The sequence below is a fragment of the Urtica dioica genome, chromosome 6, assembly GCF_054948205.1.
Source record: "Urtica dioica subsp. dioica isolate 48M chromosome 6, U.dioica_male_clone48M_v1_H2, whole genome shotgun sequence".
NCBI classification, from domain to species: domain Eukaryota; kingdom Viridiplantae; phylum Streptophyta; class Magnoliopsida; order Rosales; family Urticaceae; genus Urtica; species Urtica dioica.
In genome coordinates, this window is record NC_142761.1 from 31552706 (window position 1) to 31624794 (window position 72089).

Genomic DNA, 72089 nt, shown 5'->3' on the forward strand with positions numbered 1-72089 from the left:
AAATTTTCGGCGACCGAGTCGCCACCTATAGAGCTTGGCGCCCCATAGTCAACTCTCCAGCCATCTTCGCCACCGCCAATTGAGCTCGATCACACTCACCTTGGGAGACTCCCCATTCCACGCGAGCTAATTAAAGACGCTCTTGAAGACTCGCGAACTCCGCCTTTGAGCGAGAACCTCGCTCGGCCTGAGCTAGCTTAAACTTCACTCGAGCAAGCTCCTCCTAGAGGTGTCCCATGCCACGAATGAGGTCGTGTAGAATCTTCTCGCCTCGGGTTGCACGAGCAAGCACCTGAAGCTATTTGAAGAGCATGTTAGACAAAGCAAGATGTTTGCAAAACAAAGTGAAAAAAACAATAGAGGGAAACTTACCATCTGGGCGTCAGAAACGTCATGACAGAAGAAGTCCACATCACTACTCGTTACGTTGCCTTTCCACGTCTTCAACGGAGACTGCTTGACCCCCCGAGAAGACTCCCCTCTGACATCCACAGCCTCCGCCTTGATCATCAAGTTTGCGCGCTTCGAGTCTGAAGTCGCATCAGGTAGTACCAAGGAAAAGGGTCGCTTTTAAGAAGTGCGGGGACCATTCTTTACCTAACCTTCGGTATCAGACTTCTCTTTGTTGTTCCTCGCCGCGATCCGAGAATGAATCTCTGCCAAAGACTTCGTGTCTCGAGAAGACCTCGCCAAACGCGCACAAACCCTCGCCCTAGTCGAGGAAGCTGTAAAGATAACAAAAGTCAAGACTCTGACTAAAAAAGAGACTTAAGCTATGAAGCCAAAGGCAAAAGTACCTGGAAGACTGGTGCTCGAGGGAGATACCGCGGCACGAGAGACTTTCTCCGCTTGCTCGACGTCTCCACGACCGGGAAATAAAGATGGAAGCCACCAGTCGACGTCGTCAACCCGAATAAGCGGAATGGCTCGCAAGCTATCCGAGCTTCTGACATGCTTCGGATCTCCTTCACAAACTCGAGACTATCTGCCCCCACATCGGTAGAAAAGTCGGCCGATATCATAGCACCACTGCTCCAAATGCCTCAACTGAGATCTACACTCAAGTGTGGGGAATAAGGGTCGATCTTTGGAACGCAGACGGAGCAGTGCCACCAAAGTCGGAATGGCGGATGCCTCCGTGAGACCGACTTATGCTAGATGCGTGATCGAACTTCGAGCATCGATCCCCAAGCATTCGAAGACCTCTGGAGCGGCAGAACCTTCCACCAGATACCACTCCGTCTTCTCGAAGCGTCAGCCCGCAACATCAACCTCCAGCTCCGAGACCTCGGAATGAGCACGCCTTTGCGAAATGAAAAAGTGCAATCGCCTTCCAAGTTGGCTGAGACGGACTCCATGATCTTCCTCTAATAGGTCACGATTAGACAATCGTCGCCCTACTAGTCATCATCGAGTCCCATGGACTCCGGCTTGAAGATATCAACAAACAAAACGCCATCGAAGAAAGACTTGGGTGAGACTTTGCCCAAAGATCAACAAGCCGCGACACACGGTCCGCCTCTGCACACGTTCTCACCTGCTTGCGCGTGCACGTTCCCTTGCTCCGAGGCTAGAGCGACGGATGCAATCGCGTCCGCCTCGCCCAAGTCGAGCTACGCCTCATATCCGCTTGGATCCTCCTCCACGTGTTAATAACACACTCGTGTTGAGAGAAACAAAAAAACGGGAGAGAGCACATGCAATTGTGACAACATTCTTTGTAATAAAAAAAAGGCTTCACGATGGCGAAGCTCAGTGAAATAAATTTTCCTCAAACACCCGGCTGAAACAACTAAAAGTTCATCGCCTGGAGCCTCTCGAGCGACGAACTCAGAAAACTCGAGACACCGAGAAGACACGCCGTTCAAAGGACCGATGGTCAGGCCGGAGGTCCTGAAGAGCGGCAAGTCTTCCGACACAAGTCGACTGGCAAGACCTCCTGCCAAACTTTCAGCTCCTCGAGTCGAGTCACTCTCCTCAAGTCGAGTCTCAGCTCCTCGAGTCGAGTCACTCTCCTCGATTCGAGCCTACCCCGTCGAGTCGGTTCATCCTCCTCGAGTCAAGCCTCCCTCATCGAGTTGAGCCATCCTCCTCGAGTCAAAATAACTCCTCAAGTAGAATCACGTGTCCACGAGTCGATTGATGAGTCCTCGTGTCGACCTTAATTCCTCGAGTATAGACTTTCATGTTTCACGTGACTTTCATGAAATCCTGAGCCCCGAAGGCCCAACAGGCCACTAAGGCCCACAAAAGGCCGACAAGTCAGGCGCGTGCCCCTCAAGGAAAGCGCACGAGCACATCAAGCCGCGCGCCGCGCTAAGCACGCTGCGCGCCGCGTGCCCCTCAAGGAGAGCGCGTGCGCTGGGGGCACTCTGCGTGCCGCGCGCCATGTGGGACACTCTGCGTGCCACGCGGGACACTCTTCGCGCCGCGCGCTGCGCTCCTCTTCTTAGCGGAGCGCGCTCTCCAGTCCCACATGGATGAGCTACATGCCTCCTAGGCCTCTCCAACTATTATAAATACCCCCTCTCATTGAGGGGAAACCCATCCCATTCAATCTCATTCCTTCTCAAGAAACTTGAGACTTCTCTCTGCTTCTCTGGATGCCATCCTTGGCCTAAAGCGGATTCTCCTCGCTTTCTCATTCACAGAGATTCCGAAGCACTCCCGGGGACTCCCGAACGCTGCCTCTCTTGATCGAACGACTAATCTCGAGCCCACGAGTGCTCGTGCAGTTTTTGACTGAAAATCGCCCACGCGTCTAGCACACTAGACGCGTCCACCATTTCTGACAAGAAATCGCCTACGCATCATGTATTTCCGACTGGAAATTGCCTACGCGTCCGAAAGCTCTGCCACGACAAGGAACTCTTGACTTTGAGTCTCCCACATCTCCAAAAGAGAGAAAACACACATTCTCTCTCGGGTCACTCAATCCCAAAGTTCCGAGGCATCGCTGAGGACTCATCTGTCTCCTCTGTCGAGCATACCCTCCAGGCTCCGCGTCTCATAATGCATTACATACGCCTTGAACTACGTTCTGACCTGATCCCTATTCACACGGGTATGTAGGCAGCCTTCACAAAAGGTACGGTCACTCGCGCTATTCACCCTTTCTCTCCTCTGAGAAGCCCCTGATCGGAGAAAACCCAGCTCGAGACTTTCGAGTTCACACCTTTGGCTCGGGTGGGGCTTTAAATAGTTGTTCATTTTTGTGCAACAACACCAACTTTGTTCGCAACGCATCAAATATGCTTGCGAGCATGTAGGACATGGCTTTGGTGTTAGGCATGTTCCACCTATCATACTCTTCCCTTTGGACTCGAGAAGCAGTAGAATTAGGAAAGGCAGGTGTCTCTTCAGTAGAATTAGGAAAGGCAGGTTTCTCTTCCATTTCGAGAAGTTCTAACTAGTCAGGACATCTTTCGACAATAAGGATATAATAGGGTTCGACATGATTACTAAAATGTAAAAGCACATATATATTAGCAATATGAAAAGAAACAAGCAATCAATAAGATTTAGGAAAATAAAATCATAATGCAACCAAGCACTGGATAAAATACTAAAGAAAAGAACCCAGATTTTATATTCCACGGTAATCCACCAATAGCCATAGTATGTCCCACTATGGTGGCGTAACGGAGTGCACCTAGTGAAAATTGAGAACCATCTCAGATAAGTGAACAATCGTGGTTCATGACACTTCATAACTATGTTCACTAACTACCAATTAATTAGGAATCTTTGACCACGTGAGCAACCACCGGTTGGATTCACGCATGAGTCAACCCAATATTTCAGCAGCAAGAGTATCACCCGAACACACTGACTTAGCCAGTACACGCCGAATTCAACTATCCCACCTATCGCAAGAGACACAACCTTGTTATTGGAATCAGAAAAGCTTGTCCTTAGGAGCAGATCACCATTTCTAAAAGACCCCCGATCAAGCAGCGATCTTTCATCCTCACGCTGTTGTGGCAATGTTGGAGGTCTACGACTCAATTTATTTTCAGTATTTTTTTTTATCTCATAGCATTAACTATAATCTAGGTGATCTACTCGAATTATCTAATCATATTTTAAACTCGAGTGTTTCTAAGCTATCCTTAAAAACAATTAAGTTTCGATATAGCTTAGTGATTAAGAGTATCGTGACATCTAGTCTTGATTATCCTAATAGCATTCCTTCACAGAAAAAACTTCCAGCGAGGAGAGAAGATATAGTCTTTTATTAACCCCCAAGCTTAGCCTCTAATCGTCTTGGTGACAAAACTTCTCCGATCTGTTCAACTCATTTATTAAAAAATATCCTAATCATATTAGATAAGTTACATATAATAAATAAAAGCCCATGATAACCCACAAAACAATTTTTCAAGATATATCATGCATGGCAAAGCAATTAATTAAATAAGCATGACAAAACATATATGATTTTGATTCGAATTGATCGTATCCTAATTGATTCTTATAAATCTAACTTGATGAACTCAATCACATTAGTTCATGAGAGCACATTCTATGTGTCAAGTGAAAAATAAATCAATGTCAAAGATTATTTATTTTTCATAGTTGTCAAAAAATAATTTAATGATTAAGGCCCAATACAATTGGTCTTTGAAAAATAAATCGATGTCCTTGATCCTTTATTTTTTATGTTTTAAATAAAATTTATTAGGGCCCAGCCCATATAATTAATTTAAATAAAACATAAAAAAAATTAATTTTTTAATAAAAATCGGTTTGGGCCTCTTGGGCCCAATCGGGCTAACGGGCTTTGACCCGGTCGAATCCTTGAGCTCACTTGCCAAGTTAGGGCTCAACAAGTTAGCAGAATCCGAGACAAAAAATCCAAGACTCCTATCTAACGGGTTGGCAGAATTTTGTGACAAGGATGTCACAAAATTTGTCTTCTTCGTCAAAGGTGGATCTCTGGAACTCCGATGGGGCTGTGCTTCGGAACGTCATCTCATCTCGCAGTGGATAGTCAGTCCTTGGAATTTCATGACGATCGGATTACATAAAGTATTTTAAATAAAATTACAAAAATCCTATACCCTTTGAATTTCGGGTTTAACAACAATTCTAGAAAAGCGAGAATAAAAAATCTACGATCAATCACGAATCACAATTCACATATCATATCATACTGAATTGAATGAATAATATATCAGAATATAAATGCATAAAAATCATATTAAAATTAATTACTAGAACGAACCGATTAATTAAGTAATCAACTAGCTCTGATACCACTTGTTGGTGATTAATGCACCTTAAATAACCAATTAAATGCGGAAAAGAATAATAACGCTAACAAGATCTAATTATTAACATGGTTATTAAACAAAATCTAGATTACTTAATTAATTAATCATAAGAAACTTCATCATGCAACCATATCAGATAAAAGACGAGTTTGAGAAAACTTACAGTTTTTGGCTCACAAACTGAAAGCTTCCACAATCCATCTTCGTCTTGAAGTACAAGCCTCCACACGATCAGATTTGGAACTCCTCCTTCAAGAACTTGATATGTGATGACACCAAAGTCTTCCGAAACGTAATCTTCAAGGAAGATAAGACAAACGAGTGGGCTTCGTTATATCTCACTAGATCTGGAAATGAGGTGTTTTCGATTTTTTTTCTCTTATTTCTAAGAATGAAACTAAAGCAATTCCAAAGGGGAGTAGAGGAATTAGGTCGACACACTCCTGGGAGAGAGGCCACAAAATTCCTAGGCAATTGGGTTAAATTTTGATTCACATCAGCCCTCTATTTATAGCAGTTTAAAATGTATCTTTATAGAATATTTCATAATATTCTAAAAGGTGGATTAAATCTCAGCCACTGGATCTCAACAAGTGAATCCTATTTTTTCTCTCATCCGTCAGATCAGTATCTAGGATTTTATTTTACACAACAGTATAAAATATTTTGATGATGAGAAAATCTAGGAAAATATATTCTCCTTGATTTTCTCCTAAATATCCTCCTAATATTTAGCCTAAATATTAGGAGAGAATATAGGAAAATATATATCCTATTTATTCTCCTATATTTTAGGAACGGAAAAACATAAAAATAATGGTTACCACACCAGTACAAAAAAACGTCCAACACCGTAGAGGGATAGGCGATTTTTCGCTTTTTCAAGGCCCAATAGATTTAAGCCCATTAAACACTTATTTACTTGTCCAACAATAAATAATAAGTTTATTTACTTGATATAGCAATAAATAAATAGCTTTACTATAAATACTTATTTAATTCCCCAAAATACCCTTTTTGGAATTAATTCTGTCAATCACTATTCCAGCAAGTGAGATAATAATAATAATAATACATACATACATACTATTATATTAACGTTCTTATCCGCCTTTATCGAAGGCGAGTCAGGGACGATGGACCTAGTAGTAGAAGGTTAACAATCTCAATAAAAGACAAAATATTCCTTTTTCTTTTCTAATCAAATTGTCTAGTCCCTAACAATACTAAACCGTGTAATCCAGGACTGAACCCAACTTTGAAACTAGAATTATATTTACTCATCGTAACAAGTGTCCACTGATTTAGTAAGTACGTGATCATGACCCTCCAAGTTCTGTCCGTATCGAGATAGGTCAATTTGTTCTGTTATAGCTTTCTCATTACATATAAGCGCTAAGCATCGTTGCTTCCCCAGTGAAAGATTCAACCGAACGTAAGCCAACTTCGAAAGTGTGCACAAACAATCGGTTCTGGAATCAACCATTAGGTGAGAGAACATTAACCTTCTTTCAGGAAGGCTGTAAAAACACTTTCTTCTACAATCAGGTCTCGACTTCCCAAGACACCTATTTGATCAGCGTATAACTAGCCTTTAATGTGGTGAGTCAAAGAAGCTGGTAACATGAATAAGAATTCCATGATTACTTCAGGATATTAGATTAAACATCACTATGACCATCATAAGCGGTCTCGGCTAGTGCATCGTAACGGTCCTTAAACGACGCATCTATCCAAATCAAAGCCTATCCAGGTCGTACACCTTCTGCAAGTGTATAATTCTCCCCGTGAGTGATCAACCCTCACTCATGTCCACATATATGACTTTAGATGAGACTTTCCAGGCGCATATCAGTCATCGACCAAGTTTTACTTCACCGCCAGGTATCGGATGCCCAACATGCAATTCAGTTTGATACGGAGACTATGGATGATAGTTGAAATTGATTCTGAATGTTATCATGTTGTCAATGTTGCCCACAAGAAGAGTAATAGTCTTTATTTATGTACATTTGATATAATAAAGTCTCACGAAGACACTTATTTGTAATTGCTGAATTATTAATAAAAGTTAAAAAGTTCATTAATTCTTTCTTGTCTATTGAAGTTTTATGATAAACTATAGTCTTTAGTCCTTAAACAAACCTAACAACAAATGAAGAGTTAAATATAGATTTGCATGAATAAACTCTTCATGGTTTGCTTAAAACAGTATATTCGCAATCTAAGGGTCAAACGGCTATTGATCCCAGTATGATTGTTAGGAAAATCTATGATGTCTGGTTTGGGGACATTGAAAGTGGAGACTCTATACTTCTTCTAGGTATCTTCTGAAGGTACTGAATTGACTAGTGCACTTCCAGAGACAAAATAAGAACAAGCCATTTATCCTCTTATGTCTCGAAGTCACTACGTATGAATTGCATCGTGCTTACCTCAATCCTGAAATGAGATATGTCATTTCATAGCTTACGTATTCTCATTTGAGAAAGTCAGAGTTCTAGATTCACTATGTGATATAGACAATACCTATTGGTGAAGTACTAAGTTATGAAGATATCATGAGTAACTTTGTGAAGATCTCATAGATATGGAATTCATGTACAAGATTGCTGAAATGCAACGTATATCACCTTATGCTTTGTTCCTTGGAATATGAATAAATGAACTAGCCAGTGTCCAAATTGAGTCATGACTCTTTTGGTTGAATCATTGTGACTTCTTAGCTCCTCGTCAATACATTGTTTCTAACTTATTCACAAGCAACAAAGGACTTGAGGAAATAACTACTAGAAGAGTAAAATGGTAATTTTGTGAATCCCATCTAGTTGATGATATTCATGAAGGGTAAACATAGATAATATTCAACCGAGAGATTTCAGTGTCAAATATTTAGTGGAGCCAATTGACATTAAGCTAGAACTTGGAAAAGGTTTGTGAACTTTTGAGTCCAAGTATATTAGCTCAAGCTTTGTTCATTTGGATCCATGAGTTCACTACCACAATTCATTAGAGTAGAATTAGTTCAACTAAAAGCTAAGTCAAAACAAGAACTCGACAAGTTTTATGAAAATTGTCTAAAAGGTAATTTTTTCTGCATGGACATGGGATGGTATGAATGTCAATAAATAAGTTTTTTTGACATCATCATATGATGACAAATGAATCAAGTCACTCGGCCATAATAAGTTATTTGGGCCTTGAGGATTAATTTCATTTCATGAAATTTTACTTGAAAATTCTTAATGGGCTTTTCTTATGTTGTCATGAACAAATGAAGAAATATCTAGAAGCTCCTTCTAGAAGCCCTTTACTCGTTCAACATAGCTAGAGAAAAGATATTATTTTGTTCAATGATGTATGAAGATATTTGCCAAATGAAAAAGAGGAATCAAAATTCCTCTATGAGGAAAGTTAATGAGCGCCAACCAAGGGAGATACAAAAGAGGAAACAAATCCAAAGCCATCTAGAAGGCATGTTGGACGTGTGACATGAAGGAAGAGGAAGCAAATATTTGCTCAGGAATTAGAAAAGAGGAAACTACCTTTTAAAGGTAATCTACCTCCTATAAATACCCCACCTCATTCACAACTCACAACGCACAATTTTGAGATTGAGAGTTTCTCTCTATCTCTCTCTAAGTTGGCCGCCCCCTTTCTCTCTCTAGAATCCCTTCTTGTTCTTTGTTTTAGCACCTATGTCCTCATTAGACCGAGCATTTTTTTTAGTTCTTTGGCTCAAATACTTGTTCTTGAGTCATCGTGTTTAACAGTGCCCACACACTAAATCCAATCATTCTCTTAAGACTCTAGTGATAGAAACTTTCGTGGTTGCTCAACAGGTTCAAGAAACTAGTGGGAGCGGCGAGCTGCGTGGGGAGACAAAAGTTTTAACCTTTCAAAGGTTTCTCAACATTCAAGCTCCATTCGAGATTGGTACCGAGTAAAAACTAAACGTAGTTTTTAATTTTATATTATATGTTTATTCACTTTGTCTAGGTTGTAAAATCGTTTTACGTGTTTTAAAAAAAAATTATACTCCACCGCTTGCTAGAAGCGATAAATCTTTTCTTAACCCTAGATCTATTCCAACAAATGGTATCAGAGTTATGGTCAAAGTATTAGCATGTACATGTAATTTGAAATATGAGTTTGAAAATCATTTTTCTTGAATTTACTCGAGCTATGGTTTTGCTAGAATTGTTATTTTAGTTTTTTTTTTAATTTATTGCTTGTGTCTTTAAATTAAAAAGTATGTTGATTTTCTACAATCTTGGGATAATATTAAAACACATTAGAATCGGTTCTAAATATTTTAATTTTTTTCATAATCAAAATCACGTTTTGATAAGTTTGAGAAATTTCGGGTAATTTTGTGACAAGTAATATTGTCTTGTTTACTTTGCTTATTTACTCGCTAGTTTTATTTTACTTGTTATTATCTCTTGTGCTATACTATTAATATGTAAATAAGACACATTCAAAAGAGTTAACAACTCAATAAAACATTCTGTTACACTTAAATCTTTTGCACTTCTCGACCGAATTTATATCCAGTTTTCCTTGAGCTTAAAAAATACCTATTGTAAAAGGGATGTATCTTTCTGCTCGGAACATGGATTTGAATGGTTCCTGAACCAAATTAAAGTCTGTGAGTCTATTTTCCAAAACAGTTGGAATTAGCTCAATTGGATATCAGAGTCGCCGTTTTCGGTATTTTTACTCCGAGGTGTTCGCTGCCCGTGATTCCAGGATTTCTAGAAAATTCAATTTTTGAATTCCGAATCTCGACTCCCATTCCAAGAGTTCTAGAACTCAAATGGAAAAAATTTCTTGGGAAAAAATGTTTTTTTTTAATATTATAAACATAATGTGTAAGATTGAAAAGTTTTGATTTTTGAATATTTAATTGAAATCGAATTTTTACTAAACTAGTTTGAATTTTGAAAAACCGTTTTCACTTTCAAACTTGAAAATATTTTGTCATCCAAATCAAATAAGTTTTCAAAATGTTTTCAAAACTATATCTATATCACTTATGTTTAAAATCTATTTGCTCTTGAAAATTTAACTGGGAGGTCTCCTCGTATACTAGTCGAAAAACCTCAAGAAGATATGTAATCTCAAACTTCAAGTGTTCGAATGAGTTAGAAGTCCACACTTCCCTCATACACTTTCCCAAGTAGAAAATATAGGAAAATTTCTGAGTATGTACGTTGTGCCTTTATGCACTAACACTGCTCTTCCTAGAAACATGACGATCTAAGTTTCAATTTCTATAATTCCACTCTATCACTCTATAACTAGGAATTATGTTTCCGAACATATAAGAGACGATGTGCCAACTCTAAAAATTAAGTGGGAGGGTTATACTTGTTGTTTGCAACCCATGATCCCCAACACTAATGAAAAGTGTAATTGTCGCCAGACTAAGAGTCATCCTCGTGGCCCTCTCTTAAATGAGAGTACTCAAAGGCGATTTGCTCTGATCATTGCTCAATGAGCTATGTCCGAGAGTGAGACGATGAGACAAGGCCTCCTCTCGGTGGATTTTTTTTCAAAGTTGATCTTTTGGACTAAGTGGGATGTTACACACTTAGACTCAATCCCTAGTAATCCTCCCTCGAGAGCCTGCGAAAGGATGTGAGTGATCAAACATTTTTATAAGGTGGCTAGTCAAATATGATGTATTGACATCATGGCTATGCATTAATGATGAGTCATTTACTTATGAAAGGAGACTATTTGCGGCCTTCCCTCGAAGGAGTAAAGTGTCATTTCATTCATAACACCTATGGATTTTTCATGTCTTGTTCATCCTAAAAACTTAAACAAACTTAAATCCTAAATAGAAAGACTAATCATAAACTTGTTTCAACCTTAACTTCAGCAAGATGTCTCTCCACCCTCTGTCAACCATCATTTCCTCAAATAAACTCGAAACCAAAAACTACGTTGATTGGAAGCGTAACCTCAACATCGTCTTTACCATTAACAAGCACAAATGGGTATTCACCACCCCGTGTCCTCCTCAAACAAATTATGATTTAACTAAAGAGGACAAAGACGCCTTGGCCGCCTGGCTCCGCTCCGATGAGATTGCGAGGTGCTATATCTTAGCATCGATGAAGAATGTGCTGCAACAGCAACATTGTGACATAGAGACGGCTGCCGATATGCTCTACAATCTCCATGAGATGTTTGGAGGGCAAGGGCGTCAGGCCAGACAACAAGCAGTCAGATAGTCAATGAACTGTCGCATGAAGGCTAGGACTCCTGTGAGGGACGATATGATGCTGATCATTAGTTACCTGAACGGGATGGAAACCCTAGGATGCAAAATTGATGGGGAGACCAAAATAGATATGATTTTGGAAACTCTCCCTGAATCTTTTGATACCTTCAAGGTGAACTACTCCATGAACAAGCTAAAGTACACTATTACCGAGCTTATGAAGGAGCTTCACATTGTTGGAATTGATCTAGGGTTAAGATAAAGTTTAACGCTTCGGGTAAGCGGCAGAATTTGAAAATTTTCGTTAAAACGAGTAAAACGATTTTACTAACCTAGACAAAGAAGCTGTACATGTAAATAAAAACTATTACGAGCATAAGTAATTTACTAACCTTTGAGAAGCTTAACGTTGATGAGCCTTCGGAAGGTTGAAACGTTCGTTTCCCATCACAACACGTCTCTCTTTTTTCCTCGGCAACTCAAGCAACCACGAAAGTTTCTATCACTAAAGTCACTCGAGAAAAAGGAATTAGTGAGTGGGAACTTTTAAACATGACGACTCGAGAACAAGTCTCAAAGTCGAAGAACTAAAATTACTAGGTCAAATGAGGACCTAGGTGCCTAAACAAAAACGAAAGAAAACTAGAGAGAGAGAGAGAGGAGTTCCGCCAAGGTAGACAGAGAAGCTCTCAATCTCTAAAACTTGGGATGAATTAAATGTGAAGAATGAGGGCTCTATTTATAGGAGAGGTTTCACCTTCAATAAGGTAGTTTCCTATTCTATAGAATATCACATATTCATGAGCAAAATATTCCCTCTTTCCCTCTTTCATTTGGACGGCCAAATAAGGCTTCTAGAAGCCTTAGATTTGTTTCCTCTTTTGCTTCCCTTAAGCCTTGGCCGAAACCCTCTTTCCTCTTAGAGGAAATATGTTTCTTCTTTTTCTTTTGGCAAGTATCTTCATACGTTAATGCACAAAATAATCTCTCTTTCACACTAGGGCTGCACGAAATTTTATCTCCCATTCCCTTGGGTTGGACGGCCAAAAGGCTTCTAGAAAGGCTTTCTAGATTTATCTTTACTTGTTCATGACAACATAAGAAAAGCCCATTAAGAATTTTCAAGTAAAATTCTTTGAAATGAAATTAATCCACAAGGCCCAATAAACACATTATGGCCGAGTGATTTAAGTCATCATATGACCATATCAAAAAATTTATTGACATTCATTTCATGCCATGTCCAAAAAGAGAAAATTACCCTTTTGACAATTTTTCGTAAAACTTGTCTCGTTCTTGTTTTGACTTAGCTTCTAGTTTAACTATTCCAACTCGATATGATTTGTAATAGTGACCTCATGGATCCAAATGAACAAAGCTTGAGCTAAATACTTGGACTCAAAAGTTCACAAACCTTTTCCAAGTTTAGCTTAATATCAACTGACTCCACTAAAGAGTTGACACTGAAAATCTCTCGGTTCAAATGAATTTATTTTCTACTCAAGAATTAAACCTAATTGTAATGAGTGGATCCACTGAATATTATCTATGTTTACCCTTCATGAATATCATCAGCTAGTCGGGATTTACAAAATTACTGTTTTACCCTTCTAGCTGTTATATCCTCAACTCCTTTGTCGCTTGTGAATAAGTTAGAAACAATTTATTGACAAGGAGCTAACAAGTCACATTGTTTCATCCAAAAGCGTCAGGACTCAATTTGGACACTGGCCAGTTCATTTATTCACATTCCAAGGAACAAAGCATGAGGTGATATACATTGTATTTAAGCAATCTTGTACATGAATTCCATATCTATGAGAACTTCACAAAGTTACTCATGACATCTTCACAACTTAGTACTTCACCAATAGGCCCTGTTCAGAATCACATAGTGAGTCCGAACTCTGACTTTCTCAAATGAGAATACGTAAGCTGTGAAATGGCATGTCTCATTTCAGGATTAAGGTAAGCATGATGCAATTCATACGTAGTGACTTCGAGACATAAGAGGTTAAATGGTTTGTTCTTATTTTATCTCTAGAAGTGCACTGGTCAATTCAGTACCTTCAGAAGGTACCTAGAAGAACTATAGAGTCTCCAACTCTCAACGCCCCATAACCAGACATCATAGATTCTCCTAAAAATCGTACTGAGGTCAATAGTCCTTTGACCCTTAGATTGCGAATATATCGTTTTAAGAAAACTACGAAGAGTTTGTTCATGCAAATCTATATTTGTCTCTTCGTAAGCATGCTTAGTAGCTGATAATGTATCAACGAGGATTCTTGACTTCGCTGCTACTAATCATATTTGTTGTTCCTTGACTGGTTTCAAGAAAACCAAAAGCTTAGAGGAAGGTGACTTCTCCTTCAGATGGGGTGATGGGAGCTCGGTGTCAGTATAGGCTGTGGGATCAGTGACGCTATCTTTCGAAGATTGACCTTTAAATTTGAATAATGTTTATTTTGTTCCATCCTTCGGGAAGAACTTGATATTTGTTGCTCGTCTTTATGAGCAAGATTATTTTTTAAAGTTTATTAAGAATGGAATTCGAATTTCTCTTTCCAATAATTCTTTCATCACTGATTCATGTATGAAGAATGCTCTCTTTTACATTTATCCCACTCAACCTTCGCTTCTAGACACTGAAATAGATAATGGTCTAATTAGGGAGCCAAAGAGGATCAAACTTTCTGATTCCTCCGATCTAATAAAATCAACATATCTCTGGCACTTAAGACTTGGTCATCTCATTTTAGACAAGATTAAGAGACTTGTGAGGGATGGTCCACTCCAAGCCTCTACAATAGGTTCATTATATATTTGTGAATCTTGTATAGAAGGAAAAATTACTAAGCGACCTTTCTCAGCTAAGGGTCGAAGAGCCACTGAGTTTCTGGAACTTATACATTTTGATGTATGTGGTCCACTCAGTACACAGGCACGGGGAGGATACGAATACTTCGTTACCTTCACCGATGATTAATCAAGATACGGTTTTGTCTATTTGCTCAAACACAAATCCTAGACCTTTAACGTATTTAAGGTCTTTCGGGCTTTGGTGGAAAAGCAAAGTGGCAAACAGATCAAAACCCTTCGATCTAATCGAGGTGGTGAGTATATCGAGAGAGTTCGATGACTTTTTAAAGAAGAAGGTATCGCTTCTCAGCTTACAGCACCTAGCACACCTCAACAAAACGGAGTGTCAGAGAGAAGGAACCAAACTCTGATGGAGATGGTTAGATCAATGATGAGTTACTCATCACTCCCTCTTTCCTTTTGGGATATGCCCTCGAAACAGCAGCTTACATTCTGAACCAAGTTCCGTCTAAAATGGTTCCTGGTACTTCTTATGAACGATGGACTGGCTGTAAAGTAAATCTACGCCACATCCAAATTTGGGGTTGCCCATCACATGCGCTAAGGCAGAAGACTAGCAAGTTGGCTAGTATATTAGAATTATGTCCTTTTGTTGGATATCCAAAGGAAACCAAAGGTTTCACATTATATAGTCCCGAGGACAACAAGACTTTCGTCAGCACGAACGCTCATTTTCTTGAGGAGGACTTTATGAAAGATGTAAAACATAGATGCAAAATTTTACTTGAAGAAAAGTTGGGTGAGGAAGCTTCTACCTCATCTGTAAGAATTGTTCTTACCCCAACTGAAACACAACCTAACTCATCAGAACCTCATCATGTAGTACTTCGACGTAGTGGGGGGGCTTCTCAAAAGCCTAACAGGTACATATCTTATGGAGATACTCTCGTAAGTGTCTCTAACAAGGATGACCCTGTTTCCTACAACCATACAATGGCTGGTTCTGAATTAAATCTTTGGCTTGACGCCATGAAAGTTGAAATGCACTCGATGTGTGTCAACAAAGTATGAAAACTTGTAGACCTTCTCGAAGGGATTAAACCCGTAGGGTATAAGTGGATATACAAGAAGAAAATGGGTTCGAATGGGAACGTCGAGACGTTCAAAGCACGACTAGTGGCTAAGGGTTATACCCAAAAGGAAGGGATTGACTATGAAGAAACCTTCTAACCAGTCACGATGTTTAATTTCATCCGCATAATTCTATCCATAGTTGCAGCTCTCGACTATGAGATCTGGCAAATCGATGTTAAGTCTGCCTTTCTGAATAGCTATCTAAACGACCGCATTTATATGGCTCAACCGGACGGTTTCGTGGAAGAAGGTCAAAAGACCTAGGTTTTTTAGTTGATTAAGTCCATTTATTGACTAAACCAAGCATCTAGGTCATGGAATATTAGATTCAATGAAACTGTGAAGAGCTTCGGTTTTGAGCAGTCAATAGATGAGCCGTCTGTTTACAAGTTAATACACGAAGGTAAAGTTGTGTTTCTGGTATTGTATGCCGATGATAAATTACTCATAGGTAATGATGTGGGTAAGTTATCTGAGGTTAAGATCTTACTAGCAAAGCAATTCGACATAAAGGATCTAGGAGAAGTTGCGTACATTCTGGGGATCCAAATATTTCGAGATCGGAAGAACCGGACATTGTCGCTCTCTCAAGCAACTTATATTGATAAGGTGATTGATCGCTTCTCTATGCAAGACTCCAAGAAAGGCCAAACACCCTTTAGGTATGGAGTCTCACTCTCTAAGGACCAGTATCCCAAGACTGCACAAGAGATTAAGGACATGAGAAAAATTCTTTACGCCTTAGCCGTAGGAAGTCTCACGTATCCTATGCTTTGCACTAGGCCAGATATCTGCTTTGCAGTTGGCGTAGTTAGCCGTTGTCAATCCAACCCTGGACCCGAGCACTGGATTGCTGTTAAGCATGTTCTTAAGTATCTTTGGAGAACTAGGAACTTGATGGTTACATACACAGGTACTGACCTGACTATAATGGGATATACCGACTCCGATTTTCAAGCGGATAAGGATTCCAAGAAATCTACTTCAGGATATGTGTTCAGGCTTAATGGTGGAGCTGTTGTGTGGAGGAGTATTAAGCAATCTTGCATTATTGACTCCACAATGGAAGCAAAATATGTGGCTGCTTGTGAAGCATCCAAAGAGGCTGTATGGCTTAGAAAATTCCTTAAGTATTTGGAAGTTGTTCCAAACATCGACGAGCCCATGACCCTCTATTGTGATAACACTGCGACTATCGCTAACTCAAAGGAACCTCGAAGCCATAATCACTCTAAACATATTGAAAGGAAATACCATTTGATTCGAGAGATCATGCAGCGTGGAGACATGGAGGTGAAGAAGATCTCAATGGTGGACAACCTGGCAGATCCATTCACAAAGGGCCTAGCGAACAAGGTCTTCGACCAGAATCGGGAGGGGTTAGGCATGAAGGACTACTCACATATTCTTTGAGTCAAGTGGGAGTTTGCTGTCAATGGTGCCCACAAGAAGAGTAGTAGTCTTTATTTATGTATATTTAATGTAATAAAGTCTCATGAAGACTCTTGCTTGTAACTTTTGAATAATTAATACAAGTTGAAATGTTCATTCATTCGTCCTTGTCTTTTTGAAGATTTATGATAAATTATAGTCTTTAGTCTTTAAACAAACCCTACAACAAATGAAGAGTCAAATATATATTTGCATGAACAAACTCTTCATGGTTTGCTTAAAATAGTATTCGCAATCTAAGGGTCAAAGGGCTATTGATCCTAGTATGATTGTTAAGAGAATCTATGATGTCTAGTTATGGGACATTGAGAGTTGGAGACTCTATAGTTCTTCTAGGTATCTTCTGAAGGTACTGAATTGACCAGTGCACTTCTAGTGATAGAATAAGAACAAACCATTTAACCTTTTATTCTCAAAGTCACTACGTATGAATTGCATCGTGCTTACCTCAATCCTGAAATGAGACATGTCATTTCATAGCTTACGTATTCTCATTTGAGAAAGTCAGAGTTCTAGACTCACTATGTGATATAGACAAGACCTATTGGTGAAGTACTAAGTTATGAAGATGTCATGAGTAACTTTGTGAAGATCTCATGGATATGGAATTCATGTGCAAGATTGCTGAAATACAATGCATATCACATCATGCTTTGTTTCTTGAAATATGAATAAATGAATTGGCCAGTGTCAAAATTGAGTCATGACTCTTTTGGATGAATCAATGTGACTTGTTAGCTCATCGTCAATACATTGTTTCTAACTTATTCACAAGAGACAAAGGAGTTGAGAAAATAACAACTAGAAGGGTAAAATGGTAATTTTGTATATCCCACCTAGTTGATGATATTCATGAAGGGTAAACATATAATGGATACACTCATTACAATTAAATAGAATTCTTGAGTAGAAAATATATTCATTTGAACCGAGAGATTTCAGTGTCAACTCTTTAGTGGAGTCAATTGACATTAAACTAGAACTTGGAAAAAGTTTGTGAACTTTTGAGTCCAAGTATGCTAGCTCAAGCTTTGTTCATTTGGATCCATGAGGTCACTACCACAAGTTTTATGAAAATTTTCTAAAGGGTACTTTTGTCTTTTTGGACATGGGACGATATGAATGTCAATAAATAAGTTTTTTTGACATTTTCATTTGATGAAAAATGAATAAAGTCACTCGGCCATAATGAGTTATTTGGGCCTTGAGTATTAATTTCAATTCATGGAATTTTATTTGAAAATTCTTAATGGGCTTTTCTTATGTTGTCATGAACAAATGAAGAAACATCTAGAAGCTCCTTCTGGAAGCCCTTTACTCGTCCAACATAACTAGAGAAAATAGATTATTTTGTGCATTGATCTATGAATATACTTGCTAGAAGAAAAAGAGGAAACAAATTTCCTCTATGAGGAAAGTTAATGGGCGCCAACCAAGGGAGAAACAAAAGAGGAAACAAATCCAAAGCCTTCTAGAAGGCATGTTAGACGTGTGACATGAAAGAAGGGGAAGCAAATATTTGCTCAGGAATATGTGATATTCTATAGAAAAGAGGAAACTACCTTTTGAACGTAACCCTCCTCCTATAAATACTCCACCTCATTCACAACACGCAACACACAATTTTGAGATTGAGAGTCTCTCTCTCTAAGTTGGCCGCCCCCCTCTCTCTCTCTAGAATCCCTTCTTGTTCTTTGTTTTAGCACCTATGTCCTCATTAAAGCGAGCATTTGTTTTAGTTCTTTGGTTCAAAGACTTGTTCTTGAGTCGTCGTGTTTAACAGTGCCCACATACTAAATCCAACCATTCTCTTAATACTCTAGTGGTAGAAACTTTCGTGCTTGCTCAACAGGTTCAAGAAACTAGTGAGAGAGGCGAGCTGCGTGAGGCGATAAATCTTAACCTTAGACCTATTTCAACATATTAGAAATCAACTCACTAATCATATGATGCTAATAAAGTAACTTCTTATCTTATTTAGTAATCATCATCTTCTAGTGGGCAATATTCCTAACACATCTAACACGATGGCTTGTTTCGAATAACGATTAATGTAATCTTTCAAAGATTCATCAGATCTCTGTCGAATTGCCAGCAGTCTCTTCTTCGGTGTTTTTGCTGCTCGGGATCCCATTACCTGGGGCTCTCTCCACCTCTTGGCAGTCTCTCAAATTCTGATACCACTTTTTAGCAGTTCTTGACAAAATAGTGGAGTGCGTGACACATCAGCAAGGGGGAGATACTCTAAAGGTTGTCTCCGAAGTCGGATGTTCCGTGGTATATGGTGGGATGCTCAGCTTTTTAAACCCGTGATGACGAAGGTACTCTAATACCTTCGAGAAGAAAGGCGAAGTAGTGTCTCATCCACGTTATAAAATATTCCTTTGACCCAGCGCCACTTCTTTAGCTCAACCTTCGAGCCTTTGGAAATTAGATTGGTTAATACTTTCTGCTTCTTTTGTGTCTGATTCTAATATGGACGCCTAAGTATTTTTTTTTATTTGCCTTCTAAGGTAAAGGGTATTCCTCAGAAGGCTGATATTTGTCATCAAACTTTGATTATCATGGTGGTCGAAACTATTGGTATCTTCACCTACCAATTCCTTCGCATACTTGTATCTGCCGTGTTTCTTCACCTTCTTAGACCAATATTCAGTGCCGTCGACTTCTTTCCCTGGCCTTTGGCGGGAAATTTCATCTTTCGGTGTCACAATTGCATTGCGCACCGTGACAAGCATGGTTCTGATCTTCTAATCGAGTTTGATGTTCTTCCTTTCCAGTTGCGTCAGACGTTCTTGCATCTCTCTAAATATCTCCGAAAAACTTGGTTGTAGGAGCATTTCCACATCAGACATGGGGTAGAGTCATGTTGTGATGCTCGATTTTCTCGCGCTCTTCACTACGAGGATCTCCTTCTACCCCGGTTCTCAATGTCGCCGACGAACTTGTCATCGAACTTCAACGCCGAATTCCCGTCCTTCTATCCCCAAACGGTGGATGTCATAAAATAGATACAACAATTCTCGATGATCACACGAATATGCCGAACATGCTCGATAATATAATAAATGTGAAGATCGGATTGTTCTTATATCATAAAAATCTCAATACAAGAAGTATAACCTACAAGGGAATTCAAACTAAAGCTGGAATAATCGATAGAGAGTTCTGCAGGGTAAGTGTAGTTTTTGAAGAGTGTTCAGCATTTTCTGATGGGGTCGTGTATTTTTTATAGGCAGGAGACAAATATAGACGTGGGTTGATCAGCTCCCACCTCCTTAGCGGTTTTAGGTAACTCTTCTGATCGTGTGGTGTAATTGCTCAGATAACCGATCGTGGATTATTTGGATGGTTATTGGTTCTTACGTGGTCATTATAAGCTTTAATTTGACTAGTCTCTTTCATATCAAGTGCTTCTCCGATATTTCCGATTCTGCCATTGAGTATTAGGAACTCAACTTATCTTCATGTGTGTTCCTCACTTTTTCACACCTCGAACAAAATCATGTTCGGTATCTAACGGCTAATCGGTGTTTTAAAATTCCGAACTTAACAATACTAATGAGTATTAGATAAAAACTATATGTGCGCTCTCTCTCTCGTAGAAATGGTCTACGTAAGGTTTATTTAATATTAATCATGATGTGAGGTTGTTAGGAAAAAAATACCCAAGCATAGAAATGGTCTATTCCGATTGCCTAATAAATATATTTTAAAAAGTAAAGCTACCTACTCCTCTTTCTCTTTTTCTCTCGCCTCGTTGACTTGTATAGAGAAATAAGTAACTCCTATTCCGTTTCCATTTCCCTAAACTGAATAAATTGACGGAGGAAATTTGGAAAATAAAGCAGCATGGGTCAGGGCAAGGTAATGAATTATCTTTACATCAAATTGCCTTTAGTTTTAAATAAATAGTATTGTTCTTCATGTGCTAATTTTAATTCCCTATATTAGGTTTCAAAGAGGAAATAAGAAAAAAGAGAAGAGTTATTTAGATATTTTTGTAATTTTATTTATGTCGTTTCCATCTAGCTGAGACAAGTTTTTTGTGCATTTGAAGCTTGTAATTCTTTCCTAAAGATGATCAATTCATAGAATCTGCAGTCCTTCCTTCTAATTTCGATTCATCTTAGGATGCAATAATTCCAACTAACTACAACTGAAAGAACTTACAAAGCGCGATACAACACAATTCTTACAATCAATAAAAGGCTAATCACTTACAGAGATAATCACATATGATTAGGCTAACTGATAGACTGGATTATCACATGTAGCACCAAGCTAGGCAGAAAATTTACGATCTCCACCTTAACATCAACATATATATGTTTAGGTGGAGATTATCATATGCTTCAAAGTATAAGTCACAATAACTAATGCTTCAAAGTATATATGCAAGCCGGGTTATTTTTAAAAAAGGATTATAATGGATTATATATTTTGATAGTACCCAATGTTTGGTGGGATGGTTGTATCGGGGATCCGAATATTGTGGTTGTTTGTATTTTAGTATGGTTTGTACCATAAATTTATTTGTCCCGCAATTTTTAATAAAAACTATGCGCACAGGAAATATTATTTCATACTTAAAATTTAGCACAATAATTTTGCTTAATATTTTTAAACAAAAAACTTTACTAATCTGAAATAGTCTTTAATCTGTGGTATCTATGATAGTCTAGTAGTAATTCCACACCAACTCATGTGTTGAGGTATTATATTTCCTTCATTTCTACCAAATTTTAGTCCGAAGACCCCCGTGATTATTGACTTAAGAGCTTATTGTAAAATAAAATAAAATAAAATTAGCAAATTTCTACTTTGTTTCTCTTTTCTTTTAAATTTAAATTTAAAGTTATGGAACTTAGGAATATAAATATCTTACTCGATTTTTTTCTTGTAATCAAATAATCATGCATCACAAACTAATTAATAACACACGATGTTCAATGACTTGACTAATCATTAATTTTTAGGGAACCTCAAGTGCTTCAGGAACTTCCTCTTCTCGCTACTCTTCTTTCTCGGCAGTTAGCTCAAATCACGTATTCGGTAATGTCTTTTCTTACTCACATTTTATCTGTTTCTTTTTATCTTCTTTGATGTGTAATGTAACAGCTTGGTTGGGTCTTTGATACCCGCTAAAGGAAAATAATTCATTAATAAAGTAGACAGAGTAAGCCATTGAATTTTTGTTTTCTTGAATCTACCATCGTGAACAAGGCTGAAACTCAATATAATTTAGGATTTCCTGATACACATGTTCGTAAATGACCACCAAAGATCACATATTAAGAAAGAGTTACAACCAGCTTTGAATCTTAGGCCCAAAATGGTTCACACGTTCATCAATGCCAGCCAATAGATGAATGTGAAAATCAATGACGGTAAAATGAAGTCCACAATGTAATTCAACATGTAAATATGGAAATAAGTTTGACAATTATTAGTACTTCATTCAAATGGCGTCAAATTTAAAATATTAGGTTGCAATGGGATCTCAAATATTGTTCAACTTCAAAATATGTATTCCAATCTTTGATGAGTATGCGTTTTAAAAGAAAACGAATTTTACTGGCATAACGTGGATTTTTTTTTTTTTTTTTTTACTGGAATGTGAAACTCATATTGAGTTTTCTAATTTTAACTATGATTCATTAAAAAAAAAAAAAAAAAAAAAAAAAAAAAAAAAAAAGTTAGTCAAATAAACTACCGAAAGTCTGAGAATTGATAGATAACCAATCTTTTGTAAATTTTTAATAAATAGCCAACTCAACTTATTTACGGCATTCAAAAAAACAAAAATATTCCCGTCTATATTGGATTTTTTTTCTTTTTGAGTACCGTGAATAAGTTGAGCTGACTATTTATAGAAAATTTACAAAAGATTGACTATTATACAAAACACTATAAATCAAATGACTATATAGATAAAAAAAATCCTTAAAAAAATCCATTTTAAGTGTAATTATACCTTTTTTTATTATCAAATTTAACATCTAAATATTGTTCAGATATACCCTAAATTTGTTATAACTTGTATATGAAGTTGTCATGATGGCATGTAAAGCATGTATAACTAATTTATTATTATTTTTTAGAAGTAACTATCAAATTAATATTACAAATTGTGTTTAGTTTTCAAGTTCATATTTATCATCATCGCACTCATTTTCAACACTACAAACTCCGGTAAAACAAGCAGTAGAATAGTCAGAATGTGTATTCTATTTGAAACATAAAAAAATGCTTATCTCATGAAAATATGTATCGTTAATATAAAGACAAGCTCAAATGTGATAAGGCTTGGCCTTGTGTACGGGTTTGATGTGTCATTTTTTACTCTTAGGGTGTTATTTACACCATGTGGAAATAATGGCATAACATTAACCTCCAGTTTGTTGAGCGACTTGTCGTGCGAGAAATTTAATTTGAATTCTCCGAGAGCTTCGTAGTTGATGTCTTTGGACCGCTTGGTCTTGTGAATTGTATCTTGTGGCTGTACGCCTCGTGGGACGCGACTTTGCAAAATTTAAGTCCCGTGAGATATGACCTCGTAAGACTAATCTCTTAAGTTGAGTCTCGTGGGACGTGGACTTGTAAGGCTAACCACGTGAGATTGATCCCGTAGGATTGAGTCCCGTGGAACGTGGCCTCGTAAGGCTAACCCCGTGGGGTTGATCCTGTAGGGTTGAGTCTCGTGGGACATGGCCTCGTAAGGCTAACCCCGTGGGGCTGATCTCGTATAGGAATGAGTCTCATGGGACGTGGCCTCGTAAGGCTAAATCTTGTAGGATTGGGTCCTGTGGGACATGACGTCGTAAGGCTTGATCCCGTATGATTGAGTCCCGTGGGATGTGACCTCGTAAGGCTAGATCCCGTAGGATTAAGTCCCGTGGGACATGGTCTCGTAAGGATTGATCCCGTAGGATTGAGTCCTGTGGGATGTGACCTCGTAAGGCTAGCCCCGTAGAGTTGTATCTCGTAAGACGTGGCTCGTAAGGCTGAGGGACCCAAGAAAAACATATGTTAAGTGGTGCAATGACCCAAACTTTTTATGGCTGAGTAAGTTCTTTTTGTGGTTGTGCTTGATCTTGGAAGATCAGGGTCTCGGGAGACCATGCCTCGTAAGGCAGACTTTGCTTGGGACCGACTCGACACACTAGTGGTATAGGGCATTGCACTCCTCAATGTAGATTTTGTGGGGGTCTCTCTTAGGATCGACTCTTTTCCAAACCGCCGAGAGTTTAAGCGAAACGAACTCCGAGTAGCATGATGACTCAACCACTTACGACCAGGGTCGATGCTTTTTGGACTAGGCTCGCTCCGTACCCCTTGAGGTCGGGGCTTCGCCCTTTTTTTAGGACTAGTCCGACCCATATCAGGTCGGAGTCATTATGCCACTCAGGGCCGATCTCACCTTAGCTATCCGGGGTCGTATGTTCGAATTGCCAGGGAGGCATTGAACGACTAGGGTCGTGAGCCAAAGAGGCATTTGAGCGACAAGGGTCGGAGCCAAGGTGCGTTTGAGCGACAAGAGTTGCAAGCCAAGGTGGCGTTGAGCGACAATGGTCGCGAAGCCAATGAGGCGTTGAGCCGCAATGGTCGCTGTAGTGGACCTTATTTTCAGGGCTTGATTAAGTATTCTAGCCGAGGACTTTGTAAAGGGTTTCTTTGTTTGTGCCCAGTCGGATCGTCTCGGTCGTATCCACTCTGGGGTCTTGATTTCATATCTCACCGGGACGTCTCCGTCGTTTCCGAATTGGAGTGTCTTTTTTCTTTGTGCTCGATCGCATCCGTTTTCGGGTCTTGTTTTGTATTCCGTCGGGGCGTCTCGGTCGCCGCCGACATGGAGTCTTTTTATCATCTTCGGGAAAGGGCCATTGAAATTGGTTGCGGGAAAAGTATCATGTCACCAAGGCAAGGACCTTTGAGGTAAGGCCGGAGGTCGTGGTGGAAAGCATCTGTGGAGAAAGCTTGGGGTCAATCTTCGTCGTATTGAAAGTTTTCCGTGGAGGAAAAGAGTTTGCTGGTGGAGAGCCCGTGGTAGTTCTTGGGAACCCCTCCTTCTAGCGTCTAAATGTTAATCGCGTTTTTGGATTAGCACTAAAAACCGTCCGTGGTTCGATCTAGGGCCGTACCCTATGACCGCACGTAGGTTGGGTTTGGTGAAGTTCTTCTCTTCTCTTCGTGTTCGTGTTCTTCAGATCTTTGGGTCTCTGGGTCCTTGAGTTTTCGGGTCTTTGGATCTTCCGGGCTCATCGTGTTCTTTGCGTTCTTTGTTGAATTCTTAAGTCTTTGTTTATTTGAGTCTTCAACCCTCTGAATCTTCCATGTTCTCCATGTTTTTCACGTGTTTGTGTTCTTCGTGTTCATTGTGTTATTCGGATCTTCAAGTGTCCGGGTCTTTGGATCTTCGAGCCACCGGGTCTTTGGATCTTCTACGTTCTTCGTGTTCTTCGTCGGGTCTTCGAATCGTTGCACATTCACCTAACCATAAGAAAATTTCAATACAGAGGATGCGAAGGGTTTTCCCTCGGTGCGTGCTCCAACGCTCAACATTAGTCGTGTTGTATTGTGTTCTTGGTTAACGATTTGTACTCGTCTCTATGTTTTCTAGGGAGAGAGAGAGAGAGAGAGAGAATTGTAGTGTGATTTTTATAGAGTTTTGACAAGTTGAGAAAAACTTACCTTGTGTTGTGAATGGATGAGGTATTTATATGAGCCAAGAGTTTGGTGAAAAGTACTTGGTTGGGTGGTGGAGACGGCGGGGTGGTCTTGGCCGAGTGAAGACGGCCGGGTGGTCTTAGCCGAGTGAAAGACGGCCGGGTGAAGACGATCGGGTGGTCTTGGCCGAGTGAAGACAACCAAGTGGTCTTGACCGAGTGAAGACGACCGGGTAGTCTTGGCCGAGTGAAGATGACCGGGTGGTCTTGACATAGTGAAGATAACCGGGTGGTTTTGGCCTGGTGAAGATGTCCGGGTGGTCTTGGCCAATTGAAGATGGCTGAGTGGTCTTCTTTTTTGACCGGTTGAGTGATCATTTTCTTTGGTCATCCTGGTGGTCATTTTCTTTGGCCGACGGGTGGTCATTTTTGTGGCTATGTCTTGAAGATTTTTCATGAAGTCTAGATTGAAAACATTCTTTGAGAGTCTCTTTTGAAAGACACTTTATGAGTGTTGACTCGGAGCTTGGCCCAGACCCTTTCTTCTACGTAGACTCTTCTTGTTCTTGGCCGGATAAGACTTCTTCTTCTGAGTAGCAGTCTTTTCCTTCTTGGCTGATAAATCTCTCATCTTTTTTATAGGTCCGTCATAACTGTCAGTACCCTTGTCATATTTAGAGTCCATATGTGTCTCGTTCATCTTCTGATTCCTCTTCTTCAGGAGCCTATCTCTTCTTGGATGGCTCTGGAATCTATACATGGTCACCACAAGAGTGACCTCTGGATGGATCAACTACATACCATGGCTTGGAATAAAGAGGTGATGATAGCACTTGCTAATAATCAAGTTGAGCAACATCTTTAGTGGAGGGCTGAGCCATAGGGACTAGCTCAGACACAGTCTCAAGAGCTTTCTAAAGAGTTTTCTCTTCAACAGTCGATGCCTCTTCCTCAAAATCTTCGTGGTCCACCACCTTCTTGGTTGAGGGGATTTCTTGGTGTTCTTCTTCTCCATCCTCGTCTTATAAAGCTTCAATGACAGCTGAGATGCTTCAGCATGCTTACGCCTCTGATAATTACCCTCTCCCTGAGTCGCATATGCATGGTCTGGCACTTCTTCATCAGCGTCAGAACCCACTACTGCTTCAGAAAAAGCAACAATAGTCTCACTAGAACTTTGATAAGATTATGGCTAGCATTTTTCTGGTTCCTCGCGCATACCTCCTCGAATGATGGAGGATTTTGGAACGTCTTCTCGATTATTTCCAATTCAGCAACATCGACGACAATGTTCAGAGGGGTGACAAAATTTCCTATCATGAGCTTGAGACTGAACTTGTGCCAGAGGACAAATAGGGGCAAGTTTCAATGCATGTATGGCCACCATTTTCGGACGAGATCACGGGAAAAGAGAGAAAATTTTGTGCAAGACTAAGAGCAAATATGAAGGTTTTGCGAGAAATTTCTTGAACAAGAGAGAGAATGTGAGGAACAAGGTAAAATGTGAAATAGCCTTTTATTTTGGAGGCGAGTACGATTTGATTGTATTTTTCCACTATAGCCACCTGTCATAAAATTGTGAATCAATCAAATCAAATAAAAACTCACTTGGCCAACAAAATGAATTGTGTAATCTCTCTGAAAAAATTCGGTGTCAAGCCCCCCTTAATTCCACATCAACACAAGAAAATAAATCTTGTTAAAACACGATGTTGACATACAAGCATTGAGAAAATTTATTCTCTATAACAGATAGACCCAATGAGAATATGAATGTCTCAAATTGCACAATTCTAAGAGGCTTAGTTAAAATGTCTACAAGCTGTCTCTCTGTAAAAACCGCTCCAGCTCTATGATCTTCTTTTCTATCAATTAAAGGATAAATGATGTCTGATGTCAATGTGTTCTGTCCTAGAATTTTGAATTGGATTCTTAAATATACTTACTGCACTTATGTCGTTACAGTAAGGGTTTATAACATCATACTCGAAGAACATATCTTTCATCCAAATTATTTGGGCACAATTGCTTCTAGCAGATATATACTCTGCCTCTGTTGTAGATAGTACGATATTGTTATGCTTTTTACTCAACCAAGAGACAAGATTCTTCCCAAGAAAAAACAGCCTCTCGAACTGCTCTTGTGATCACCAGAGTTCACCAAGTGTACCATAATCCTTAGTTCTACTAACATGATGGATGATCCTCTTCACATTTGCTAGATGAATCTCTTTAGAATTTCAATGGTATCTTACACACACTCACATGGAGTAGGAAATACTAGGCCTGCTAGTAGTATAACAATCTCCCAATCATGCTTCTGTATAGAGTCTGATCAATAGGGACACCATTATCATCTTTGGTTACCTTGACATAAGTGGCAGCCAGGGTTCTTTTGTGTTTAGCTTTCTCCAATCAAACTTCTTCAATAAGTTTCTAGCACATTTGCTCTGTGAAATGAATATGTCATCTAATTTCTGCTTCACCTGAGTTCAAGAAAATAAGACATTTCTCCCACCATGCTCATTTTGGACTCACATTATATTTGTTCAAAAATAATTCAACTAATTTATGTGAACTTGAACTAAACACAATATCATCAACATAAATTTGAGCAGTGATAAAATTTGAATTGATGTTCCCCCTCGGTTATAGCCATGATCGACCAGAAATGTTGTAAGCTTCTCATGCGAGGCCTTGGGCGCCTGTTTCAAGCCATACAGAGCTTTCTTAAACTTGTAGAAATGGTCTAGATGGTGAGGATTTTTTAAACCCCTTTGGCTGGGAGACATAGACTTCTTCACTAAGAAATCTATTTAAGAAAGCACTCTTCAAATCCATATGATGAAGCTTGAAATGGAGGTGGTACGCATACGCCAAGGCTCGTAGTAATCGTTTGGCCTCCAATCTAGCAACAAAAGGAAAATGTTTCTACATAATCAACACCTTCACTCTAATAGTAGTCTTGAGCTATTAAACGAGCCTTGTTTCTGGTTATGTTTCCATTTTCATCATATTTATATTTAAAAATCAACTTGGTTCGTATAACATTAACATCACTATGACACAAGACAATATCACACGCATCATTACGTACTTTCGTATTCACGAAGCTTTTCTTGCATTGCCACAATCTAACATTCATCAATGATGGGTGTTTTGATATTTTTGGGCTCAATCCTAATAAGAAAAAAAGAATGATTAAGCATATTACGATAATTGAGAATGGACATATCGCTAGTTGGTATTCCTTCATGTGGATCTCCAATGACTGAAGTGATGTGGTGATTCTTCTGAACTCTGGATAAAAGTTGAAGAATAAGAGCGCTTAGAACCTCATGAGATTTTTTCTTCTCATTCATTCCCCTGAACAGATTCATCATAAGATGAGCTAAAAAATTTATTTTGAATATCTTCTATAGCCTCCCCTAAACCAACTTTGTGAACAACTCTGGTGTAGCTGGTTGATTCATGAACGTCTAGATCTTCATCTTCATATTTATCTTTTCTCCTTTCTTCAAGATCGTTGATAGTAACATTAATGGACTCCATGACAGTGTTGATAGGCATGTTTAGACTTTGTAAGCTCAACTCGTGATGGAGTAACCAAGGAAGATCCATTCATCGCTCTTTGGATCTAGCTTTTGTCTGCACTCTCTGTCATTTAAGTACATGCTACACACTTCTAAACACATGACGTACTTGATAGAAGGCTTATTTCCTTTCCATCATCATAGCATGCCTTCTCAGTTCCTGTTTGAAGATATCTATTGATTATGTTGATCGGCTTGTTGACGGCCTCAGCTGAGAATATATGTGATATCTTCTTCATGTGAATCATTACTTGAGCCATATCCTGAATGGTTCTGTTCTTAATTCAGCCAGTCGATATTGCTGTGGAGTAATGGGAGATGAGAATCGATGAGTAATTCCTTGAGTTTTTCAGAACCCAATAAAGGATCTATTCTTGAACTCTCTTCCATGGTTACTGCGAATAGACATGATATGTTCACCACTGATTTTGTTCTATCTTTGAACAAAGTGATGAATATCTTGGCAGCATCTAATTTTTCCGTGAGAAAGTGAGTAATCTTCTACACATACAAAAACATACCACTTGCACCATTAATACTTTCCACTTGCATAGGACACCATCAAGTCCATATGAAGAAGCTCAAGAGGTCTTCTGGTGTTGATCTGTTTGGTGCTTTTGTGAGCATCTTTGGTGTGTTTCGTATTCTTGCATTCTCCACATGCAATATTAAGGCCTCCCTTCAATTCATCAATCCCTCTAATAAGACCATCAGTAATAACTTTCTTCATTGTTTTCCAATTAAGATGCCCCATTTTCTTGTGCCAAAGATTCATATCATCAGACTTTATCATCAGACAAATAGTACGAGAAGTTGTTTGACCAACTCCCAGCAGATAACGGTTACTAGAATATATGTTTCCTTCCAATACGCACTAATCATCCTTTCCATAGACTTGGCAATCTCCCTTAGTGAACTTTACATGGTGATCTCTAACACATAACTAGGTGATGTTAACGAGAAGAGAATTCTCAAGTTATGGTAAACCTTTCACTTGAAAAGTTTGACATTGTCCTTTTCTCCATCTTCAAAAGTGACAGATTGGTTTATGTAAGGTTTCATGTTAATTAGACAACTTTGGTCACTAGTCATGTGCCCTGAGCAACCATTGTAAAGGTACAAGTTTCCCTCTTTCATGTTGTTTGTTGAACTATAAGCAATAAGGTACATCTTCTGCTAGACCCTTCATTCTAGTCACACATGTTACATCTTCTTCACCTTTTTATTATGCAATCGACAAGATATTTGAAGTAGCATGGCTTGATGTGACCAGCTTTGTAACAACAATGTAAGATCGACTTTTTCTTTTGTCTACTTGAAGTGGGGATTAAGCGATTCAGGTTATGTTTCACAAAGAGTTAAATTCTTTATCTTCTCCTAAGCTTTCACAAATTTGGTTTCTCCATGAGAGGATTCTTTGGGGAGCAAGGATGGTGTCAAGATCATTGGAATAGTGTCTTCTTTCTCGTTCAACCTGTATCTTCAAAGTAGGAATAGTGTCAAGAAGTTCATTCTTATCAGTAATGAGCACAAATGCCTTCTTCTCAAGGGCACTCTTCTCAACAAGCCAGTTATTACGCAACAATGAGTAGTTCTTGATAATAGCTTCCCTAGTAACCTTTCTTCATCACTGCACCAGTTTTCAGCAACCTGTCTAACCAAGATCTGATTCATATTAGGCTCTTGAGTCTCCTTATACTTCTCATCAATAACAATATTAAAAGTAAGATAACTAGTGGTCTCCTTGTCTTTTTTGTTATTGTTAGAGTCATCATCACTCCAACTGACTACATAGGATTTGTTCTTCTACTCTAGAATATTAGAACATTCTGCCTGAATATGACGAAAACCCTTGCAACCTCAGAATTCTGTTAGATCGAACTCCTTTGTTTCCTTGATTAGTGTCACTAATTTCGTTAATTCTCTAGAAGTTATTTCCTTTTATGTTTGCACATTTGGTGTGGATTACTTCCCTTGATCCGTTCCCCTTCGATTCATCCTTTTCATGAATTTTCCAAAGTTGTTTGCACGATTGGAAACTTGCTTAAGCACGTCTTGATCATCATTGATCCTTCCGACACTTTCAGTGTTGCAACAAAACTTTTGTTTTGTTTCTCTTAGTTTCCTTCTCATTAAAGTGCATCCCTAATGTTCTGAGAGATCCCATCAGGCTATCAAGCCTCATGTTTTTCATCTATTCAGCTTATTCTAACGCACTTATATTCATAGAAAAATATTCTACATGAGATCTCACAACTTTCCTAACAAACTTTTTTTCTTTCATAACCTCACCCAAAGAAACTACTCATCAGAAATATCATATAATCTTACATTGAATTCAGCAATACTTTCATTCTCATATTCTCAAACCTGGTAGTGAGTATTTGCATGTGAGAACTCCTAACCTTGTATGCGCCTTCATGAGCTACCTAAAGAATAGTCAAAGCTTCCTTAGCTATCTCACATTTAAAGGTAAGCTTGGATATGCTTGCATTAATAACACAAAATATGTCATTCATAGCTTTAGAATTTCCAATACCCGCTTTCTCTTAATCATCTGGTTTGGGAGTATATACTCGTTTCTCTGTAAAAATAAAGTATAGCACTAGCAAGCAGTCTCTTGAATCAGTTTTCGATGATGATCTCTAAGGCAGTAGAGTGGCATGAGAATAAGATCGGCGTGTATTGACCAAACATAAAATAGTGGTAAACCAAACTTCAACCATAGAAGAGTTTTATTAAGTTTACACCAAATCTTCAACGAATTTGTATTAATCGGAAACCAAATATCCGATCATATATGTCCTTAATAGACGGAAATAAAAACAAAATATCATTAGTTCTATTTGTTGAAATTGATCTAGGGTTAAGAAAAGATTTAACGCTTCGAGCAAGCGGCAGAATTTAAAAATTTTCTTTAAAACAAGTAAAACGTTTTTACTAACCTAGACAAAGAGCAAGTACATATAAATTAAAATTATTAATGAGCTTTATATGTTTACTAACCTTTGAGAAGCTTGAACGTTGAGAAGCCTAAGGATGGTTGAAACGTTCGTCTTCCCTCGCAGCACGTCTCTCTTCTTTCCTCGGAAACTCGAGCAACCACGAAAGTTTCTATCACAATAATCACTCGAGAAAGAAAGGAATTAGTGTGTGGGCACTTTTAAACACGACGACTCGAGAACAAGTCTCAAAGTCGAAGAGCTAAACCACTAAGTCAAATGTGGACCTAGATGCCAAAAAAAACGAAAGAAAACTAGAGAGAGAGAGAGGGAGAGAGGCGGCCACCACAAGGTCTAGAGAGAGAAGCTCTCAATCTCTAACTTATGTGGAATGAGAAAATAATGAGAATGAGGCATTTATTTATAGGGGAGGGATTACCTTCAATAAGGTAGTTTCCTCTTCTATAGAATATCACATATTCATGAGCAAATATTTCCTCTTTTCTCTTGCCTTTGGACGTGCAACCTATATTATGCAAGTCCTTGGATTTGTTTCCTCTTTTGTTTTTGCTTCTCTCTTACCTTATCTTGCCGCCCATCTCTTTCAATGCAAAGGAAATTTGTTTCCTCTTTTTCTTTTGGCAAGTCTCTTCATACATCAATGCACAAAATAATCTCCCTTTTTCTCCTTAGGTTGGACGGCCAACAAGCTTCTAGAAGGTGCTTCTAGATTTTTCTTCATTTGTTCATGACAGCATAAGAAAAGCTCATTAAGAATTTTCAAGTAAAATTCCATGAAATGAAATTAATCCTCAAGGCCCAAATAACTTATTATGGCCGAGTGGAATAAGTCATCATATGACAGTGTCAAAAAATTTATTGACATTCCTTTCGTCCTATGTCCAAAAAGACAAAATTACCCTTTAGACAATTTTCGTAAAACTTGTCTCGTTTTTGTTTTGACTTAGCTTCTAGTTTAACTATTCTTACTCGATATGATATGTGACAATGACCTCATGGATCCAAATGAACAAAGCTTGAGCTAAAATACTTGGACTCAAAACTTCACAAACCTTTTCCAAGTTTAGCTTAATGTCAACTGACTCCACTAAAGAGTTGACACTGAGAATCTCTAGGTTCAAATGAATTTATTTTCTGCTCAAGAATTCAACTAAATTGTGATGAGTGGATCCACAGAATATTATCTGTGTTTACCCTTCATGAATATCATCAGCTAGTCGGGATTTACAAAATTACCATTTTACCCTTCTAGTTGTTATTTCCTCAACTCTTTTGTCGCTTGTGAATAAGTCAGAAATTGTTAGCTCCAAAAGAGTCATGACTCAATTTGGACACTGCGAGATCATTTATTCACATTCTAAGGAACAAAGCATGAGGTGATATACATTGCATTTCAGCAATCTTGTACATCAATTCCATATCTATTAGATCTTCACAAAGTTACTCATGACATCTTTATAACTTAGTACTTCACCAATAGGTCTTGTCTATATCACATAGTGAATCCGAACTCTGACTTTCTCAAATGAGAATACGTAAGCTATGAAATGGCATGTCTCATTTCAGGATTGAGGTAAGCATGATGCAATTCATACATAGTGACCTCGAGACATAAGAGGTTAAATGGTTTGTTCTTATCTTGTCTCTAGAAGTGCACTGGTCAATTCAGTACCTTCAGAAGATACCTAGAAGAACTATAGAGTCTCCAATTCTCAATGTCTCGTAACCAGACATCATAGATTCTCCTAACAATCGTACTGAGATCAATAGTCATTTGATCCTTAGATTGCGAATATATTGTTTTAAGCAAACCATGAAGAGTTTGTTCATGCAAATCTACATTTGTCTCTTCATGTGTTGTTAGGTTTGTTCATGGACTAAAGACTAAGGTTTTATCATAAAGCTTCAGACAAGGAAGAATGAATGAACATTTCAACTTTTATTAATAAATAAGCAATTACAAGCAAGACTCTTCGTCAGACTTTATTACAACAAATTTACATAAGTAAAGACTACAACTCTTCTTGTGGGCACCATTGACAACACTATTTGTGCAAAAGGACATGTGACTTAACTAATGCGATATCTTGAACAACTTATTTAAAACGAACTTGAACAACTTTTTAATTTGTTTTGCCAAACTTAACATCATGAAACATAGGATCAAACAAAAATTTACTATCTAAATATTGTTCAGAGATAGCTTACATATGTGCTACCATGTGTAGGAAGTTGCCATAATGGACTATGACCCTATACTATTAATTTATAATTATTCTTTTTGAAGTTATTATAAAATTAAAAATTGGCCATGGTGTATTTTTAAGCTCATATTCTACATCTGTAAGAAATTTTATAATTATGAGTATTATATGTTTGTAGTGAACGGAGTACGTTGTTCTAGAGTATCATCATCGCACACAAACCAATCAATACAAAATCAGGTAATAAAAAAGTAGAATAGTCAAAATGGTATTCTATTTAAACATACAAATAAATTGCATGCTTTTTCATGAAAATGTGTATATTTAATGTATAGGCAAGCTCAAATGCTACAAGAGCGTCCTCTTTTTCCTATACCCCAAGTTCAAATGCGGTTTATGGTAATATCTTTATACAACATGTTTTCTTTATTCTTTTTACTACATAATTATAAAATGGTTTGAGTTTGTCTAGAAACATCATTTGTTAGATATTTTCTGTTAAGCTTTTCTTTACCATATAGTTAAAAACTAAATTACAAACCAGACTGCAACAATCTAACAATTTTTTAAAGTTAAAGTAGAAATTATTTAATGAAAGACTATGCGTGCTTACTAATATCTATGGTCGAAGCTAGAAAAAAAAATATATGCATCTTTACTATGTCTTCTTGTTTTATTTTTGTCTTTAGTTATATCAAAATATTAGAAATATTACAACGACATTGAAAACACAGTATTGAAACATATACATATGACGCGTAATTGATCATTCAAAAAATAGATTAAAAGAAAGTCTTAAAACTATAATTGTGTCTCCAACCATGACGAACTTCACTTCTAACAAAATAAGGATCAATCGCTACATGTTTAGTTCAATCATGGAGATTTTTATTTGCATAAAGCATGATATTGTTGAGATTATCACATTAGGGATCAGGAGCCCTTTCTTAACTAGTTCAAGTACCTAAACCATAGAGCTACGCATAGAATCATCATACACCATACTTCCATAATTGCGAAATTTAGCTTCTATTGAATGAGCTAACACACCGTGTTAACATAGAAAGATATTTCAGTATTCCTTGTAATAGTAAGGTATTTGAAAGCTACATGCCATAGACAAAAAAAAAACACTTCACGTGGAAATTTCAAACCATACTTCTACTATCATACTTATTTTAAAGTTACAATAAAATCTTCCACGAATTTGTATTAATCGGAAACCAAATATCCATTCATATATGTCCTTAATAGACGGAACTAAAAACAAAATATCATTAGTTCTATTCGTGCAGAAGGACATGTGACTTAACAAATACAATATCTTGAACAACTTGTTGCAAACAAACTTATACAACTTTATAATTTGTTTTGCCAAACTTAACATCATGAAACACAGGATCAAACAAAAATTTACTATCTAAATATTGTTCAGAGATAGCTTACATATGTGCTACCATGTGTAGGAAGTTGCCATAATGGACTATGACCCTATACTATTAATTTATAATTATTCTTTTTGAAGTTATTATAAAATTAAAAATTGGCCATGGTTTTTTTTAAGCTCATATTCTACACCCGTAAGAAATTTTATAATTATGAGTATTATATGTTTGTAGTGAACGGAGTACGTTGTTCTAGAGTATCATCATCGCACACAAACCAATCAATACAAAATCAGGTAATACAAAAGTAGAATATTCAAAATGGTATTCTATTTAAACATACAAATAAATTGCATGTTTTTTCATGAAAATGAGTATATTTAATGTATAGGCAAGCTCAAATGCTACAAGAGCGTCCTCTTTTTCCTATACCCCAAGTTCAAATGCGGTTTATGGTAATGTCTTTACACCGCATGTTTTCTTTATTCTTTTTACTACATTATTATAAAATGGTTTGAGTTTGTCTAGAAATATCCTTTGTTAGATATTTTATGTTAAGCTTTTCTTTACCATATAGTTAAAAACTAAATTACAAACCAGACTGCAACAATCTAACAATTTTTTAAAGTTAAAGTAGAAACTATTTAATGAAAGACTATGCGTGCTTACTAATATCTATGGTCGAAGCTAGAAAAAAAATCTATGCATCTTTACTATGTCTTCTTGTTTTATTTTTGTCTTTAGTTATATCAAAATATTAGAAACATTCCAACGACTTTGAAAACACAGTATTGGAACATATACATATGACGCATAATTGATCATTCAAAAAATAGATCAAAAGAAAGTCTTAAAGCTATAATTGTGTCTCCAACCATGACGAACTTCACTTCTAACAAAATAAGGATCAATCGCTACATGTTTAGTTCAATCATGGAGATTTTTATTTGCATAAAGCATGATATTGTTGAGATTATCACATTAGGGATCAGGAGCCCTTTCTTAACTAGTTCAAGTACCTCAACCATAGAGCTACGCATAGAATCATCATACACCATACTTCCGTAATTGCGAAATTTAGCTTCTATTGAATGAGCTAACACACCGTGTTAACATAGAAAGATATTTCAGTATTCCTTGTAATAGTAAGTTATTAGAAAGCTACATGTCATAGACAAAAAAAAAACTTCACGTAAAAATTTCAAACCATACTTCTACTATCATACTTATTTTAAAGTTACAATAAAAATTATTTCATAAAAGACTACATGTGCTCATTAATATCTCTTGTCGAAGTTATACACATACCTCTATTAATTCTTTACTCTTTGTCCTTTTGTTATTTTTATCTTTGTTTGTATAAAATACATTAGAAATATTCCAATAAGTTTGAAAGCGCAATAATTGGAAAATCTAAGTTGTGGTATTGGTGATTTGGATAATAGATAAAAAAGCAAGATTCAAACTATAAATGTGTCTCGGACTTTTACGCACTTACCTTAGGATACATATTCATCTCTACATATTTACTTCAAACATGGAGATTTGTGTTTACATAAATCATGATATTGCAAAGATTGTCGCATCACGGATTAGGAGACTTTAGTTAAAAAAAATTTAGTACCGCAACTAGAGAGCTAAACATAGAATCATTATACAGGGTACTATCAAGGTTGCAAAACGTCGCTTCTATTCAATGAACTAACACACCTTACTAACAAAGAGAAAGATATTGCAGTCCTTGTAACATTAAGGTATTGAATACCTCCCGCAATGCTTCTTAGGTTATTCCTTAATATAATTACCTTGATTTAGTAGGATACAATACTTGTAATTAACCTAATACGAAAGTATCACAGGTGTTTCATCTCAAAACCAATTGGTAATGAGAGGAGTAATCCATGACCTTTATAAACTCTTACTAGCTCCCATTCACTTCCAATGTGGCACTCCTACCTAACAACTAAAATCCAACAAACTACTTTTTCATCCTTAGATTATTGAGGGAGAATGAGTTGCCCAAATTACTTAATTATCACACTCCCTATCACACCCTCAGCTCATGTTTGATATTTTCTGGTGACCAATAAATTTTCATCATGTACTATCACAAGAATCTAAGGCTACCATGTTCCTCTTTGGTATATAGAAGGATCTACTTTAGATGTTGTACATGTTTGAAGCTTTCCAAACCAGGCCGTTGGTAAATATTTTTAAGGCTGGCTCATACATAAATTCTTTAAATGTCACACAAAATAATAAGTTCTTTAATATGTATTTTACATCTTAATCTATTATGACTTTATATTATCTTTCATTTTCCCTGAACAGACACACACACACACAATGCTGAAAACTCATTTTTCTCATTGCTTAAAAAGAAATGCAAAAACGTAGGATTGTGTTAGACAAAATAGTTGCACGTGTTCGCACACGAATAGCTACATCGACCTACTGCATTTGTATATGCCAAAAATATATAAACTGAACTTTTATTTCTTTACTTTGTTTTTTTAAAATACACATCTATATTTGATGAGTAAGGTTTACATCTAAGAAATATACACTACAAAATAAATTCAAGAATTTTGTTGAAACTAGCCATTCTCCAAACTCTTTTTAAGCTTCGAACTAAAGTTTCATTTTATTATAAAAAAAAGGCTTCATTAGATATATATATATATATATATATATATATATATATATATATATATATATATATATATATATATAGCCATAATTACATTTACGTTTTGCCATTTAGCCAGCTTTTAGTAAGTTTTTAGTAACTAGCAATGACCTATTATTTACACACATAAGTTGACTGAAATACTGTTGGAATAGATCTATAATTAAGAATAATTTATCGCTTCTAGCAAGCGGTGGAATATAAAAAGTTCTTTAAAACACGTAAAACGATTTTACTACCTAGCCAAAGTGCATGAACATATAATTTAAAATTAATAACTATAAAGACTTTTCACTCGGTGCCAACCTCGCTTGAAACTTGAGCGTTGAGAAACCTTTGGAAAGGTTGAATCGCTCGTCTCCCCACTTAGCTTGTCTCCTTCGTGTCTTCTTGAATCCTGAGTAACCACGATAGTTTCTACCACTAGAGTCTTCGAGTTTAGAAAGGATTTAGTGTGTAGGCACTATTAAACACAATGACTCAAGAACTAGTCTTAGAGCCAAAGAGCTAATACAAAACGCTAGGTCTAATGAGGACCTAGGTGCCAAAACAAAATAGCAAGAAGAGAGAGAGAGAGAGAGAGAGAGGATGGGCGGCCAGGCTATAGAGAGAAGCTCTCAATCTCAAAAACTTGTGTATTCAACATTGTGAATGAGGTGTGGTATTTATAGAATGCGGGATTGCCTTGAAGAGGTAGTTTCCTCTTTGCTATTGAATATCAAATATTCATGAGCACAATCTTTATTTCTCATTCCTATCAAAATACCAAGGTTGGAAATAGTTTCCCTTTTCCTTAGACTTGGCCGTCCAACATCACATGGCTTATGCCATAAATTTGTTTCCTCTTTTTCCTTTTGGCAAGTATCTTAATACATCAATGCACAAAATAAATTCTCTCTATCTCTATATGGAGGGCCACGAAATTTTTGATCTAGAACAAGCTTATAGATGTTTCTTTATTTGTTCATGACAATACAAGAAAAGCCCATGTAGAATTTTCACATAAAATTCCGTAAAATGAAATTCAATCCTCAAGGTCCAAATATTATTGTTGGCCGTGTGGATCAATTTTCATTGTCATCATACGACAATGTCCAAAATCTTATTTTGACATTTATACCATCTTATTGTCCTTATGGACAAAATTACCTTTTAGATGATTTTCGTAAAATTCGTCTAGTTCAACACTTGAACTTGTTTTGACTTAGCTACTAGTTTAACAAATCCTACTCTAATGACTAGTGGTAGTGACCTCATGGATCCAAATGAACAAAGTTTGAGCTAGCATGCTTGGACACAAAAGTTCACAAACCTTTTCTAAGTTCTAGCTTAATGTCAGCTGACTTCACTAAAGAGTTGACACTGGAAACCTCTCGGTTCAAATGAATATATTTGCTACTCAAGATTCTACTTAATTGTGATGAGTGGATCCATTGAATATTATCTATGTTTACCCTTCATGAATATCATCAACTAGATGGGATTGATAAAATTACCATTTTACCCTTCTAGTTGCTATTTCCTCAACTTCTTCGTCACTTGTGAATAAGTTAGAAATAATGTATTGACGAGGGGCTAACAAGTCACATTGATTCATCCAAAAGAGTCATGACTCAATTTGGACACTGGCCAGTTCATTTATTCACATTCCATGGAACAAAGCATGAGGTGATATACATTGCATTCAGCAATCTTGTACATGAATTCCATATCTATGAGATCTTCACAACGTTGTTCATGACATCTTCATAACTTAGTACTTCATCAATAGGTCTTGTCTATATCACATAGTGAATCTAGAACTTTGACTTTCTCAAATGAGAGTATGTAAGCTATGAAATGACACGTCTCATTTCATGATTGAGGTAAGCATGATGTAATTCATACATAGTGATTTTGAGACAGAAGAGGTTAAATAGTTTGTTATTACAATGTCTCTAGAAGTGCACTGGTCAATTCAGTACCTTCAGAAGATACCTAGGAAGAACTATAGAGTCTCCAACTCTCTATGTCTCATAACCAGACATCATAGGTTCTCCTAACAATCATGCTGAGATCAATAGCCCTTTGATCCCTAGATTGTGAATCTACTGCTTTTAAGCAAACCATGAAGAGTTTGTCCATGCGAATCTGTATTTGAATCTTCATTTGTTGTTAGATTTGTTTAAGGACTAAAGACTAAGGTTTATCATAAAGCTTCAAACAAACAAGGAAGAATGAATGTAAGTTTCAACTCTTTATTAATTATTCAGCACTTACAAGCAAAAGACTTCATAAGACTTTATTACATCATATGTATATAAGTTATAACTACTACTCTTCTTATGGGCAACAATGCCAACAAATACCCTATCTCACTTCCAGATCAGCGTCATTATATATTTTTAATTAAAGTGGCTATTAATTCAAGCAGTTATAAATGACTATTTACACTATTTGATTTTTTTCTTGCATGTTAATAACTATTTATGCCCATCTAATGTATTTGCAAAAAAAGAATTCAAATGTTAGCTATTTACCAAAAACTTACCAATTGTTGGCTACTTAGCAAACGTCCAAGTTTATGTTGGCTAGTTAGCTAATTAATTGACTAAAGAGTAAATTAAAATTACTTTCTAGTTAATTAATTTAATGCGATCTGGTAGACTATTTTTTTTTTATAGAATGAAACTTTTACTATTTTTTAAAAACTATGATGGAGTATTAGGCTACTGGTTTAATTGGCCCAAATAATCATTCGAATGCAAAGGGAGAAAAAGATTAGGTATTAAAAATAAAATATAAAAAAACACATTATTACCCCAAACATTTGAATGTTTTCGCAAGTTCGCTTATGTTCGTAGCGGGCCGCTAGTGACAAAGTAACAGCAAGAAAAAAATTTAAATCGTACCAATATGCGTAGTTTTATCCAGTTTCACATTTAAATATACGTTCTAACCTATGGTAACTAAATAAATTCTCTCATTTGGCAATTTTACTACATAATTATTTTATTATTATTCATTTTTAGAGAAGTAATTTATTATTATTATTTACTCGAAGTTAATACCAAATTAAATTTGAGAATAATGTTCTCTTTAAAAGTTTACAATCTATCTTTTTGTTTCAATAACTGACTATTTGACCGTGCGTAGTGCGTGGCAAAGCTAACAACAGAGTATCAACAGCCAACCAAGTTCGACCAGCGCGAACCGAGGTAACAGAAAAATAAAAAAGGGAATCAGAATTTGTTTTTAAAAACAAAAACAACCTGATAAAATTGTAAAATTTAAAGACCATTTAAATATTAAAAAAAAAACAAACAAACATAAACACAAATACTGCATAGGTCTCGTTTGTCGACCTAAAAATATTGTGTGACCACCTTCATTATCAGTTTGGATTTATTTTCTTTTATGTGATTTGAAAAAATAGTATCAAAAGTAAAAATAAATAATAGAAAATGTTATATATATTCCTTCTAGAAAAATGTTGGTGAATAATATACCGGAAAAATTGGCATTTGAAACTTATTGATTAACAAAATAGACAAAGTTTCAACTTTTCAGTAAAGTAGCTAAATTTACATTTTCAAAAAAATTTTTACAGTCAAGATTAAAAATTTTGACGATTGTCTTAAGCAATTTATCATTTTCAAAAAAATTAATCTAGGGGTAAAAAAAATTTGAAATCGAATTACTGCATATTTTAGCTATTTCACTAAATTAAGACAAACTTAATTTATTTTATAAATTCATAACTTTAAATTGGTTAATTAGCTACATCAATCATTTGATATTAAATATGTGGTGCAGCCAGGAAACGCTGCTGCGCGCCCGCAACAACCCAATCTGCAACCATGGGCAGGGTTTGATCCATCACTCACTGCGCCTCAAAACTTCGGTGCAGGTTTTGCACCACCAACATTTCTGGTATATACATATTTCTTTCTTTCTTTCTTTATGTTATTATATGATTTGCATATTCTTAATTAATTAGTTATAAATGACTATTTGGTGTAATTTTTCATATAATATATATATATATATATATATATATATATATATAGTTCATACATAAATAGGTCGTGAATAATACTTTTTCTGTGCATATGAGTTATCTTTTCGTTATCAGAAAATTAGGAAAATAGTCAATTTAAACGTTTAATATTGCTAAATAGCCAACATTTGGTAAATCTTAGATAAATAGTCGTAGATAATGACGTGACCTATTATATGAAAGTGGTTATTTATCTAAGATTTACGTCTGTAAATACAGAAAAATGATTATTTATCTAAGATTTATCATTGACTATTTAGCAATGTCAAACGTTTAAATTGATTATTTTCTTAATGGACCCTATCTTTATACTACTGTCTTTGAACTTGAAAACTTGACACCGGTCGACTGAATCTCAAGTTTGTAACACTTACGGTTCCACTATTTTTATGATATAAATAGAGTATAGTTTTGTAGTTTTTTTTCCCTGTAAAAGACCCTTCGTTGGCTAAACTTAGGGAGATCAAATGAATTGCATATATACGGTACAAAAGTGTTAGATTTTAATTTAAAAGCACACGAGTTGATCATTGTATTATCGAACACTTGAGATTATGGCAAAAAAATTAACGGAGATTAGGAAAAAAGATCACATGGTGTCAAATTTTCAAAGCTCTGAGATTGTTGAAAAACAAAAACAACCTGATAAAATTGTAAAATTTAAGGACCATTTAAATATTTAAAAAAAAAAAAAAAAAAAAAAAAAAAACAAACAAACAAAAATACTGCATAGGTCTCGTTTGTCAACCTAAAAATATTGTGTGACCACCTTCATTATCAGTGTGGATTTATTTTACTTTTATGTGATTTGAAAAAATAGTATCAAAAGTAAAAACAAATAATAAGAAAATGTTATATATATATTCCGTCTAGAAAAATGTTGGTGAATGAAAAAATGGAGAAATTCTACAAAATATGCATTTGAAACTTATTAATTAACAAAATAGATAAAGTTTCAACTTTTCAACAAAATAGCTAAATTTACGTTTTCAAAATTTTTTGACAGTCAAGATTAAAATTTTTTACGATTATTATAAGCAATTTATCACTTTCAAAAAAATTAATCTTGGGGTAAAAAAAATTGAAATCAAATTACTGTACATTTGAGCTATTTCACTAAATTAAGACAAACTTTAGCTATTTTACAAATTCATAACTTTAAATTATTTATTTAGCTATATCAATCATTTGATATTAAATATGTGGTGCAGCCAGGAAACGCTGCTGCGTGCCCGCAACAACCCAATCTGCAGCCATGGGCAGGGTTTGATCCGTCACTCACTGCGCCTCGAAACTTCGGTGCAGGTTTTGCACCGCCAACATTTCTGGTATATACATATTTCTTTCTTTCTTTCTTTATGTTATTATATGATTTGCATATTCTTAATTAATTAGTTATAAATGACTATTTGGTGTAATTTTTCATATAATATAATATATATATATATATATATATATATATATATAGTTCATACATAAATAGGTCGTGAATAATACTTTTTCTGTGCATATGAGTTATCTTTTCGTTATCAGAAAATTAGGAAAATAGTCAATTTAAACGTTTAATATTGCTAAATAGCCAACATTTGGTAAATCTTAGATAAATAGTCGTAGATAATGACGTGACCTATTATATGAAAGTGGTTATTTATCTAAGATTTACGTCTGTAAATACAGAAAAATGATTATTTATCTAAGATTTATCATTGACTATTTAGCAATGTCAAACGTTTAAATTGATTATTTTCTTAATGGACCCTATCTTTATACTACTGTCTTTGAACTTGAAAACTTGACACCGGCGACTGAATCTCAAGTTTGTAACACTTACGGTTCCACTATTTTTATGATATAAATAGAGTATAGTTTTGTAGTTTTTTTTCCCTGTAAAAGACCCTTCGTTGGCTAAACTTAGGGAGATCAAATGAATTGCATATATACGGTACAAAAGTGTTAGATTTTAATTTAAAAGCACACGAGTTGATCATTGTATTATCGAACACTTGAGATTATGGCAAAAAAATTAACGGAGATTAGGAAAAAAGATCACATGGTGTCAAATTTTCAAAGCTCTGAGATTGTTGAAAAACAAAAACAACCTGATAAAATTGTAAAATTTAAGGACCATTTAAATATTTAAAAAAAAAAAAAAAAAAAAAAAAAACAAACAAACAAAAATACTGCATAGGTCTCGTTTGTCAACCTAAAAATATTGTGTGACCACCTTCATTATCAGTGTGGATTTATTTTACTTTTATGTGATTTGAAAAAATAGTATCAAAAGTAAAAACAAATAATAAGAAAATGTTATATATATATTCCGTCTAGAAAAATGTTGGTGAATGAAAAAATGGAGAAATTCTACAAAATATGCATTTGAAACTTATTAATTAACAAAATAGATAAAGTTTCAACTTTTCAACAAAATAGCTAAATTTACGTTTTCAAAATTTTTTGACAGTCAAGATTAAAATTTTTTACGATTATTATAAGCAATTTATCACTTTCAAAAAAATTAATCTTGGGGTAAAAAAAATTGAAATCAAATTACTGTACATTTGAGCTATTTCACTAAATTAAGACAAACTTTAGCTATTTTACAAATTCATAACTTTAAATTATTTACTTAGCTATATCAATCATTTGATATTAAATATGTGGTGCAGCCAGGAAACGCTGCTGCGTGCCCGCAACAACCCAATCTGCAGCCATGGGCAGGGTTTGATCCGTCACTCACTGCGCCTCAAAACTTCGGTGCAGGTTTTGCACCGCCAACATTTCTGGTATATACATATTTCTTTCTTTCTTTCTTTATGTTATTATATGATTTGCATATTCTTAATTAATTAGTTATAAATGACTATTTGGTGTAATTTTTCATATAATATAATATATATATATATATATATATATATATATATATATATATATAGTTCATACATAAATAGGTCGTGAATAATACTTTTTCTGTGCATATGAGTTATCTTTTCGTTATCAGAAAATTAGGAAAATAGTCAATTTAAACGTTTAATATTGCTAAATAGCCAACATTTGGTAAATCTTAGATAAATAGTCGTAAATAATGACGTGACCTATTATATGAAAGTGGTTATTTATCTAAGATTTACGTCTGTAAATACAGAAAAATGATTATTTATCTAAGATTTATCATTGACTATTTAGCAATGTCAAACGTTTAAATTGATTATTTTCTTAATGGACCCTATCTTTATACTACTGTCTTTGAACTTGAAAACTTGACACCGGCGACTGAATCTCAAGTTTGTAACACTTACGGTTCCACTATTTTTATGATATAAATAGAGTATAGTTTTGTAGTTTTTTTTCCCTGTAAAAGACCCTTCGTTGGCTAAACTTAGGGAGATCAAATGAATTGCATATATACGGTACAAAAGTGTTAGATTTTAATTTAAAAGCACACGAGTTGATCATTGTATTATCGAACACTTGAGATTATGGCAAAAAAATTAACGGAGATTAGGAAAAAAGATCACATGGTGTCAAATTTTCAAAGCTCTGAGATTGTTGAAAAACAAAAACAACCTGATAAAATTGTAAAATTTAAGGACCATTTAAATATTTAAAAAAAAAAAAAAAAAAAAAAAAACAAAAACAAACAAACAAACAAAAATACTGCACAGGTCTCGTTTGTCAACCTAAAAATATTGTGTGACCACCTTCATTATCAGTGTGGATTTATTTTACTTTTATGTGATTTGAAAAAATAGTATCAAAAGTAAAAACAAATAATAAGAAAATGTTATATATATATTCCGTCTAGAAAAATGTTGGTGAATGAAAAAATGGAGAAATTCTACAAAATATGCATTTGAAACTTATTAATTAACAAAATAGATAAAGTTTCAACTTTTCAACAAAATAGCTAAATTTACGTTTTCAAAATTTTTTGACAGTCAAGATTAAAATTTTTTACGATTATTATAAGCAATTTATCACTTTCAAAAAAATTAATCTTGGGGTAAAAAAAATTGAAATCAAATTACTGTACATTTGAGCTATTTCACTAAATTAAGACAAACTTTAGCTATTTTACAAATTCATAACTTTAAATTATTTACTTAGCTATATCAATCATTTGATATTAAATATGTGGTGCAGCCAGGAAACGCTGCTGCGTGCCCGCAACAACCCAATCTGCAGCCATGGGCAGGGTTTGATCCGTCACTCACTGCGCCTCAAAACTTCGGTGCAGGTTTTGCACCGCCAACATTTCTGGTATATACATATTTCTTTCTTTCTTTCTTTATGTTATTATATGATTTGCATATTCTTAATTAATTAGTTATAAATGACTATTTGGTGTAATTTTTCATATAATATATATATATATATATATATATATAGTTCATACATAAATAGGTCGTGAATAATACTTTTTCTGTGCATATGAGTTATCTTTTCGTTATCAGAAAATTAGGAAAATAGTCAATTTAAACGTTTAATATTGCTAAATAGCCAACATTTGGTAAATCTTAGATAAATAGTCGTAAATAATGACGTGACCTATTATATGAAAGTGGTTATTTATCTAAGATTTACGTCTGTAAATACAGAAAAATGATTATTTATCTAAGATTTATCATTGACTATTTAGCAATGTCAAACATTTAAATTGATTATTTTCTTAATGGACCCTATCTTTATACTACTGTCTTTGAACTTGAAAACTTGACACCGGTCGACTGAATCTCAAGTTTGTAACACTTACGGTTCCACTATTTTTATGATATAAATAGAGTATAGTTTTGTAGTTTTTTTTCCCTGTAAAAGACCCTTCGTTGGCTAAACTTAGGGAGATCAAATGAATTGCATATATACGGTACAAAAGTGTTAGATTTTAATTTAAAAGCACACGAGTTGATCATTGTATTATCGAACACTTGAGATTATGGCAAAAAAATTAACGGAGATTAGGAAAAAAGATCACATGGTGTCAAATTTTCAAAGCTCTGAGATTGTTGAAAAACAAAAACAACCTGATAAAATTGTAAAATTTAAGGACCATTTAAATATTTTAAAAAAAAAAAAAAAAAAAACAAACAAAAATACTGCATAGGTCTCGTTTGTCAACCTAAAAATATTGTGTGACCACCTTCATTATCAGTGTGGATTTATTTTACTTTTATGTGATTTGAAAAAATAGTATCAAAAGTAAAAACAAATAATAAGAAAATGTTATATATATATTCCGTCTAGAAAAATGTTGGTGAATGAAAAAATGGAGAAATTCTACAAAATATGCATTTGAAACTTATTAATTAACAAAATAGATAAAGTTTCAACTTTTCAACAAAATAGCTAAATTTACGTTTTCAAAATTTTTTGACAGTCAAGATTAAAATTTTTTACGATTATTATAAGCAATTTATCACTTTCAAAAAAATTAATCTTGGGGTAAAAAAAATTGAAATCAAATTACTGTACATTTGAGCTATTTCACTAAATTAAGACAAACTTTAGCTATTTTACAAATTCATAACTTTAAATTATTTACTTAGCTATATCAATCATTTGATATTAAATATGTGGTGCAGCCAGGAAACGCTGCTGCGTGCCCGCAACAACCCAATCTGCAGCCATGGGCAGGGTTTGATCCGTCACTCACTGCGCCTCAAAACTTCGGTGCAGGTTTTGCACCGCCAACATTTCTGGTATATACATATTTCTTTCTTTCTTTCTTTATGTTATTATATGATTTGCATATTCTTAATTAATTAGTTATAAATGACTATTTGGTGTAATTTTTCATATAATATAATATATATATATATATATATATATATATATATATATAGTTCATACATAAATAGGTCGTGAATAATACTTTTTCTGTGCATATGAGTTATCTTTTCGTTATCAGAAAATTAGGAAAATAGTCAATTTAAACGTTTAATATTGCTAAATAGCCAACATTTGGTAAATCTTAGATAAATAGTCGTAAATAATGACGTGACCTATTATATGAAAGTGGTTATTTATCTAAGATTTACGTCTGTAAATACAGAAAAATGATTATTTATCTAAGATTTATCATTGACTATTTAGCAATGTCAAACATTTAAATTGATTATTTTCTTAATGGACCCTATCTTTATACTACTGTCTTTGAACTTGAAAACTTGACACCGGTCGACTGAATCTCAAGTTTGTAACACTTACGGTTCCACTATTTTTATGATATAAATAGAGTATAGTTTTGTAGTTTTTTTTCCCTGTAAAAGACCCTTCGTTGGCTAAACTTAGGGAGATCAAATGAATTGCATATATACGGTACAAAAGTGTTAGATTTTAATTTAAAAGCACACGAGTTGATCATTGTATTATCGAACACTTGAGATTATGGCAAAAAAATTAACGGAGATTAGGAAAAAAGATCACATGGTGTCAAATTTTCAAAGCTCTGAGATTGTTGAAAAACAAAAACAACCTGATAAAATTGTAAAATTTAAGGACCATTTAAATATTTTAAAAAAAAAAAAAAAAAAAAACAAACAAAAATACTGCATAGGTCTCGTTTGTCAACCTAAAAATATTGTGTGACCACCTTCATTATCAGTGTGGATTTATTTTACTTTTATGTGATTTGAAAAAATAGTATCAAAAGTAAAAACAAATAATAAGAAAATGTTATATATATATTCCGTCTAGAAAAATGTTGGTGAATGAAAAAATGGAGAAATTCTACAAAATATGCATTTGAAACTTATTAATTAACAAAATAGATAAAGTTTCAACTTTTCAACAAAATAGCTAAATTTACGTTTTCAAAATTTTTAGACAGTCAAGATTAAAATTTTTTACGATTATTATAAGCAATTTATCACTTTCAAAAAAATTAATCTTGGGGTAAAAAAAATTGAAATCAAATTACTGTACATTTGAGCTATTTCACTAAATTAAGACAAACTTTAGCTATTTTACAAATTCATAACTTTAAATTATTTATTTAGCTATATCAATCATTTGATATTAAATATGTGGTGCAGCCAGGAAACGCTGCTGCGTGCCCGCAACAACCCAATCTGCAGCCATGGGCAGGGTTTGATCCGTCACTCACTGCGCCTCAAAACTTCGGTGCAGGTTTTGCACCGCCAACATTTCTGGTATATACATATTTCTTTCTTTCTTTCTTTATGTTATTATATGATTTGCATATTCTTAAAAAGAAAACCAGTCAAATTATATTCAGTCAATATTCGACAAGTTAAAAATTTAATTTTATGGGACCGGAAAAAAAAATTAAAAGAGCTCTGGTTCCCCTTTTAATTCATTTACGTGTATCAATAACCTTTTAATTATTTTTATCATCTAAAAAGTAACTCATTTCTTATATATATATGTGTGAGAGAGAGAGAGAGAGAGAGTGAGAACGATACCAAAAACAATATGAAAATTCTTCGTATATTTAGAAATTTGGCTCCTAACTAATTTTGTTTTTGTTTCGTCCCTTTCTAGTTTTGTGTAACATATGGCCCCTCTCTGATTTGTTTTTTTCTCTTCCCTGCTGCTAACGTGTGGCGAAGTCCATTCTGGAACGGGCGCAAGCACAACCAATAACTAATCCATTAACACCATTAGAATCTATTCCCTGGGGGTTGTCCAATCCATATGCGCTGCCACAACCCGTTCCGGCATGGACGGGACTAATGGCTAACTCATCGGCTTCGTCGGGACCCAATAATAATTTTATGTCATCAGGTAATAACATACCCACACTACTACTAGCACTGGTGGAGCCATAAATTTGGTTTAGGGGAAGCACACAAGGAAGAGCAAAAATCTAGAGCACATAAAAAAAAACATTATATACATAAAATAAAATAATATGAATGTAAAAAATTAAATTTTTAACTTTTTAATTTATTTTACTGTAATTAAAATTCCAGAATAATAATTGGTGACCCGGTTTTACTTGTTATTTATTCATTGGTACTTTTATTCTCCATGCAGTTGAGTCATCATCAATCTCTCACGTTGACTTGACTCGTCTCGTGTTACATTTAGAAGAAAAAATTGATAGGGAAAGAAAGGAAATTGTCGATGCGATGGAAGCTAGGCAGGATGAGATTATCATGAGGTTGAATATAAGAATGGAGAGAGAAAGAGAATCTTGTGATGGATTGTTCGTGCCTTTGCTAGTCTCTGGCTTGTCTGCTGCCTTCATAAAGTTCTTCGGATTTAAAATCTATCTCTTGTCGTTTTTGGTGCTATTTGTCGTTTCCGTGTTTAAGTTTGCCAAATCTCGTAATTAGATCATTGCTCTAAGGACCATACGATCGCGACTTATTGTGCCTATTTACTTGCAGAGACGTATCTACGGAAGCTTGATTAATTTTTCTCATATCTTGTACTATATATACATATATTAATATAGCTTGTCTGCTGCCTTCATAAAGTTCTTCGGATTTAAAATCTATCTCTTGTCGTTTTTGGTGCTATTTGTCATTTCCGTGTTTAAGTTTGCCAAATCTCGTAATTAGATCATTGCTCTAAGACCATACGATCGCGAGTTATTGTGCCTATTTACTTGCAGAGACGTATCTACGGAAGCTTGATTAATTTTTCTCATATCTTGTACTATATATACATATATATATATATATATATATATATACACACACACACACACTACGTAGAAGTACACGCACGTGATTAATAACAATTTAGTTCTAAAACATAATTTAAAAAAAAAAAAAAAGGAAAATACTTAGCTAACATAATTTGCAGATTTTAAATTCATTAAGAAACACAAATTTATAATAAAATAATAAAAATCATTGCGAAGATCATTTTAAACACATTTTTTATGCTAAATGAAAATATATACATTCAAAATGTTCTAGTATGATACTATTTTGTAGTCAATGATTGAAATTCCGAGGATTCCGGACGGAAATTTGATCGGAATCCATTTTTATAGAGTCTCGGAACCGGAACTCACAAAACCAAAATTTTCTTTGAATTTCGAGGGAACCAAGACGAAAACCAAACCAGAACCCGGTTCGAGAAAATCGGTCTGGTTCAGTTGATTTTTAAAAAAAAATCACGATAAGGAGGAGTCCTCGCCCAAAATCACAAATCTAACGGAAAATTTTAGAATATTTTTTGCGACCCAAACTTCAATTTTTCACGCAATTCTATCGTTTTCCGATGAAATATCTTTCCACTTTCCGGCTGGCTTCAGGCAATTTCTCACTGCATTCCGATGGAAACTTCGCGTGGATTCGAGTAATTGTTCATTTTCCGCCGAATCTTAAAATCTGGTGATATTTAGTATTTTTCATAGAATTTGTTGTTAGATTTTGATGATTTAATTCAAATTATTAGTTTCTAACTTCATTATTGTGTTGAATCCGAGTTTGTGGTGATATTTTTTCAATTTTTTTCTTAGATCCAAAAATAGGGTTAGATTTGAATGTGATTTTGGCTTTTTTTTTTGTTAAATTAGTTGTATAATATGAATGTTTATGCATAATTAGTTTATTTTTAACATGAATATTATCATTATTTTGATTTTGTATCCAAATTTGTTTATTTTATTTGTTAAATCCGAATTTAGTATCATTTGAAATAAATGTTGTGTTGTTAATCTTTTATTATAATATTGGTATTTGATTCGATTTTGTGACTTTAAATTTGTAGATTTTTATGTTATTGACTGATTGTTATGTAATTGTGTTGAACTTTTTCATTTTTATTTGTAATTTATATTGAACTATTTCATTAGGTTTGTAATTTGTCTTGACTATTTCATTAAGTTTGTGTTGATCGATTCGAATTATGGCTTGTAATGTAATGAAGATACTGTAGACTATTTTCATTTTTATCATATATTATGTATGAATTTTTATAAATATTTGTTCACTGGATTCATCTCGATAAATACGGTATTTGATGGTATTCTTCAACAATAATGGTGACTTCAGCGACACAGTTCACCTTTTCTTTTTCTGTATTTCACAGTATTCCTCTGATTTACCATCGGATACCAGTAAAATCTGAGTCCCGAAACGGTAACGATATTTCGATCGTTGATTGTAGTACATGCATCAACATTTTTTATTTTCATTTTGATTTTTTCTCATCATAAAAAATGAAATTAGTTAAAGTACCACTGTCAAATGCCAAAGAATAAACTATTATGTTTCGTAAAATAAAGAATAAACTATTACGTTGAGTAAAATAGATAAATCAAAAGTGCCGAAAGATTTAGACGTAAAATAGATTTTTAGCCTTTTGTTGGACGTGTATCCCGAATAATATAGAATGCTTTTGTGATTGATTATTGCATAATATAATTAAGCCTTAAAGTATGATCAGTGTGAGATTATGCAACAATATTTGAGATAAATTAAATTATATTAGAATTAAAAAACACATTTAAACCTAAACCTTATAGTAAATATTTTGTCCACCATCATGCAAGAAATAGAAATGCGTATACAAAATGTAAACAATATCCATTCAAAATATACAAAATAATAGCGAAAAATTCAACAGATTTACAATAAATACATGTGCAAAGACATATAATCCATCCAATAAAGATGATCGAGAGACATAATCTAAATAATAAAAAAATGAAAACTAATAAAGGTAAAAACAAGGGAATTCAATCACCTCTGCTTTCATATCACTACCCTTAGGATTCTCAGCAAACTTGAATATTTTCCCCCTGAGAGTCAATCTTCGCGAGCTCATATGAGCGGCCGAGAAAAGAAGTACCCGAACATAGAGCGACATCAACAAACAAAACATTTATTAGAGAATACACACACACACACACACACACACACACATATATATATATATATATATATATATATATATATATATATATATATATATATATATGTCATTTGACTCTCCGATTCGACAAAAATAACAAGCCAAGCCTTAAATCCTAACACTAATACCATAAAAGAGATCAAAGCAACTTACAAATCACTCATTCATACTATTTCTAACATTTAAAATGCAAATAATGTCATCAACACATATGAAATGAAGCTCCGGAAGTGTAGAAGGATAACAAAATAATAAGGGATCCCATATTATAATCATAATTTCGCAAAAAATAAATCTGACAATATTCATTCATGATGTCGTGGAAATTGGTGCAAATTGGGATATATTTTTAAATATTATAAATAACAATGGTCATGAGCTTAGCAAACAACGAGGAATTATAAGTATTGTGTCACACCATAATTAGAAACCGTGAAAGAATGTGTACCTTTGTGATTGCCATTGTCATGGATAGTTTATTAACAACATAAGATGAGCAAGCTATTGAGACTATATGCGTAATATGACATGTCAAATTAAAAAAAAATAATAATAATAAAAATAGTTTGTCGACAAAGAATGTGTACCTTTGTGATTGCCATTGTCATGGATAAGTTACTCTGTGTATTGTCATAATTAGTGTTCAGATGAACTTCTATTATATTGAACAACAAGCTGAAAATCACGAAACTGAAAAGATGAGCAACGATGAGCCACTGAGACTTATTTGTTGTGGATCGGGTTCCTAGTGTGCATTGCTTCTATATTAACAAGCTCGTCAGTGTGATTGTATTTGGCCCGAGGCTCTGCCGCAGATCGAAGTGTCTCTAAAATTAGAACTCAAATCACAGTGTCTTTGCAGCAGCATGAAGGACAGAGTTCATCGCGATATATTGTAAAAGAATAATTTAAAAGAAGAAGAAATAAGTTTTTTATTTGTCCATTCAATTAGAGTGGTTGTGTCATTTTGTCCCCTCGTTGAAAAAACACGTCTACAATAGTCCATTTTGTTTTAAATAAATAAAAAATAGAGATTTAAAGTAGTCCTTATAAGTTATAAGTCATCAGTTACTTATTTATTTTTATAATAAAATGGCTGAAAGTAATTAATTTTCCCAAAACAACTAAAACATTTACGTAAACCTAATTTTTAATTATAATTTTAATTAAATTTCTAAACAAAAATGATGAAATATTTAAATAGTACCCTCATTTAAAACTATAACTCAATTGTTCATGTATAAATTATAGGATCCATTAACTATATAGCTATATTTACAATTTCACATTGCTATATAACCAACGTTTCGTAAATCTTAGATAAATAACCATGATCATGTATTTACACGTGTAAATTGACGTAAATACTCCACCATTTGATTTTAATGAGAGGGCTGTTGGAATAAAGTTAATAAATATTATTTATTAACATGTGGATGGCTGATTTGTGACAACAATTTGAGTGGGTTCCACTCATCGGAATTGAATAATTCTAAGTGATACTGATTCCTCGTAACGAGGGCTATAAAATTGGATATTTGTTTGCCAAAATCGGACCTAAGGTGAATGAGAAGTGACGAAGTCATTCCAGCTCGACTGGGCGAGGTCGACTGGACGAAGTGACGAAGTCATTCCAGCTCGACTGGGCGAGGTCGACTGGACGAAGTGACGAAGTCTTTCCAGCTCGACTGGGGCGAGGTCGACTGGATGAAGTGACGAAGTCATTCCAGCTCGACTGGACGAGCTCGACTGGACAAGCTCGACCGGATGAAGTGACAAAGCGTACGTTTGAGAATTAAAGCCAACGGTTTGTATGCTTCAATTCAATGGTTTTTGAGCTTTAAGTGCGCATTATGGCTGTGTAATAATGCCATTAAGGCTGAAAACGTTGGACTGTTCGCATGGTTTTGAATTCAATACGGTGTGTTAAATGGTTGTAATAGTCTGCGTTTAATGCCTTTAAGGCTGGACGTTTTTTAACTTCAAACCGACGTAGCCTTGGCCTATATAACCTTTAGCTCTCATTCAGAAAATACGAATTCCATTGTTTCCCCACTGTTCCCGAGCTCTCTCTTCCCCAGAAATTCTTTTCTTTTGCTTTGTCGTGGTGGTAGTTTCGCACAGGTTCTAGTTCGCCGAAGCCAAGTCTTGTGGTGCATTGCTTGTCTTGTAGTCGTTGTATCCTGGGAGGCTTTCGCTCACGAAATCCAGCACCCGTAGGGAGGGCGATAAAAAGCTTCAAGGAAACCGTCAAACGGGCCTCGACCTTCTCTTGCCGATTTCATGTTCTTTTCATTTCCGGTTTATATTTTATTTTTCCTTGCATGTGTCTGTTTTCCCTATCAATATTATTTGTAATATTGCTAACAATCTTGAAGATTTTTAATTTTTTTTTTAAAGGCACCCTGCGAGGAAGAAAAGTTTTCCAAAATATTTCTTTTCGGATTTGGTTTTATTCGTTACTAATTTGTTGGTTTCTTTTGTAGAAAAAATGACTAACGCTAACGACACGACGAATGTGACTGGTGATGGGAGCCTCACCGAGAATCCCTCCGTGATGAACACCCCGACGACCATGATGTTTGGTCAAATTCATGTGACCTTGGGTCAAGACTCGATGGCGGCTACGGCCGGGAACGGACCTGCGGGTCTTGTCCAACCAATGGCTTCGATGGCCATGAACGGTTCAAGCGGTTCTGTGGCACGCGTGCCCGCCGTCATACCGGCCGAGAAGCCCGAGAAGTTCACGGGGTTGAACTTCAAACGTTGGCAACAAAAGATGTTGTTCTACTTGACAACGCTCGGTCTTGCACGGTTCCTGACCAAAGATCCACCGACTCCTCGCGAGGACGAAACCGATCGTGATGTGCTAATGGCGTTTAGCGCATGGAAGGATTCCGACTACTTGTGTCGGAATTCCGTGATGAATAGTCTCAACGACTCGCTGTACAATGTGTATAGCTCCAAACGCTCCTCCAAAGAGCTTTGGGAATCACTGGATCGGAAATACAAAACCGAAGACGCGGGCTCTAAGAAGTATATCGTGGGCCGCTTCCTCGATTTTCAAATGGTGGATTCGAAGACTGTGGTGAGTCAAGTCCAAGAGCTGCAACTTATCATCCACGAGATTCATGCCGAATGGATGACCATTAGCGAGTCATTCCAAGTTGCCTCTGCCATCGAGAAACTACCGCGGGGTGGAAGGACTTCAAAAACTATCTCAAGCACAAGCGAAAGGAGATGAGTTTTGAAGACTTGGTTGTTCGTCTCCGAATTGAAGAAGACAACCGTGGCTCTGACAAGAGGTTCAAGATCCACTCCGAGAAGGCCAACGTCATTGAACATGGCGAGAGCTCGAGGGGAAAGAAACCCGCCCACAAGCTTGGGCCAAAAGGAGGGACGTTCAAGAAGAAGAAGCATCAACAAAAATTCGTTGGGAAATGCTTCAACTGTAACAAAGAAGGTCACCGAGCTACCGATTGTAGGAAGCCAAAGAAGAAGAAGGAGGCCAATGTCGTGGAGGGCGATGATGAACTCCTCGTCGATGTGGTCTCCGAGGTGAACATGGTGGACTCGAACCCCAAGGAATGGTGGCTGGATTCTGGAGCAACCCGCCACAATGCTCTGATAGAAACTCCTTCTCCACCTTCGAGCCGATGGAAGATGGAGAGAAGTTGTTCATGGGCAACTCTGCCACCTCTGACGTCAAGGGAAAAGGCGACGTCCTTCTGAAGATGACATCTGGGAAAGAGTTAAAGCTCACGAACGTGCTCTATGTGCCCGATATAAGGAAGAATCTCATCTCTGGAACTGTGCTGTGCAACCATGGGTTTAGAATGGTTTTAGAGTCTCAAAAAGTTGTACTATCTAAGAATGGGATGTATGTGGGCAAAGGCTATATTAAGAATGGAATGTTCAAGATGAATGTAATTGCAATCAAGGCCAATGAAATTAATAAGAATAATTCTTCCGCTTATATGATTGAGTCATTTAATTTATGGTATGGTAGACTAGGTCATGTGAATTATGACACGTTGAGAAAGTTAATTAACTTGGATTGCATTCCAAAGTTTAATATTGACTCAAAACATAAATGTGAAATTTGTGTTGAAGCAAAATTAACGAGAACATCTTTCCATACCGTTGAAAGAAATAGCGAACCTCTTGACTTAATCCATACCGATTTATGTGATTTAAAGTTCATGCCAACAAGAGGTGGTAATAAATATTTTGTGACTTTTATTGACGACTGTACAAAATATTGTTACGTTTACTTGCTTAAGAGCAAAGATGAGGCAATTGAGAAATTTGTCATATACAAATTGGAAGTTGAGAATCAACTTAATAAGAAGATTAAGAAAGTGCGAAGTGATCGAGGAGGTGAATATGTTGAACCATTTGGTGCCTTTTGTGCACAACATGGAATTATTCACGAAGTCACTCCACCTTATTCTCATCAATCAAACGGCGTGGCCGAACGTAAGAATCGCACTCTCAAGGAGATGATGAATGCGATGTTGTTAAGTTCTGGGTTACCCCAAGAAATGTGGGGGGAAGCGATCTTGTCTGCAAATTATCTTCTGAACAAGATACCCCGAAAGAAGGAGGATAAGTCTCCGTCTGAGCTATTTATAGGAAAGAGACCTTCCTATAAATACTTGCGAATGTGGGGGTGCTTGGCGAAAGTAATGGCTCCCGCTCCAAAGAAAATGAAGATAGGACCAAAAACTGTAGATTGTATCTTCATTGGGTACTCACACCATAGTTATGCATATATATTCCTTGTGTATGACTCGAAAAACACCGATATACACAACGATTCGATTATGGAATCTAAAAATGTTTCGTTCTTTGAACATGTATTTCCTTATAAGTCTAAGGAAGTTGAACCGAGTTCATCAAACCAATTTCTTGAGGATATTGAGGAAATAACTCAAGATAATGATGAAGAGTCCGAAGAAGAGATAGAGTCTGAGGGACTTAGACGAAGCAAGCGAGCGAGGGTAGAAAAATCTTTTGGTTCTGATTTTTTCACCTATATGTTAGAGGCTCCACCTCTAAATTATAAAGAGGCAATGAACTCTGTTGAGGGTCACTTATGGAAAGAAGCCATAAGAAGTGAAATAGACTCTATCATGCAAAACCACACGTGGGAGTTGGTTGATCTTCCTCCTGGAAGTAAAACGCTTGGATCTAAGTGGATCTTTACGAGGAAGATGAAAGTCGATGGCTCAATTGATAAATATAAGGCACGACTGGTAATCAAAGGGTATAAACAACAAGAGGGTGTTGATTAATTTGATACTTATTCTCCTGTGACGAGAATAACATCTATTAGATTGATAATTGCAGTTGCTGCATTACGCAATCTTGAAATTCATCAAATGGATGTAAAAACAGCCTTTCTTAATGGAGATCTCGAAGAAGAGATTTATATGAATCAACCTGAGGGTTGTATTGCACCTGGACAAGAAAAGAAAGTCTGTAAACTAGTCAAGTCGCTTTATGGCCTTAAACAAGCCCCAAAGCAATGGCATGAGAAATTTGACAACGTTATGATGTCAAATGGATTTAAGATCAACGAGTGTGACAAATGTGTGTACATTAAAACCACTGAACATGGATATGTGATTCTGTGTTTATATGTAGATGACATGCTCATAGTGGGGAGTAATAATCGTATGGTCCAATCCACAAAAGATATATTGAACTCAAGGTTCGATATGAAAGATCTGGGAATTGCTGATGTAATTCTGGGGATCAAGATTACCCGAACACCTAATGGGATTGTACTGGATCAAACACACTATGTTGATAAAATTCTAGACAAGTTTGGAAAGGACGATTCTGGAGTCTCGAGAACTCCCATAGACATTAGTCAACACTTGTCTAAGAATAAAGGTGAAAGCATCTCTCAAATTGAATATGCTAGAGTGATAGGCAGTCTGATGTACTTGATGAGCTGCACGAGACCGGATTTAGCCTACACCGTGAGTAGACTAGCTTGATATACGAGTAATCCAAGCGCTGAACACTGGAAAGCAATCGTAAGAGTATTGAGGTATCTACGATTCACTCGTGATTATGGTCTACACTACACAAGATATCCTGAAGTAATTGAAGGGTACACTGATGCACGTTGAATATCTGATATTCAAGATTCAAAAGCCACGAGTGGTTATGTATTCACTCTGGGAGGTGCGGCCATATCTTGGAAATCCTCCAAACAAACTGTGATAACAAGATCCACGATGGAATTTGAGTTTGTTGCATTGGATAAATGTGGAGAAGAAGCTGAATGGCTAAGGAACTTTGTGGAGGATATTCCTAATTGGACAAAACCTATGCCTGCAATATGTGTATATTGTGATAACCAATCTGCCATTGGTAGGGCACATAATATGATGTATAATGGTAAGTCTAGACATATCCGTCGACGACATAATACCATTAGACAACTTCTCTCATCTGGAGTCATTAGTATTGACTATGTTAGGTTCAAAGAGAATATTGCGGATCCGCTAACCAAAGGGTTAAATAGGGACCAAGTAGAGAAGACATCCAAAGGAATGGGGCTAAAGCCCATGGCAAATAAAGCCAAGGCAAAGGAAACCCAATCATGATGACTGGAGATCCCAAGATCTTGGTTCAAAGGGACAACCTAACTGTCAAAGGCTATGTGAGGTCATTGTGGGGGAAAAACCCCAAGTCCTATTCCTATATTAAAACAGTGACTCCCGTACGAGGTTAAGCTTAGAGCTTTTAATGATTCTGTGAAATCGGATTGTTAAGATTCCGAATGAGTAATGCGGGATTACTCCTGATAAAAGAATCACCTATGTGAGAGAGAAGTGGGGCCGCTTCGAAAGAGAATTAATTGGGCTTAATTCTTTAGAAACTCTTGCAGAACCACGCGGATGTTCAGGGCCAAAATGAACATAACCATGAGAACTGAACCTGTGTCAGGGAGATATCAGTGGGGGATATGTTTATCGTTTATACAAAACGACTAACAGTTCAAGGACAACGTGTCTACTGAGTAGTCAGTAAAGATGGCATATCTTTCCGAGGGAAGGTTCAAAGTGTAATATACAAACTTTTGTAATGCTCGGCTTGTGGATATGAATAAAATAAACGAGCTTCCGTTTGTTACAATTATGTTTTGAGTGAATGATGGACGTATAAGTTTCTCGAGTTAATTTAAAATATATTAAGGTAAGGAGAAATCTCGGAATAAATAAAGGAATTATCGAGTTTATCTCGACTAATAAATTATTTCCGAGGAAATATTCCGGAAATTAATTTAATAAATAAATTCTCAAGAACGAGAATTAATTCCGAGAAACCTTAAATATATTTTAATTAATTTAGAGCGAACGAGAAAATTCTCGGTTCGAATCATATAATTATAATCCATTCGGTTATGGGTTTAATTAAATAATTATATGAAGAGGACTTGGTTGTAATGATTTTTAAGGGACCCATTTGAAAGAAAACAAGGAAAAGAGGTTGGTTTGTGAATAATTGGATAAGGGTTGAGCTGCCACGTGGAAATCTTATCCTTCCTTTCCTTATCTCTTTCGGCCACTCTCTCTCTCTCTCTCTCTCTCTCTCTCTCTCTCTCTCTCTCTCTCTCTCTCTTCTTCTCGTGCACTATATATTCTCTTCTTCTCCTTCTTCATTCGCGCAAGCCACCTGCAAAGAAGAAACAGAGAAGAAAAAAAAGAATCGGCAACAACCACCACCAAAGCCATTTCTCTCCGGCCAACCAACCACATCACCACCCTTTCCTCATCTCTTCTTCTCCGTGCTTGCGCTCGGCCAGCCGCCCATCTCCGAGCCGCGCGCACACCACCAGCCGAGAGGAGAAGGTCGCCGTGCGTCCTAGGAGCTCCGGCGAGCACCTCCGGTTGGGGAAAAGAGGGTGAGGACGGTCCAAATGGTCCGACTCTTCAAGTGAGGTATGGATTTCTTGGGCTAAAGTGAAGATTTCGAAATCTAGGGTTCATAGCTCAATTTGGGGCTTTTTGATCCGAGCTAAAATCAGTGGAATTGATGGGTTTTATTTGGTTGTTGGACTTGGTTAATGATGTTCCTAGCTCGGATTTGTGTAATTGAGTCGATTTTGAATGATTTGAGGATTTTGAGCTCGCTGTGAACAGCCTCTGTAAATTGACGTGGGAAGTTCGGTACCGATTTAACTTGGATTTGTTGATATTTTTCTTGGATAATAGACGTCATGAGGTTTCTAAAATGACCAAGAACGTGTAAATCCGTTGAGAATTGAGTGAGTTATGAATTTTTGAAAACAGGGTATTGAAGCTGGAATTATGAACGTGAGTTTGAAAAATTTTGGGCCATGTGTGTGCCTTTGGCCGTGAGCATTCTTTTGTTTGGCCGTGAGACTTGTTTGGCTAGGTAATTTGCTTTGGTTGTTTTGTGATGTTGAGATATTCTAGTTTGTTAGGGATTTTGAGACGTGAGAATTGAATTTGAAATGTGGATTTAATGACAAGTCTAAGAATTTTGTGACTAGTTAGTTGGATTCGTGTTTGGTCGTGTGACTTGTTTGGGTTCGGGTTTTTGAATCGAGATGTCGGATTTGGAATTTTGGAAATTGATAAGAGTTTGGACTTAAGGAAGTAACTCGTTATCGAATTCCGAACCGACTCAAATCTAATCCCGACACCGGACCCTATATTTTTCAAGTAATTTTGAATCCAATAACTAACGGACTTTCAACCTCGGATGCATCAGGGATGCGCTGGTTACCTTGCAAGCGTGGTAGACGTCACGAAGACGGTCAAGCCGCAGCTACAGGAGATTCCAGTTGCTAGAGATTTCCCTGATATTTTTCCAGAAGATCTTCCAGGGCCACCTCCTGATCGAGAAGTTGAGTTCAACATAGAACTCATTCCAGGCACAGCTCCGATATCGAAAGCTCCATATCGTATGGCTCCAGCGGAATTGAAAGAACTGAAGACACAGCTACAAGAGTTGCTTGACAAAGGGTTCATACGACCAAGCCATTCGCCTTGGGGAGACCCGGTCTTGTTCGTCAAGAAAGCATATGGTTCTCTACGGCTCTGTATTGACTACCGTGGATTGAACCAAGTAACAATCAAGAACAAGTATCCGTTGCCGCGGATCGACGATCTTTTTGATCACCTGTCAGGGGCGACAGTGTTCTCGAAGATTGACTTGCGTTCGGGATACCATCAGCTGAAGGTTCGAGATGAAGACATCCCGAAAACTGCTTTTCGTACTCGATATGGTCATTACGAGTTCTTAGTTATGTCGTTTGGATTGACTAACGCGCCGGCAGCGTTCATGAACCTGATGAACCGAGTATTTGAGGACTTTCTGGATAAGTTCGTGATAGTGTTCATCGACGACATTCTAATCTACTCGAAAACTAACGAAGAGCATGAGCAGCATCTGGAGCTAGCGCTAAGAAGGCTGAGGGAAAAGCAACTATACGCCAAGTTCTCGAAGTGTGAATTTTGGCTGGAGCGTGTAGTATTCCTTGGTCATGTTGTCAGTAGCGCTGGTATCATGGTAGATCCTGCTAAAGTGGAAGCCGTGAGGCAGTGGAGTCAGCCAAAGACAGTCACTGAAATAAGGAGTTTCTTGGGTCTTGTTGGCTACTATAGGAAGTTTGTGGAAGGATTCTCTAAGTTGGCCATGCCCCTAACCCAACTAACCCGTAAAGGACAGAAGTTTCTTTGGACCGAGACCTGTGAGAAGAGCTTCCAAGAGCTCAAGAACAGGCTGACAACCGCTCCAGTGCTCACCATTCCACAAGGAGTCGATGGATTCGCTATTTACTGCGACGCGTCTAAGCAAGGTTTGGGCGCTGTTTTGATGCAACATGGAAAGGTCATCGCTTATGCCTCGCGACAGCTGAAGGATTACGAGACCAGGTATCCTACCCATGATCTAGAGCTTGCTGCTGTAGTGTTTGCACTCAAGATATGGCGACACTACCTGTACGGAGTCCATTGTGACATCTATACAGACCACAAAACGTTAAAGTATCTCTTCACTCAGAAGGAGTTGAATATGCGCCAAGGACGTTGGATGGAACTCCTGAATGATTATGACTTTGATTTACATTATCATCCTGGTAAGGCAAATAAAGTCGCAGATGCGCTTAGCCGGAAATCTGTAGCGTCCTTAGCAAGTTTGGTTGAAACATCTCTTCAACTAAAGGACGATGTTCAGCAGCTAGAACTTCAGTTGATCACTGGGAGATTAGCTGCTCTCAGCGTACGTCCGATGTTGCTGGAACAGATCAAAGATGGTCAGTACACAGACGAATATCTTCTTGGGAAGATGTTTGAGGCTCAAAATGGTAAAGAAGGTGACTTCAAGTTGGATGAGAACGAGGTTCTAAGGTGCAATGGAAGAGTTTGTGTACCATCCAACGAGGAAGTCAGAAAGCAATTGATGGTAGAAGCTCACGGGACACCCTATTCGGTACATCCAGGTGTGACAAAGATGTATCAAGACTTGAAAAAGGTATATTGGTGGCCAGGAATGAAGAGAGATGTAGCTGAGTTTGTTCTGAAGTGCCTAACTTGTCAACAAGTTAAGGCAGAGCATCAAAAACCAGCTGGACTTCTGCAACCACTTGAGATTCCACAGTGGAAATGGGAGCAGATAACGATGGATTTCGTGTCAGGTTTGCCAAAAACCACAGCTGGTCACGACTCAGTCTGGGTCATTGTCGACAGATTGACCAAATCAGCTCATTTTTTGTCCATCAAGACTACTCACACCGTGGATAAACTCGCTGAACTCTACATCAAAGAGATTGTCCGTCTACATGGAGTTCCTAGCTCAATCGTCTCTGACCGTGATGGTCGTTTTACGTCCAAATTTTGGAAGAGTGTACAACAACATTTGGGGACGCGATTGAAATTCAGCACTGCATTTCATCCCCAAACCGACGGCCAAAGTGAACGCACGATCCAAGTGTTAGAAGATATGCTCCGAGCGTGTGTTTTGGAATTCCACGGCTCGTGGAGTCGTTATCTTCCCTTGGTAGAGTTCTCGTACAATAATAGTTACTAAGCGACGATTGGGATGGCACCCTATGAAGCTCTTTATGGGCGAAAGTGTCGCTCTCCAGTTCATTGGGATGAAGCTGGTGAGAGCGAGTACATCGGGCCTGAATTGCTCGAGCAGACCACCGAAGCGATTAAGAAAATTCAAGCCCGGATGAAGACATCACAAAGTCGTCAGAAGAGCTACGCAGATAAGCGTAGAAGACCTCTAGAGTTTGAGGCAGGAGAGAAAGTCTTTTTGAAAGTTTCCCCGATGCGTGGTGTCATGAGATTCGGGAAGAAAGGAAAGCTCAGCCCGAGATATGTTGGACCTTTTGAGATTCTGGAACGAGTAGGCAAGGCAGAGTATCGCCTAGCCCTACCGCCGTCTATGTCCAACCTTCATGATGTGTTTCACGTATCGATGTTGCGGAAATACATGTCTGATCCTTCACATGTACTGCAAGATCAAGAGGTGGAAATTTCTCCTGACATCAGATATGAAGAACCAGCTGTTGAAATCCTAGATCGCAAGGAGAAAGTCTTAAGGAATAAGACAATACCTCTAGTCAAAGTACTATGGAAGAAACACTCCGCAGAAGAAGCTACTTGGGAGCTTGAGAGCGAAATGCAAAAGAAATACCCTGCCTTGTTCTAAGTTTTGAGGACGAAACTCTTCTAAGGGGGTAGGGATTGTAATATACAAACTTTTGTAATGCTCGGCTTGTGGATATGAATAAAATAAACGAGCTTCTGTTTGTTACAATTATGTTTTGAGTGAATGATGGACGTATAAGTTTCTCGAGTTAATTTAAAATATATTAAGGTAAGGAGAAATCTCGGAATAAATAAAGGAATTATCGAGTTTATCTCGACTAATAAATTATTTCCGAGGAAATATTCCGGAAATTAATTTAATAAATAAATTCTCAAGAACGAGAATTAATTCCGAGAAACCTTAAATATATTTTAATTAATTTAGAGCGAACGAGAAAATTCTCGGTTCGAATCATATAATTATAATCCATTCGGTTATGGGTTTAATTAAATAATTATATGAAGAGGACTTGGTTGTAATGATTTATAAGGGACCCATTTGAAAGAAAACAAGGAAAAGAGGTTGGTTTGTGAATAATTGGATAAGGGTTGAGCTGCCACGTGGAAATCTTATCCTTCCTTTCCTTATCTCTTTCGGCCACTCTCTATCTCTCTCTCTCTCTCTCTCTCTCTCTCTCTCTCTCTCTCTCTCTCTCTCTCTCTCTCTCTCTCTCTCTCTCTTCTTCTCGTGCACTATATATTCTCTTCTTCTCCTTCTTCATTCGCGCAAGCCACCTGCAAAGAAGAAACAGAGAAGAAAAAAAAGAATCGGCAACAACCACCACCAAAGCCATTTCTCTCCGGCCAACAACCCACATCACCACCCTTTCCTCATCTCTTCTTCTCCGTGCTTGCGCTCGGCCAGCCGCCCATCTCCGAGCCGCGCGCACACCACCAGCCGAGAGGAGAAGGTCGCCGTGCGTCCTAGGAGCTCCGGCGAGCACCTCCGGTTGGGGAAAAGAGGGTGAGGACGGTCCAAATGGTCCGACTCTTCAAGTGAGGTATGGATTTCTTGGGCTAAAGTGAAGATTTCGAAATCTAGGGTTCATAGCTCAATTTGGGGCTTTTTGATCCGAGCTAAAATCAGTGGAATTGATGGGTTTTATTTGGTTGTTGGACTTGGTTAATGATGTTCCTAGCTCGGATTTGTGTAATTGAGTCGATTTTGAATGATTTGAGGATTTTGAGCTCGCTGTGAACAGCCTCTGTAAATTGACGTGGGAAGTTCGGTACCGATTTAACTTGGATTTGTTGATATTTTTCTTGGATAATAGACGTCATGAGGTTTCTAAAATGACCAAGAACGTGTAAATCCGTTGAGAATTGAGTGAGTTATGAATTTTTGAAAACAGGGTATTGAAGCTGGAATTATGAACGTGAGTTTGAAAAATTTTGGGCCATGTGTGTGCCTTTGGCCGTGAGCATTCTTTTGTTTGGCCGTGAGACTTGTTTGGCTAGGTAATTTGCTTTGGTTGTTTTGTGATGTTGAGATATTCTAGTTTGTTAGGGATTTTGAGACGTGAGAATTGAATTTGAAATGTGGATTTAATGACAAGTCTAAGAATTTTGTGACTAGTTAGTTGGATTCGTGTTTGGTCGTGTGACTTGTTTGGGTTCGGGTTTTTGAATCGAGATGTCGGATTTGGAATTTTGGAAATTGATAAGAGTTTGGACTTAAGGAAGTAACTCGTTATCGAATTCCGAACCGACTCAAATCTAATCCCGACACCGGACCCTATATTTTTCAAGTAATTTTGAATCCAATAACTAACGGACTTTCAACCTCGGATGCTAGTTCTTTAGACGTTTCGACAAGCGTCAAGTATCTCATAGAACGTGAAAAGCAAGACATCGCCGGAGGTCGTCGAGCTTCTGTCACAGTATTCCAGGTAAGTGTGGAGACATAAGTCAACTACTTACCAAGGGAATAATCCTGTTTACGTGCATTTACGTGTTAATAATAAAAAGAGTAGGAAAAGCCTTAAAAGACACAAACACCAAAGATTAAGGCTTCGGCCACTCTTTTTGGAAAATTTAGTTGGGTTTATACCCATAGGTTCAAATGCTAACTTGAACCAGCCACGTTGCTATTTTGTTGTAGTTAGATCCCTCTGCTAACCATAGAGTTTAGCTAGACCTGAGGTGACAGGAGAGCATGTTGGACTCTTGGATTCGAGCCGAGGGTAGGAGTACCGGGAGTCATATCCCGAGTCTTCAACTTAAAACACTAACGAGCATAAAAGTGAAATGATAATTCTTTCGGGATTTAACCCAAGTCGCTCTCCTGTAAGTAGCATATGTGTGTACTCTGAGTGCTGCAGAGTACCCGAACCCTAAAGAAATGATGTGTCGATGGTACCAAAAAGGAATTGAACCCTGACGGACTATGAGGGCCTGGGGGATGGCGCTGAGTACTCATATTTCGGGGAGTCGACCAAGAGTCGTACCCGACTTTGTTGCCAGGCTATGAAGGCCTGAAGAGCGGGGAGTCGACCAAGAGTCGTACCCGACTTTGTTGCCAGGCTATGAAGGCCTGAAGACCTTGACGGGCTATGAGGGCCTGGGGGTGGCGCCGACGTCGAATGAAGTGGTACCATTAGTGGATCCCAGACAGATGTTAAAACTCTTAGGCCGCCGAACGACTGCTGCTCGAAGTCTAAGGCTGGTCTCTTGTCGTTCTAGAGGTTATAGCGGGGGATGTGTGTAACCTTAAAGACGACAAGTACTAGTTAGAGTGTGTACACACGAGTCATGCTCTAGAACTTGTTAGATTTGCATCCATGCATTCTTATGTGCCTGCTTGCACGTCACATGTTATCACATGGCATTAGTCGCTTTTATTTTTCTAGGTTAGACTCCCACTTACTGAGTCAATCGACTCATAGTTTTATGACCCTTGGTAATGTAGAGAAGGGCAAGGCGCCGATGTGAATAAGGAAGTCGTAGATGAAGACCAGACGTGTATCTCTTGACCTTTGGGCTAATGGGAACTCACCCGGGTTCAAATCCTTCTATAATAATATCTATATTTTGTTGAACCCCTTTCGTAAACTATGATCCCCAAACTATCCCTTGTATATATACTTAAAATTAGGGAGCTTGTGTATAAATAAGAGTCGCTATAAGGCTCTAATTCCTAAAGTTAAACAGCGAAAAATTTACCCAGGTTTTCGTATAACCACTTATAGTACTTATATATGATCGTGTTATGTTTAATATAAGTATTATGGTTATTATGTTGATTTGATTATGTTTCCGCTGATATGAGATATATTGTTATATATTGATGTTGAAATCTGAGACGTAACCCCACCGTCTCGGCCCGTGAGCCGCCGACGAGAGGTCGCGGGTCGTGACACAAAGGCTCTGCCTACCTATCCTATAATGGTATTGACCGTAGAATCTATCACCACATCGAGTCGTGTCTTTATAATTGTCGTCTCAATTTCATTCATGTGGGGGATTGTTGGAATAAAGTTAATAAATATTATTTATTAACATGTGGATGGCTGATTTGTGGCAACAATTTGAGTGGGTTCCACTAATCGGAATTGAATAATTCCAAGCGATACGGATTCCTCGTAACAAGGGCTATAAAATTGGATATTTGTTTGCCAAAATTGGACCTAAGGTGAATGAGAAGTGACGAGGTCGACTGGACGAAGTGACGAAGTCATTCCAGCTCGACTGGGCGAGGTCGACTGGACGAAGTGACGAAGTCATTCCAGCTCGACTGGGCGAGGTCGACTGGACGAAGTGACGAAGTCTTTCCAGCTCGACTGGGGCGAGGTCGACTGGATGAAGTGACGAAGTCATTCCAGCTCGACTGGACGAGCTCGACCGGATGAAGTGACGAAGCGTACGTTTGATAATTAAAGCCAACGGTTTGTATGCTTCAATTAAATGGTTTTTGAGCTTTAAGTGCGCATTAAGGCTGTGTAATAATGCCATTAAGGCTGAAAACGTTGGACTGTTCGCATGGTTTTGAATTCAAAACGGTGTGTTAAATGGTTGTAATAGCCTGCGTTTAATGCCTTTAAGGCTGGACGTTTTTTAACTTCAAACCGACGTAGCCTTGGCCTATATAAAGAGGCTTCAGCTCTCATTCAGAAAATACGAATTCCATTGTTTTCCCACTGTTCCCGAGCTCTCTCTTCCCCAGAAATTCTTTTCTTTTGCTTTGTCGTGGTGGTAGTTTCGCACAGGTTCTAGTTCGCCGAAGCCGAGTCTTGTGGTGCATTGCTTGTCTTGTAGTAGTTGTATCCTGGGAGGCTTTCGCTCACGAAATCCAGCACCCGTAGAGAGGGCGATAAAAAGCTTCAAGGAAACCGTCAAACGGGCCTCGACCTTCTCTTGCCGATTTCCTGTTCTTTTCATTTTTGGTTTATATTTTATTTTTCCTTGCATGTGTCTGTTTTCCCTATCAATATTATTTGTAATATTGCTAACAAGGGAAAATTAAGAATGTCACGTCATTTTTTTTACTATTGAGCAAAAAGATTTTTGATTAAGTTTAGTTACTATGTACAAAAAGATTTTTTATCGTTTTTTAAAAATTAATAAAATGTAACGAAGGTGAAACTAAATTTCAGAAACCCTTAAATATAATTTATTTAAATTTAATAATGAGAAAATTATTTAATTAATTTTCTAAACATTAATTCGTGAGTGAAATATTAATTTTTATAGATTGAGACCCGTTTGCAACAACTAAAAGGTAAGAAAAAGGTGATTTGTGGTGAAAACTAGGAGGGGCAAAGACGAGAGGGATTTTTTTTTTTTTTTTACAAAGACGAGGGATAGAAGAAAGAAAACGCTGAGAGGTGCGACGAAGAAGAAACGAACGCGAAGAGAGAGAGAGAGAGAGAGAGAAGAGAGAGAGAGAGAGAGAGAGAGGAAGAAGAATCGAAGAAGGAATCTCAGCGAATTCCACTCGAGTAAAGGTAAAGGCTTCTCGTTTCTTTTCCTCTTCATCTGCTCTGCCCGAAAACCCATTTCTAGACTGTTAGGATTTTGATTGGATTGATGAAATTGAGTTGGTGAATTCGAATATGATTAAAGGATTTGGGTTTTGATTTTAGGGTTTCTCGGAATTTCGGGTCTCAGGTCCGAATATCGGGTTGTTCATTTGGAGTTCGATGATGATTCGTGTTTTAAATGATTTATGCATTTATAAGTTAGTAACTATGTTTCCGCTATGTGTCTTTCTATAACAATATGTTTTCAAAGTATTCAAAAATTATAGTTTTTATGAATTAGTTTTTTGATATATGCCATGCACGAAGAAACCTGACGAGGCTCGTGGGCGAACGAAGGCTCAAGGGTCGTGACAATAGATAAGTAGGAAATTCATTCCACTTGTATCCCATGAGAAATACGTGTTTGAAATGATTATTTTGCCACATTTGAAATGCACAATCCGTGCATTAGAATGACATGTAAATAAAAAAAAAATTATAAATTAAAGAGATTGAGAATAGTACTCGAGGCTTATTTATAAGTACGAGTAAATTGGGGGACTGGTTTGTTTGGTTACTGATCTGAGGGACAAGTCTAGCTTGTTCCTGGGATTAGGGATCAAGCTTTGTGACTAATTAGTTGGAATTTCCTGAGATTGGTTGACCTTGTAGTTCTTAATAATAGACAATAGAGTACCATGGTGTACTATCTAAGATGCTTGGAGATGCTATGCGCGATATAGTGCAGTTCAAAGATTTTCAAGAATGCCACGGCTATGGTTTGACATGGATTGAGCTCATTCATGATGATAATAACATTTTAGTTTATAATACTTGTTGGTTGTTAGCTCATTTGTTCTTCTTGTGGTAATGGGTGGAAATAGTATATTAAGATCGTGCAAGGGTATGATGTTGACATGTTGTGGAGCTTTTAGTGAAACTATGGTTTTGGTTGTTATGAGAGGCTCGTCAACTCTTCTAATAAGTTTCTTTAAAAGGTATTCTTTTACATTTTAGTAATTTTTTGAAGTGCCAGTAAAGTTGTGTGCACCATTCTGTACGTATTTTTTTTACTTATAAAATAACAACATCAATTTAATAGCGTTTTGAAGTCTAGTCTTAGAGCCATGTCTACGTGCGTTCAGAACGGAGCGGTCAATGGTCAATATAATACCTTTGGTTCATGGTCTTAGATAATTTTATTCTGATAAGAGAGGGTGGGTTAGTTTTCCGTGCGTAGATCTATTGCCCTGATTAATTTGGATGCTTCATTAAACCTGCCATGTACTTTGAATTGTAACTATGTTTCAAGCTTTTTTTTTTTTTTTTTGTTATTCATAACTATGCTTTGTTATATTCACAGATAGTTTGAATAATCATGGCAAAGTCAATATCGAACTTGCTGTTTAAGGGAATTTCAAGACTCCCAATCGCTCACTCTAGTAGAGCTGTAAGATCTCAATATCTTAATTTTCGTTCGGTTTTCTTATTTACAACATGTACACCTACCCTGTGTAGTTTTTAAATTAGTCTTTGATCTCAATCTATGTTGCTAGGCATCTGTGTCTTTCTACCAAGCTTCATCAGGGTCACATGATGATTTCATGCCTACTAACAAGATCGAAAACTCTGGCCTTTCTTTGAAGGATGTTGTTGAGAAGGTACACGTTCGTTTTATTCGCTGAATCATCAGACAAAGTTTGGTACTTTCTGACCTGACAAGTTTTTTACAATCTTTGTCGAGGCTACAGGACATTAAAGAAAATCCCGTGATGATATACATGAAAGGAGGGCTTGATTTTCCTCAATGTGGATTCAGCTCACTTGCAGTCAGGGTGTTAAAGCTATACGGTATGACTAACATTACTTGATCGTTTGCTGTCTATTACTTCAAAGATTATGCTTGTGTAGCTTCTAGAAAAGATTGAACACGGTTCACAACATTCAACAAAAAGAAAAAGAGAAATTCCTATAAGCTATTTTCAGGAGTATATTCAAAGAATGCCCAATTACGACTCTTTTAGAGACTCTACATTTGGATTATCTTTCTTTTTTTTTTTAAGTTTGTGTGCATGAGCAGAGAGAATCCGTGAACAAGATAATTAATACAATTTTTAATCAGCAGGATATTCGGCTAGAAATTTTCTAGCTATGAACACTTTGTGTTGCTTACAATACAACTGTTCATGGAATA

General features: G+C 36.6%; 2 protein-coding genes and 1 long non-coding RNA gene across 3 annotated transcripts in view; all 3 read left to right on the top strand.

Annotated features, from left to right (window-relative positions):
- Positions 1–20657: 20657 nt before the first annotated feature.
- LOC149393646 (uncharacterized) lies at positions 20658–50892 on the top strand. The gene is made up of 15 exons (XM_089618105.1): positions 20658–20787; positions 21900–21975; positions 34528–34589; positions 34685–34748; positions 35969–36030; positions 36126–36189; positions 41559–41620; positions 42219–42335; positions 43674–43790; positions 45129–45245; positions 46603–46719; positions 48039–48155; positions 49491–49607; positions 50028–50202; positions 50455–50892. Exons 1-15 carry the CDS (start codon positions 20773–20775, stop codon positions 50754–50756), a joined length of 1584 nt encoding a protein of 527 aa, XP_089474231.1. The 5' UTR covers positions 20658–20772; the 3' UTR covers positions 50757–50892.
- Positions 50893–65766: 14874 nt separating this feature from the next.
- Positions 65767–68194, top strand: LOC149393647 (uncharacterized). The gene is made up of 2 exons (XR_016299951.1): positions 65767–66826; positions 67846–68194. It is a non-coding gene; the product is annotated as an uncharacterized LOC149393647 (long non-coding RNA).
- Positions 68195–69658: 1464 nt separating this feature from the next.
- The window catches only part of GRX4 (glutaredoxin 4), a 3397-nt gene continuing 966 nt past the window's right edge, over positions 69659–72089 (top strand). The window contains exons 1-4 of the mRNA XM_089617825.1: positions 69659–69880; positions 71259–71345; positions 71452–71556; positions 71647–71746. Of these exons, the coding sequence (XP_089473951.1) occupies positions 71274–71345; positions 71452–71556; positions 71647–71746 (277 nt within the window). The 5' untranslated portion in view covers positions 69659–69880; positions 71259–71273. The remainder of the gene's footprint in view (positions 69881–71258; positions 71346–71451; positions 71557–71646; positions 71747–72089) is intronic.

Excerpts from the sequence above, each read along its gene's own strand:
- LOC149393646 (XM_089618105.1), top strand. Across the intron at positions 34,749-35,968 it reads AAGTTCAAATGCGGTTTATG|TGAACGGAGTACGTTGTTCT; the intron begins GTAATATCTTTA and ends ATATGTTTGTAG. Across the intron at positions 42,336-43,673 it reads TTGCACCACCAACATTTCTG|CCAGGAAACGCTGCTGCGTG; the intron begins GTATATACATAT and ends TATGTGGTGCAG.